We start from the raw sequence: 64,415 nt of genomic DNA on the forward strand, positions 1-64,415 counted from the left end.
TGCTAATCAGGCTAATTGGGGATGGGTGATTGAATGTTGAGAATGCCCACTGTTGTATAGTATGAAAGACTGGTGTAACAGTGAGGATGCAAAGAGCAGAGGTAGTGAAGGTAGATGTCATGGTGAATTGGGTTAAAGGACTCAGGTGCGAGACTCCTTGCAGAGTGACAGTGAATTTATTCACAGTGAAAAAATAAGTCAACAGTTAGAGTCTGTAATCCAAAAGGGCAGTGCAGTGATACAGTGGCTTCTCCCCGTGGTGAAAATGCAGTGACAATCCAAAACAACTCCTTGTGCCCGCTCCTCCTCCGATCCCTGGATCCTGGAGGCAGATGAGAAAAACACACACATAGTAACGAAAACGTTCTCTCTCCTTCACAAACTAGGTATGCTAATCGCGACTACGCTACCCGGTTTAGCTCAACGTTCCAGCGTTGGTTGCGACTCGACCGCACCGTTAAATAGGTCTGCTTCGGATTAGTAGCAACCGGTGAAGTGATTAAGCACAGGTGCGACGATTCCAGCTCAGGATACTCCCCCCGGGTCAGCTGCCGTTCCGTGCCACGGCTTCCGGAAGTACACGTTGCCGCATACAAAACACACATGCACAGGATGGAGAGGAGAACACCACAACGTACACACAAACACAACAAAAATTGGCAAGGCAACCGGCGAGAACCGTCTAGCCGTGACAGTGGATGAGTGTCAGAGCTGCACAGAGCAGGTCAGGTACGACAGTGAGTGTCTACAGCCAACTGTAATGGTAAATGGTAAATGGCCTGTATTTTTATAGCACTTTACTCGGTCCCTAAGGACCCCAAAGCGCTTTACACTACATTCAGTCATCCACCCATTCACTCTCACATTCACACACTGGCAATGGCAGCTACATTGTAGCCACAGCTGCCCCGGGGCGCACTGACAGAGGCGAGGCTGCCGGACACTGGCGCCACCGGGCCCTCTGACCAATGGTAATGGTTTAGGGCTGCATTACAACCAGTGGTGTCTGGGACTTTTTCACAATGTGTGGAATTATGAATGTGAGAAAGGACAGTCAGATTTGGATTCACCATAAAATACAGTCTGACTGGCAATGGCTTCATTTTTTAGCACGACGATTAATTTTCATAAGGCCTTCATAAATGTACATCAGTGCAATCTCAGGATCATGAGGTGACATCCAATCCAATGTCCAATCCGAGGTGACAGGATAAAGCATTAAAATTGTTTGTGATGAGTGAAGTTCACATAATCACAGTCAGCTCTTTATTATTGATTATTGATTAGCGATGGACAAAAGCGCGCCTCTCCTCTCAGAATAACTCTGACCGACAAATGTGACTTCAGGACCTCGGTCGGCCAATATCTCCTCATTCATCCTGTCTCTATAGAAAAATGCTCTGATTTATGGTTTCTATGACAACAGTTTGACAACTTCCTGTTCCCACAACAGCTGAGAAAGGAAGTGAAGAGTCATCGCGTCTCTGCAGGTTATCATCGCGTGACGACTCTTGTGGTTTTATCGAGTTTGCTTTTTTTTGTTTTACACAAAGAGTTTGCTGTGAGTGAAGGTCAGGTGGAACCCGTTTTTATCCAGCTGCTATAAATATGAACATGTGAAGCAGAAATGAGTTCATGGGGAACAGACCAAAAACAGCTGCTCAGAATACAGAGGAGTGGAGGGAAAAAACAGAGCCTAAAACCAAAAAACAACAGTTCTGGAGGCCGGCTACGTGGCCAGCGGCGCAGAAGGAGCAGTTCTGGAGGCCAGCCGATGGAGACGGTCGAGCTTTGGAGGCCTATGACGTGGCCAGATGAGTAGACAGACAACCGAGGGCGGCTTTGCAGGTGGCCGCCAACGAAGACAGGGGCCTGCTGGCTTGGGTGGAGCAGGATCAGACAATGGAGCGGTGAACTCTGTGTTGGGTGCTGCACATGGCAGACAGCTGGCTCAGCCAGCAGTGGTGTAAGGAAGCCAAGAGACACTGGAGGCTGGGCCTGCTCTGCATAACCAGCTTAGGAAGACAGGACCGAGTTACACCAACAGAATCATTAAAGAGTCTTTTTATCTGCTGGATCGGGGGGGGGGGGGGGGCATCTGCCAACATAGGCTGGGGAGAGAGAAGGAAGACAGAATAAAAGACATGCTGTGGAAAAGACCCAGAGATTAATAACTAGTATGATTCAATGCAGAGAGGTCTATTAACACATAGTGAGTGAAGAAGAAACACAAAGTGCATCATGGGAATCCACCAGCAGCCTGCACCTATTGCAGCATGACTAAGGGAGGATTCAGGGTCACCTGGTCCAGCCCTAACTATATGCTTTAGCAAAAAGGAAAGTTTGAAGCCTAATCTTGAAAGTAGAGATAGTGTCTGTCTCCTGAATCCAAACTGGAAGCTGGTTCCACAGAAGAGGGGCCTGAAAACTGAAGGCTCTCCCTCCCATTCTACTTTTAAATACTCTAGGAACAACAAGTAGGCCTGCAGAGCGAGAGCGAAGTGCTCTAATAGGGTGATATGGTACTACAAGGTCATTAAGATAAGATGGGGCCTGATCATTTAAGACCTTGTGTGTGAGGAGCAGGATTTTGAATTCTGGATTTAACAGGAAGCCACAGAGCATGATTGGTTGACATGACAACGACGAGAGGGAGAGTGAGGACATAAATACTATCAGGGACCAAGCAGCCAAAAACATACAAGCACAGGTGTCATCTTCTAAAAATGGGTTTTATTATACCCCCCGAAAAGAAAAAGTTACTACAAAACCTCAAAAGAATGGAAGCAAGCTATTTTAAGAACTAAGCGGGCAACCAGACATAATTCTACTCCAAAAACAACAATATTTTACAAGATACCATAACTCAACAAACTGACCTCCACAATAAGAGATCGCTCAGCTTATACAGTAACTGAATGAACTATTTAAAGGCGAAAACACAGAGACAGTAACTAAACATGACACAAGAAGAAACAACGTTCCCCCTGTGTGGTTAAGTCCATTTTGTTGGCCTCTGCACTTAAACCAGCTCCATCCTTAGCCTCCTTTTACTTAAGTCAGGAAGGACTGGAGCACCAACCAGGTACCAGAGTAATTCAGTTGTGTGATGCAACCATCACCATACACAGAGGATAACGAGGAAATAGGCTACAGGTGGGAACACAGCTGAAACTGACTAATGAGACAGGGGAAGCAAAACTGAACAGGATGGAAGACTATCAAAATAAAACAGGAAGTAACAAACGCAGAGACCCAGGCAGTGACACATGGGCTAGCCACTAGAACATGGACATGAAACTATGACAGACAATGAACAGAGCAGAAATCAAGAATTATTAATACAAGCTCAGAGGCACTGGAAAATGGCATAACATAAACAAAGAGCAGAAGCTCAAACCTAAAACTCATGATAACAGAGACAATAACATATTTGGGAACCTCACATTATTCTCTTAAACTTTCAAAAATAAGTCCAGAACAAAAACTCAAATTCCTGGGTTATAATTTGAGATAAAGTACAGAAGCCAACATGCACTGTTCAAACAATAAAGTTGTTTAAAATATTACAAGTGTTGCTGAAGGTTTGCCCTCATCAGACTTACGGAAACAACTAGATAAATTTAGATTAGCACACACAAGCTGCAGTTTCCAGTCAGTAAAACTGATTTCCAGATATTAAAAAAATGTGCTGGATGCTGAAACGTTTTCTTTAAATGCATCAGTGACAAACAGACAGACAGACGTTCACTCGACTAGGTGCATCCTGGCTGTGTTTACAGCAGCACTGCGTTCACTGTAATCAAACTTTAGAAATGAAGAGTTTCCTGTTTACTTTAACCTTCCTTTAACTCAAACATCTGCAGGGGTTTGTTTTTCCTTCTTCAACCGTTCAGGTCTGAGGCTGACTCACAGTTTCCCATCAGGCGTTTAAACTTCAGCACTTCTAGAATTCAGATTTTTTTGTTGCGTCCGTGAAGGTAACACAATTAGTAGCTTGAGAATACATGGTTGAAACACTAAAATATAATTAATAAATGGTAAATTGATAGTTAATTAACCTTTAGTTACTGGTTACTGTAATTAAATAATGAAGTGATCATTAATTGTGTAAACCAGATCCAACTTTAGAGTAATATCCACATAATGTGATGTTTATAATATCTGTTTTAAAGCACGTAGACGTTGGCAGATGGAGTTCAACACTGTGAACGTTGGTGTCCTCGTTTATTTTTACCACCTTTAGGCACTAAAATAATTTGGATTAAAATACAACAACTTATGAGCGAGTACTGCCTCCCGATTGGCTGGACCTCAGCATCACGGGACGAGCAGCAATGATGATGATGTTGTGTCTTCAGTGCACTTTTGTTCTGTCTTTTCCAACTTACACATTTACTCTGGAGAGGGTCTTTTATTTTGTATATTCTCCATGTGTTCATGTCTTACTTAGTGGTTTTATTAGAATTTTTAATTTTTTTGCATTTCAGTGTTTAATAACAACATAAAGAATCTGTTTGTTTCACTAACAATGAATTTACCGTTTGTTGCCAATTTTTATCATAAAGTGTTGCGACTGAAGAACGAAACGTGTCAAACACAACACGTTTTCAGGGTTTTCTTGCTGAACAGCAGCTTGCTGTTTTATTTCAGGTAATTTTCAGTTTTATTGAGAACATTTACAGCCTCACAGCTGCTGTTTAACACAAAAAAGGATCAGAGGAATTTTCTGCTGATCAAATGCGTCCACAGTTCGTTCAGTCATTCTTGTATCAGACTTTGGAGGCGATAGGAGAATATTTTGCACATAATTGTGCAAAAGCATTGGGAAATATTATTTCTGCATATGCAAATTCAGTTCCTGCCCTTTGTTAACGTCTTTGCTGTAAACCCTCAGCTTTGCCCGATTGTTCCAATGATGGTAAATTCTTTTTAAAAAAATGTATCTCCTTGAAAAAAAGCATTCCCATCAGACAGTCAAGGCCAAGGCACAAAGGCCATTTTGATTTGCCAAACTTCCTGCGTGCATTTTTCCTGAAACAGGAACTGAGGTTTGATGATAGCTGGAGGAAATATCAGGATTTAATTCCAGGCTTTGCGCTTGCTGCAGAAACTGATGATTTTCTTTTGAAGCGCTTCACTTGTTTCAGGTCTGTCAGCGTGCTTTCATTTGATGTACAAACTGGTCTTAACCCGTTTTAATGTCTGTGTAACAGCAGCCGTTCATCCTGCAGATGGTCTGACTGCAGCTTTCTTTAATGTGTTACTGGATTTACTGGTGTATAAACTTCTAACAGGAGCCAGTTTGAACACCAGTGAGTCACGGTGTTTGTTCTCTGCTGGAGGTTTGACTCATTAAATCAGATCCTGACACACATTCAGGATCACAAACAAGCCTGGAAATGATTTTGCACGCTGGTTTGCTCCACAAACTGCTGACGTCTCACAGACCTGGAGGACGGAGGGGGTCGTGTGCTCTACAGGCCGTGAAAAACTCTGGATGCAAATGATAGTGATACCTGGCTGCACTAAAAACAAAAGCTCAGGTTTTCAGATTCTCTCTGTGTTCTTTAGTTTTTCTGCCTATAATTTTCCACCTTCCTCTGTGTTTATAGCAGCAGGTAAAAATACATGTAATTACTGTAATAACACAGTAAAACTGTGTGCATTTGGCAGGAAGTCACAGCCTCACAGAATTCTGTGAATTAAATCACAATTCTGGTGAATCATCGTTTCGAAATGTTTGCCTCCTCTGTCCTCCTCACACTGGAGTTTAAACATTCAGCCTCCCAGCAGTGCTCCTGATTGGTCAGTAACATTGTTTGTTGTCAGCAGCTAAACATGTTGCAGGCTTAAATCTCCTCCTCCTCCCCATTATTTCCACAAAAGTTTCACATGTAAAAATTGTCTAATCATGTGCGTCCGTGTTATCCGCATGCAGATGGCAGAGCAGGTTGGCTGCTCGTGTCTGCGTCGTTCGAAATGACCGCAAAGTGTTGTTGTGAGGGTCGGCACAGTTGGCTCAGAGTCCGCTGGCAGAGTCCTGAATGGATTTATAATGTGGTAAAAACACTGTTGGCTGCGTGAGGGTGAGGGTGGTGGGAGGGAGCGTGAGGAAGGGAGGGTGGGTTGGGGGAGGTAATGACTTCCAGCTGCCTGAGGCTGAGCAGAGGAGGATGTTCGATTTCTACGCCATCAGAAACTGTGGCCTGCTGAGCCCAGCATGTTCAAGCTGGACTGAATTCATTTAGTCCGTGTTAATAATATTGTTAATAACTGTTTTCATAAAATATATTAGGGGGGGTCCCTGCAGCCCAATTTCTTCTGCAGGACTCAGATGTCTTAATTAGTTGGACTGAACGTGCTCAAAGGCAGATTTATCAGCTTGAGCTGGTTCCCGTACAAGCGGAGAAGTCATATTAGAACAATGCTGATAACAATATTAATGGATTCTGATCTTTTCCTCCATGCTTTGTTTGGCGTATGCAGGAAACACGATATTGTCTGGTATAATGTTGCAGTTTGATTGATGCTCACCATGAAAACACCTCTTCACTTCCAATTTGTGCTTCCTACAGGAAATGTATTTTTACTTCTTGCACGTAAGTGTAGCCGTGATGTCGCAGTTAATTCTTTAAAGGAACAGTCAGTCATTTTTTGAGATAGAAAAACATGTTGTGCTTATAAATATTTATTGATTAGCGTGTAATTACATTTTCCAACCAACGGATGCAATCTCATTAGCTTATAACTAATTAATTAAAAATAAATCGGACAGAGTCCCAGTTTCTGGAAGCTGCCATCTTCAGATGGTTGAGCTTGACGTTGCCATTCTGCGAGATCAGCTGCAATGGTCGTACACCAAAGCCAGAGGAGTAGAGAACTCGTAGGCATTCATGTGCCGTGTGTCTGCACCTTCAGACTATAGATAGAGGCAGCGCCACTGGTATCAGGATAAAATGTCATCTTCTTCCTCCACACCTCAGCCTTATCTCCTGAACCAAAGTCAAGGCTCTAACACATGAAAACGTGCATAAACATTCTTATTTATTCCTGATAGTATCCCAATTACTTGTCAGCAGATTACACATGTGACCCTCCCATCTCTAAACAATGACTGCTGGTTATAAGCTAATATTATTCCAGCTATGTTAGGCTTGAATGTCCTAAAAATCACACTTTCCCTCCGATGAAGTTTGAATACTTTCTTACATCAGATCATTTATTCGCTCAGTGTCAATCCAACAATGTTAGATCCACTTCAAAGACAGTTTCCCCAACACTGCGGCAATAACAGCAGCACTTACCAACAGAAAATCTGATATCCTCAACAACTCGCATGAGTATTGTCGTCATCTTTGACTCATCTTTGACTCCTTTCACAGCCTCCTCCACAGTAAATAGACGTGGTCACCAGTAGGGATGGGTACCGGTATCGGTTCTGACATAAACGGTAGTAACCAGACCGAAAAGCAGCGCACATTTCGGTGCTTTATTTCGGTGCTTTTTCCCCCCTGAGATGTCATACGCTTTGAATTCTAGCCAATCATTTTACCTTTCCAAGGATAGTAGGCGGGCCCAGGTTCTTTTAGAGCAGAGCTACAGATTAAAAATGCCCAAGGCGAAGCGGTCAAAGTCTGGCTGTACTTCACAGCAAAAGATGCAAACTCAGCAGCCTGCAACAAGTGCTTTAAGCTGATACTGTGATACTGTCAAAGGAGGTAACACCTCAAATCTGATGAAACACCTGGCGACGCATAGCGTTTTTTTTAAAAGCCGAGAAATGCACCGTATTTGATAGCTTGCTGCGAGACCTCACACCGAGCACATCTACTGCGGGTGTGGTGCCTGTTATCGGACCCGGAGTTAGCAACATCCCCCAAAAACCCGAAGAGGAGAGTCCTGGCCCCTAGCCCTGCCAGTGTAGCAGAAATGATGAGGATGATGATGCAGCAGCAGCCGTTCTTCTCTGCGTGAGGAGCTTAATGTTGTTCGTGTGTAATTTACGTTGAGTAGGCTAACCACGTTATTACATTAATGCATGTAAGGTGAACTAGCAAACACCATCATAGCTACATGCGGCTGTCTTCTTGTTTGATGGCAGATACTCCCTTCACCCTGGACAAAAAGGCTAAAATGACCAAAGAAAAAGTGGAAAACAGTTAAACATGAGAGGTTTTTGGACAAAGTTTGTGTTTTTTCCATTGTTTAAGCACTGCTTCCAGCCAAGAGTGATACCATATATGCCCCATAGCTGCAGAAAAGGCTAACATTGTTATCTTTTTACAAAAAAAAACGCTGAACATGAGAGGTTTTTGGACCAATTTTGTGTTCTTCATTCGTTAAGCACCGGTTCGAGCACCGTTTAAGCACCGGCACCGTTTCAAAAGTACCAGTTTGGTACTGGTATCAGATAAAACCTAAACAATACCCATCCCTAGTCACCAGCTGAGGTAAACAGAGGCAACAGATGAACGGCAGCCAAAGTCGTTTGTCCTACAGCGGCCACCGTAGCTAGGATTATGCACTTGAATATGGAAGGACAAGAAAACCAAATTCAGTTGCCTGCAATCTGCACTCTACTGACGTCTAGTAAAAAGGTTGCCGTATGCTCCACTGTCGCTTGTTTCTGTTAAATTACCTTCAGGCGCTGAAGCCACTTCTATTATAATATTCTCTGCTATACTGACTAGAAGTAACGTAAGGAACATAGATCTGTCCACGAACCACTGGGGCAGCATTAAGATGTTAAGATGCCAATGCTTCCAACTATCCGACCCTCTTCAGGATCTTCCCCAGTGCCTCTTCTTGATTGAATGTTATCAAGTGAACCCAGGCACCCGTCAAAGGAAGCTCAGTACTGTTTGCATCCATGTTACTTTGGTCCCGCTCTGAAACCAGGCCTGGGTGAGGGGCTGATAAGCTAGCACATGGCCTCCAATTACTGACATAACTGTAACGCTGCTATTTCTTTACATTCTTTTCCTAATTTTATTCAATATAAATAATCTTTTTAAAGTCACACAGTTTGTCACATCTGTGTGAATTATGAGAGAATATTTGATGCCCATGGCTTCATTCCTTCCCAGAGAGTTAATAAAAGTATTAAGTTAGTTAAAGCTGTTACAACACATCAGAAAACATGATGTTCAATCACACGTTGGAGTGAGGAGGTTGTGATCTTTCACAGCCAGCACAGAAAGTGTTTTTTTAGATTCTGGGCTGCTGGGTGAACCAAGTCTGTGACATTTCTGTATTTCAAAGTCTGCCACAGAAGAGAAAGCTTTCTGCTGGGACTCTATTGGTTTTAGGGCTTCTTCTTTCTAAATGACAAACACAATGTGTGATGAGGTCTGAAAAGTTTAGTTTGGTGATGTGGTGGTTTGGTTTTGTGGTTTGGTTTGTGGTTGAGGTCTGATCTGGATGCAATAACCAGAACATGACGCCTACATAGTTTCTTTTCCACAAACTGAAGGTGATTAATGTTCCCTGGATCTTTTCTGGACTGATGAATATGATGCTAATGACGAGGAGGAGGAGAATCATCTGCTTGGTTCAGAATCTCCGCCGCTCTGTTTCAGCCCATTTCTGCATTGATTCTTCCACCTTAACCTCTGCAGCTGCTGAAAAGAAAAGATCCTGAAGGAAGTAAAATAAACAAAGGGGAAGCAGAGGGTGGGGGTGGAGGTGCAGAGCTGAGTGGAAAAAGCAGGGTGAGGGTTAACTGGGGCCCCAGGTATGTTCTCCACCCCCAGCACTGTTAGCTCCGTTTAGATTAGCAGCCCTGCAGCAGACTCAGACTAAATATGCAGCTATTTCGGTTAAGAGGTTGATTCAGCTTGAACTGAATCAACCTCTTAGAAACATCCTGCACATTCACAGAAACCTGCAGCTCACAGCAAACTTCATAAACACCTCCAAACATTGGCACCGAATTTAAGGGAGATCAGACAGAGCGGAGACTCGTCGGTTTGCTGAACACTTCAGTTAAAAACAACAAAGAGCTTCTGATTGGCGTTTGCCTCATCGGGTAGTCAGATGTTCTCCTGGACGGACTGATGCCTGTTTCTGGTGTCAGATTAACACACTCGCTGATCCTGATGAAGACAAACACAGGTCTGATTCTTAATAAAACAGGAAACAAACGGATTGATTCACTTTTCACTGCATAGCTAATAAGTCAAATATCAGAAAGAAAAAAACAGAATTAAGGCAAAAAGCAGGATGATGACAGTCTTAGAAAATTCAGTTTAAACTGCGGAAACCAGCCTTAGAAACCAGAAGGAGACGTACAAAGAGACAGATAAACAAGAGCTCGAGTTTCATCTCAGCTTTCAAGGTCATTGTGCTTAAATTCAAAGCAGATCATCCGTTTTAGTGAACAGCACACCCTAAAATCAGATATGTGCTCTGGTCTGCAGAGCTGTTTATCTACTTCGATGAGTTCTGTGTCAGTTGCTTGGTGTGAGTTTCTGAAACGCAGAGATCTTACTGACTACATCCGCCAACAAAAAGAAGTGCGGCTGGCTAACGGTGTCCATCAAGCATTTCTTTTTAGGAATCGAGTAATAATTTCTGGGAAGAAATGTTACTGCTCAGTAAGTATTATTTATTTAATTTGTTAATCTTTTAGCACTTTGAGCACTGCAAGTCAAAGCCATGTATTTCTATTATATAGACGTGCCTCCATCTTCTTTTCTAACAGTTTGTCCGATTTGTGCTTGCAGGGGGACTGCAGTCAATTCAATTCAATTCAATTTTATTTATATAGCGCCAAATCACAACAAATGTCGCCTCAAGGCGCTTCATAGATACAGAGAAAAACCCAACAATCATATGACCCCCTATGAGCAGCACTTTGGCGACAGTGGGAAGGAAAAACTCCCTTTTAACAGGAAGAAACCTCCGGCAGAACCAGGCTCAGGGAGGGGCGGGGCCATCTGCTGCGACCGGTTGGGGTGAGAGAAGGAAGACAGGATAAAGACATGCTGTGGAAGAGAGACAGAGGTTAATAACAGATATGATTCAATGCAGAGAGGTCTGTTAATACATAGTGAGTGAGAAAGGTGACTGGAAAGGAAAAACTCAATGCATCATGGGAATCCCCCGGCAGCCTACATCTATTGCAGCATAACTAAGGGAGGATTCAGGGTCACCTGGTCCAGCCCTAACTATATGCTTTAGCAAAAAGGAAAGTTTGAAGCCTAATCTTAAAAGTAGAGATAGTGTCTGTCTCCCGAATCCAAACTGGAAGTCGATTCCAGCTGTCATGTAAAAGGGGAGTTAGACCCTGGACAGGTTACCAGTCCATCACACGTCCAGAGTTAGGATAAATATACATGCAGGACGACAGAAAATTATTTAGTTTAATTAGTACTAGGAAATTACTGCTCATAACCCAAGTAGAATACTTACAGTCATATGAAAACGTAAACCCCATGATTGAGTAGTTTGTAGAACCGCCTTTAGCAGCAATAATTTCAAGTAATGGTTTTCTGTATGACTTTGTCAGTCTTTTACATCATCGTGGAGGAATTTTGGCCCACTCTTCTTTAACATGTAGCTTCAGGTCATTGAGGTGTGCAGGCATTGACTTATACATAGTCCTGTTACGATCCTGCCAGAGCTTTTTATTCAAGTTAAACACTTTGGTATACAATAGGGGTGGGGAAAAAATCGATACTGTGTAGTATGGTGATATTTTGTTTGCTAACAATGTATGGATACAGGGACAGCAGAAATCGATATTTTGTTACAAAAAGGTTTTTGTGCTCTGACTTCAGAGCATGTTGATCCTTTTTCTGAGCAAGAATCCTGACATTCCTTCACTGTCCAAATGTGTTTAACTTGTTTTTGGCAGCAATAAACATGACAGTTTACTTATTTTAATTTAAGACATGTTTTATTTTAATTAAGTTTAAAACTTTTTTATTTAATGTAAAATTATATTTTGTTTTAATTTACTTTCAAATTCTTCAGTTGCTGAATGGGCTGCATAGTTTTCATAAACTGCATAGTTCAGAATAGCTATAATTGTACCAGATGGTTGATTCAGTTAAGTTGGACTAGACTGTAATACAAACCGTTCAGTTTGTCAACAATAAAACTGAAATGAGAGAAAGACTGAGTGTGAGACTTTGATATTAGAGAAAATGAATATTGATAAAGTTTACCTTTATGTACAGAATCTGAATATCGCAAAATATTTTAAAAAATTGCAATAATATCGTATCGTGCGTTAAGTATTGTGATAATATCGTATCGTAGGATGTATGGTGATTCCCACCTCTAGTATACAAAGGAGTCCATGGTTCACTCAGTGACTGCAGGGTGTTCAGGTCCTGTGGCTGTGAAACAACCCCAAATCTTCACCCTCTACCACCGTGCTGACAGTTGGTATGCGGCATTAGTGCAGATATCATCCAAACACGGTGCTGCGCATCTCTAAGTTAGCTTCGTCTATCCAAAGGATGTTGTTCCAGAAGAGTTTTCTTCAGACGCAACACTGCACTTCTTTTTAGACAGAAGAGGTTTTCTCGTGGCAACCACTCTGAACAAGTCTTTCTCCAAACGCTGACATTAACTTTAACATTTAAAATGCTAACTGACGCCTGTAGAGTCTGTTATGCAGCGTCGTCTGACCTTGGGGTGAATTTCTAGTACATCCACTTCTGCATTTATAGAGATGCTCACCTGCCGATCATCAGTTAAACAAGTGCGTCTGACCAGCAGCATCTGCCTTTTAATTCCACTTAATACCTCTGGAAGCAAAAAGGATGTTGTTAATTTTTCACACGACTGCATCGAGTGTGAAAATGTTTGGCTTTTTTTTATATGACAGTGAAATTCCTGCACACCAAATCCTAAAACACGACTTTAGAAAGAGCTCTTTGTCAGCTAAGGAATGTGTTTGGAGACGAGCACACATGAGAAAGAGTATGTACATTGTGTATGTACAGTATGTATGTGCCAACAGCTGTTTGGTGGTTTCTGTCCTCACTGCAGCTGAGTATGTTCACGTTCCTCTTCGTCAGTGCCCCCCCACTTCACTCCTCCTCCTGCTGAAATCTGTCAGTCACACACAAATGTTTCCACCTCCGCTGTTGAAATTTGGTTAATTTGTGGTGGTCGTGTTTCTGGCGAAGCAGCGAAGCTTGGAATTCCTGACCCACTTTCCACTGCCCGCACATTCCCCAACATTCCCAAGCATTCCAGAAAGCCATGATTGATATCAGTCAACGATCAATCTGAAGCAGAGGACGGAGAGCTGGATTCACGCTGCATACCAAAGGTGTTAAGACGAGACACGCTGAGCTCATGTAAAGCAATTCAGTTCTGATAATTCACTCTCACACGGCTAAAAGCACATCGGTCGCCTACACGGGTGGAGGATTGATCCGTATATGTCACTCTGGATCCACAGGAAGACCTGCTTCATGTGTTAAAGTTCATTTATAGTAGTCACAGTGTTGCTCTACACATCATAACCAACTCATTCTTAATGGGACTTTGAGCTGAATTGGTTTCTGATGCTTTTATTTTGATAAGCTGCAAACCTCTTTTCTCCTGATTTCTCAGTAACAACATCTGTCAGTGGCGCCGGTATAGCTCACCGAGTCGAGCAGTAAGGACATTGCAGAGGTTCAGATCCACCCCGAGGCCAGTTACTGGATCTCTTCCTCCCCCTCGCTCTCACGCTCAGCTTTCCTGCCTTCTCTCCACCGTCTATTCTCAATTTAAAAAATAAAAATAAAACGGATTTCATGACATGATAACGATTGTTGTTTGAGTTCCAATAAGCAGGCCGAAGGCAACAAAGAAGTGCAAAAAAAAAAATGCAGTTTGTTGCAGGCTGTTTCCAGTGAGTCAGTCCCCGTAGACTCCCATGTTAACATGTCTGAACTGGTAATTTACCAGTTCATAATAGCTGCACAGCATCATTTTAATATCATGCTCTCATGTAAATGTTATTAAAGCTTTGAGTTATACAGGATTGGGAGTGATGATTCTTTGACTGACAGCTGGACCAACAAATAGCCAGTCGTTTGTTACTCAGCATTAATTATCAGGACTTTGTACAGTTTGTTTAGCGAGTTTCTCACCCAAATATTGAAACAACATGCTAAAGCTGACATTTCACACAAAAAAAAGCCAAAAGCTAATGGTCCTGTTGTTTAGCCAGACTGTTAGTTATTATATACAGTCAACAATGTAAACACATGTGAAGAAGAAACGCTGTGAAAGGTCAGCTCAAACACACTGTAGATGTTTGCACTGTGAAGATAAGGGTGGAAATTAATGTAATGACATTTCCTTCATTTCTTCTTTTTTTAAGACAAACAGTGAGAAGAAAAAAAGATTTATCACCGGCAGACATCTCGCTAAAACATGTCTTACACTCTTTTTTTCTATGACCTTTGACCCGACTGATAGAGGTCAGTAGTAGAACACCTCGGGAGTTTTTCTGGTTTTACAGCTGCACTATTACAGGAAACTTTATTGTTCCAGGCAATGGAGTCGCCGCTGCCCAGGGTTTTGTCTGTAAGCATTTTTGTTTTTTCTTTATTGTAGCCACAGTGAAGATGATGATGGCTGATAACTGGCTGGTTTATGGCTTGACCCCAAGCACTGACTGCCAGGTGATTGCCTGCAGGACAGGTGATAGGTGATCATCATCCAGTCTGTCTGAAAGCCAGGAGGTCAACAAAACTAGTCACGCTGAGGCTGCAGACACAGAAAGAAAGTTCTCTTTATTTTAAAAGCAGCTTGAATGCTTTTCATTCCAGGACCCCCGGAAAACAAGATGGTACAGCTCAAGAATCTTTTCAAGTCCTAATGACTGTATTTCTTGGTCAAACTCTGCTTTCTTCACTCGGTCTAAAACAAGCTTCACCAAGCAGAGCAGCATGTTTTCTGACATTGAAAGTTCAGTTTCTTTCAGTGATTGCTGAGTTATTAATGAGGTTTGATAACGACGTGTCTCTGTGTCAGCACAGCAAGAGAAACATTGGGTTTATTTAAGTATAACCAACATTAGTTTCATTTTTTCATAGCCACAGAGATTTGAATTTCTCAAACCATTAACTAAATACCAAAGTGTCTGTCTCAGTGTAACATCATTTTAAGTAGACACTGATGCATCGCCTTGTAAACATGGTACTGAGATCTTCTTCTGCTCTTCTTCTGCTCTTCTCACCCCAACCAATCACAGCAGATGGCCCCGCCCCTCCCTGAGCCTGGTTCTGCTGGAGGTTTCTTCCTGTTAAAAGGGAGTTTTTCCTTCCCACTGTCGCCAAAGTGCTGCTCATAGGGGGTCATATGATTGTTGGGTTTTTCTCTGTATCTATGAAGCGCCTTGAGGCGACTTTTGTTGTGATTTGGCGCTATATAAATAAAATTGAATTGAATTGAATTGAATTATTTTGTTATACTGCTCAGATCCACTTTTCAATTGGCTCTGACTGAGAAGCGGAGCACACTGAACGCTTGTCCTGACCGTTACTGATGATTTTTATGCAAAATAAGGTCATAATTTAGCAAAAGGAATTTATGTGGCATTAAATAAGACATAAAACTAGTGACTGAGACCATAAACTCAGCAGGGCAGTGTTTCCTGAGGTCATAAATTAAACGAACGCAGGGTCATTTTCTCATAAACTTTTGATAACGGGAACCCGTTTTGCATTCAGAGTACTCGCCCCCTGCTGGCCACAACATAGAATGCAGGATTAAGGCACTTTTCATGTTGTATACAAAGTGAATTGACAGATGATTGTATGAGCAGCTTTCTGAAAGTATTAAAGTTTCTTCCCTCAACTTGGACTCACAAGTATCTGCCGGGTCCTCACAAACGCAGCAAACAGTCAAGAAACAGCAACTACACTTTTCCAGCTTTCCAGCTTCGAGACTCTCGAAGTGAGTTTTGAAAAAATGAAGCTGACACGGTGCTGCCTTCAGGGTCAGGTGTTTACAGAAACTTCAAGAATGTTAACAGTGCTCTCATCCATTTCCAATTTCATTCTCTTTGAAGACAAACACACTTAGTCCATCTTATGCAAACAGCTGTAAACTCTTGTGTTTACTGCCGCAGTGCCCTACAGCAACACATTCAGCCTGCTGACAGCTAAATGAGGAGCTGAAATGTAAAGTGCACATTTCAGATGCCGAGTTGTCCTTGTGGCGTTAAGGTGCTGGTTTGATTCCCGTGCAGGTTGAGGAGCAGCACGCTGGGCTGTTCAGTCTGCAGATGAACTTGAGCTCGAGTTTTATTTGTGCATCCAGTGAATAAACAAATATATCAGAGTTTAGATCTGTGCAAGAGAGAAAGGGGAAGAGGTCTGCAGTGGCCGTGGTGGTTGGCACTGCTCTGTTGCTCTTATGTTGTGGCTTTTTAAAATTTAATTTAATTTTTTGGTGTGGTTGCTTTGTTGTTGGTCTGCTAGTTATTGTGGTCTCTTTGCTTTTAAGTGTTTTGTTTCTTCAGTTGAGAAACCAACAGGCGCTGACACCTATCCTGCAAAACTCACTGTGTTTCTCACCTAAAACACACACTCCAAGTGTGTGTGTGTGTGTCCACGTGTTCTTGTTTAGTTTTCCATTCTGTGGTTTGTCAAGTTTTTTTCTATTTTCCATCTCTGCTCACATCTGCTGCACACCAACACAAACACACCTCTCTGTTCTCCGTTCAGTTACAAAGAAGCTGCGAAACCACAATCGCATTAAAGACTGTTAAAGCAGGTCCAGCGGGTCTGGATGTTGTCCGGCTGTGTTCTGACTGAAGGTGGAGATAAGTGGAAAACAAAGTGAAAGCTGAGAACAGATGCTAAGAGCAGGTCTGTTAACTGCAGCTCTAATCATACATCACACTAAATATATAAATAAATGCAGAGCTTCTGCCAGGAAGATGGGATGACAGATTTGGTACAATTTAATGTTGCTCTTAATTCATGCTGTGCTATTCTCACACTATAACTCTATTTGCTATTTGTGTGGTGCCACAGAGAGAACAGTGGAGCTGCTTATGTGCAAGTCTGAGGGCAGTTTTCTCTACTTTTATCACGAAAAACAAGTAATTACATATAGTAGCGTGAGAAAAATGAATTACTGGGGGTCCAGGTTATTTGTCCTGCTCCATTTAATTAATTTCAGGTACTGGGTACTGGAAGATACCCAAAGAAAGCTGTGGTATTGACCTGGAAAACAATTGGTCAGAGCATCCTGTGAATCCCATTTAAGCTTAAGGACATACAACAATAAGAATAATTAGCCCACCTTCATTAGTGGACAGACATAAGTTAAACAGGTAAAAAAGTAAAGTCACATTTAGATGTTTTATTTTTTACGTTTGTTAAAGTACATTTAACTACGCCAAACCTGCAGATGTTGATGTTGTTTCCACCTACAATGGAGCTGAAGCAAGAACTGCTGATCAGAACATTTCAATGAAAAACTGAAAAACAACAATAAACCTCATTTCATTGACAATTAGACTTACTTCCCATTAATTATCTGGAGCCTGTGTGTTGTACCTGTATAGTTTATGGAACCAGTTTGCAATGGAAACCAGTGTGGACCCAGCTTCTCACCTAAGGACAGCTGGCATAGGCTCCAATCCTACCAAAGCCCCGATAAGCAGAGGAAGATGGATGATTGAATGGATGGCACCATAAACTCTCTCTGAGCAGCACATCAGTTTCACCCTCTGTATTGGCACCAGAGATGGGCAGTAACGCGTAATCCCATTACTTTTTTCAAGTAATGAGTAAAGTAAGGGATTACTATTGCAAAACAGGTAATTAGATTACCGTTACTTAGTAAGCAGGCTGCGTTACTGCGTTACTAAAACCGTGATTTTTTTTTTGTGAGAATGTCTCATGACAGTGACGTAAGCGAGTGCGACGTTCGTGACAACAGCTGTGTGCAGATCAACAATGGATCATATATCGAGTGCAGAGAGAGTATGAGCGTGCAACGTTTAAAGCGTGGAAGTACTGACCTTACTTTGAGTTTGATTCCATAAAAAGTGACAAAAACATTAGTGTCCGCTGTGCGTGGGAAGAAAACTTATTTTTACAGCGACAAAAAAACCCTAAACGTCTGAGCAAACACCAAGTGCGCTATGACATAATGGGAAACTCACAGACAAACTCGCGGATTCTTCCACTGACCGCTGCGGCACGCCTGCACCAGGGTAACCCTCCGCCTGATTTATTTTCTGCTGTGTTTTACTTGCATCTATTTGAAAGAGTGAGTGAAAACACAAAAAATATTTCATTTTATGTGCTGGAATGTGCAGAAAATAGGTTTAAATGTTAAACAAATTTCTTCCAGTCAGAGAATGTTGCAGATAATGTAATTTTTGCTTGATGCATAAAGTTAAAAGATTAAAACTTTATTAGTTTTAATCTTTTAAGTTTTAAAAACAGACTTTTTTCATTTGATTACATTTTGTATGATGGATTATGCAGAAAGTAGAATTGGGCTGAAAGATCTATCACTTTATCACCTATTCAGGTTGTAAATCATGTTTTTAAAAAGTAACTAAGTAACTAATTAGTTTTGAAAATAAGTAATCAGTAAAATAATGTGATTACTTTTTGGGGAAGTAATCAGTAATTAGTTACTGATTACTTTTTTCAAGTAACTTGACCAACACTGATTGGCACTATGTTAAACTGCATCATTCTTATTAAATGAGAGCTTTAATAAAGCTAACGAGACTTAGCCAATAAACCGGGACACCACCTTCTTGTCCACATATGGTCACTTCTGTCTCCAAGAAACAAAAGTTGTTGACCAAAGTGTTAGCACGGAGGCTACAAACTGCAGACTTGGTGACATCATGGTGGCTCCGTCTGCTCAGGTATCTCACAGCTAGCTCAGTATGAACAGAGCTGATCATCCAAGCATAAGATCAGGAGTTTCTAGGTGTTCTGTTTTTCTTGCCATTTTTACTCTATAATATAAAATGATTCCTGAACATAAACTTTGCCTTGCTGGAAATCCCTAAAACAGGGGTGGCAAACTCCAGGCCTCAAGAGCCGGTTTTCTGCGGGATTTAGATGTGTCCTTGATTTATCACAGCTGATTTAAATGGCTAAATTACCTCCCCAACATTTCTTGTAGTTCTCCAGGAGCCCGGTAATGAACTAATCATTTGACTCAGGTGTGTTGACCCAGGGTGTTATCTAAAACCTGCAGGACAGTGGCTCTCGAGGCCTGGAGTTTGCCACCTCTGCCCTACAACATCCAGGTAATGTTGGCACAACTTTCACTTATATTTTATATTTCAAGACTAAAAGCTGAGGAAAGTTGCCAAGCACTTCTCTGATTAGTCACCATCTGGGTTTCCTGGATGGTTGTAGTGTTTATCTAATAATAAGAAGAAGAAGACGAGGAAGAATCTTAGTGCTTTTGTCCAGAGACAACTCCAAATGTTCAGGAGAGATGGAGGTCTTAATGGTTGAGCATTTTAAAGGTCAGCTGGGACTTTCCTGTTAAAACCACTTACAGTCTGATTGTACATGCTCAGATCAGTTAAACAGCTAAAGAGGTAAATTAACTTTTATTTGGTTTCCTTCGCATTGTGAACATTTAAAGGAAATAAAGAACAAACCAGGGACATTATTAACTTTCATGAGCTACTCGATTATTCGAAAGAAAAAGCTTTCAGATTCTGTTTCTGTGTCTCACCTGAGGCTTTCGCCCAGGAATGTGACTCTGTGTTTAATACAAAACTCCATTTAAAAAGAGACTCATAAAACTGAAAACAGTGGTTAGTGTGAGTGATGGAGTCTGGGTGGTCCGCCTCTCCACCCGGAGAGGGTAGAGCCTGAGGAAGAGGGGGGTCACCACATGATTTATGAGATCTGATAAAGTGTTTTCCATTGTAGAGTCCTGTTTTAGCTCTCTCTGTCTGTTGTTCCTATTAGGGAAAACAGTCTGTATCACAGTTTGGGCAGGTGGTGGCTCGTCGGCGTTCAGCTAAGCAGATATTTTTCCGTATTCTTACCGTCAGTATTCCTGTCTTGAGCCAGCGTTGGTCGGTGCCGCCGCTGGTTTCTCAGTCAGACGGAGACGTGTAAATTTGCTGTCTGATCTGAAAACTCAGTGTGAGGTTAGAAAGCAGTGAGCTTACAAACTCTGCTTCGGGCTACATTAGCTACTACCAGCACACACCCCAGTCTAACAGCCGACTATCGCTGGTGCATCATGGGTACTGTAGGCTCCTGCAGAAAGAACAGGTCTGCTGCATCTGTTGTCATGGTTTCTGTTTGACGATCATTGTTTTTGACACTTTACGTGAGTCTCTAAAGATGTCAGTGTGGTGATGTTATGTCTTTGTGTCTTTGATATTTACTGCATGACCTCAGACTGTGGACTAAAGATAAAAACTGCAAAGTGCTTCAAACGTGCATTCTTTTTAATGGCCAGCAGGGGGCAACTTCTCTCATTGCAAAAAACGACCTTGGGCTGTATATGTATGTCTATGAGAAAAACAGCCTACAGCTCCCGCCCCCCTGTGCCTGTAGTAAACATTTCCCTAATGAGTTAATCGATTCAAACAATAATTTTATGTCATTTTTAGTTCAGCGTGATGCTTACTTAGCCAATGAGGGCCTCATTTAGAATAATACAGACAGTAAAGCAGGTTATAATTTTGGGTGTGGCTGCTGTGTGAGGGAGCAGTCGTTACTTTGAGAATGTGGGTGCCCTCGGTTTCTCAGATGCACTCATCGCTGATGAAGAGTAGATCTGAGCAGGCTGAATGAGCAAAAAAGAAGCAGAAAAGGATCTCGGCAGAGCTCAGTATCTTACTTTGTTTTTACATTGTTCTGCCCAACTCTTAAATACCCAACAAAACCGAAATGTTGACAAGGCCATGCATCAGTGTTGACTTAACATGCTGTGAGATTCAAGCTTTTCGTGATTGTTTAAGAAATTCAAAACTCTGTGGCTATGGGAAAAAACTGAAACTAATGGTGGTTATACTTGAATAAACGCGGTCTTGTTCTTAGCCTGTGTGTCTTTACCAAACTTGATGTCAGCATGCAGTCACTCTATTTGGGGAGATTTATTTTAGATGAACTGAGGAAAATGATTTTCAGCTCACTTCATGTAAAATAAGCTCAGTGGTCACAGAAGTCAAGCTCCTGTTTGAAATAAAGCTGCTTTTGTAGAGACTTTTCTTTGTTGTCTCTGCTGCTTTACCCGTGCAAACTTTGTTCTCATGAGCTCGATCACTAGTTTCAGGTCGTCTGGAATGAAACAGGAAGTTTATTTTGTAAATTATGTTCATTGTTGGAGCCAGAAAGGATGCTAAGAGAAGATGTGTTCATCTAATAACTTGTTAATCATAAACCATTAGCAAGGAGAGTGCAGTGTAACACCTGGTATATATGCTGACCCTTGTCACCTTCATAACTGCTGTATGATCATCTTTGCTTTGCTGTTATTTATATAAACTTTTCTACAGGAAGCTCGGAGTTTGTCAGATTATACAGAGATGCTGCAAAAGTTTCAAAAGACTTTCTGGAAAAAAAGCTGTGAGATCGCTTTGCTTCCTGTTTTGACATCTTCTACACATGCACCAGCGCTGCAGCGAGGTTGGTCCGTCTCAAGGACCAGGACAAATGTTGACGAAGTGATGTCACAGCTGGCACGCGACGCATAAACAAGCGATGACTTGGTTTCACAGACGCAACACTCAAGTCTGGATTATACTTGGTTACGAACACGGACAACTGAAGCACGCTTGAAGGACGGGCCCATGTGTTGGTGCATTGTAATGGAAACTCATATAGTGTGCTTGCAAACCAACTAAACTCTAATAAAAGATGTTTAAAAAAAAGGAAATGGTTTTTGGTTTAGTCCATGTTCATTTGTCAACAGAACCAGCATGAGACAGCTGTGGTACACATGTTTACTCTGAATGTCGACATGACTGTGAGTCAGCTGCCTGCGCAAACTGCTGTGACTGTGTTGTAATACCACTTCTGAAACCCCTTTCCCTTAAAATACCCCCATATAATAAAAACCAAACAAACCTTATGATAAATGACAAAATTATAAGACATTAGATGACCACACTGGGGTCTACTGAAGGGCAGGATGTGTGTAAAAACAGTACAACAATGGTCCAAACAACACTGATATAAAGGGTTATCGCGTAGTGAAAGTTAGTGGCGTGTTTGTCTATTTTGAGGAGAGCAGATGTAAAACATCCTTTAACCTCAGGAAGTGTGCAGGATGTTTTCCGCTCCGAGTGTCATCAAACGCTCATTAACGTCTTCGGTGTCACGTTACAGGATGCAACTTTTTAACATTTTAAAACACGTTTCTGTTCCTCTGCCTCATCATAAATGAACGAGTCACAGACACATGCAGGTGTGTACGAGGACCATCGTAAGGCTCGGTATCCAATCCAGAAAATCAAACATTTACTCGGAACACTAATTTCCTCCTAAAATAAATAAACCTGAATGAGAACACATGAACTTAATCCTAAAATAAGAAGTATTAGGACACTTTGGATTGTTGAACTTTACAGATGTGAAGAACAGCTGTGATTACTCTGCAGGAATCGCTGACTCTATCCCCTGAAATGTGACCAAAATCCTGTCAGAATAAAGCATCAGCCAGTGAACCACACCTCAAAAACTGGCCCCACGTCCACAAGTCGCCTCATTACCAGCTAACTGCACTTTACATTTACCAAGTAAAAACAGACTTTTTACTGTAGTGACTGTGAAGACTTTAGAAAGTCTCACTAATCCGAAACCAGCTGAGACAAACTGCGGTGACTTGACTGTCAGCTGAGATTAAACTCTTAGATGTTCTTTAAGAGCTTCAAAGGATCCACTGCAGATCAAAATAACATTCAAACAAGCAAACAAGTGTTTGGAATAATAACTCATTAAACTGACAACAAAATCTGGAAAGAAAGAATCAGATTCAGCTGATTTACATTAACTTTATACATGTGTGTGTGTTTGTGTGTGTGTGTGTGTGTGAGAGAGAGAGAGAGAGTGCTTAAAACACACACACACACATACAAAGACAGAAAAAACGCGTAGAGAAGTTTAAAAAGCGCAGTCTGGTCCTTTAAAGCCTCTCGGAGGCTCCGTGCGGTTTCACGTTTTCATCACTGATCCCAGTCCTGGTTCAGGTGTGGGTGTGGGTCTGGTTTCTCCTCCGGCAGGGGCGGAGACAGTTCGGTGGGGCGGTGTGATGAAGAGGAGGAGCAGCTGGTCTCGGTTCAGTCTGTCGCAACGTTTTCTTCTCTTTGTTTCTCCAGTAAAGTTCTGATGGGCCAGCCGGGACCGCGCCGAGCCGGATTAAAGTGGCATTAAAGGCGGATTAAAGGCTGGGAGCAGCGGGACCCGCAGCGGGTCAGGGGGGGACTGGACTCGGCTTCAGGTCTTCAGGTCTGATCGGGTCCGGACCATGGGTCGGTGGGACTGACGGACTTCTGAGGAAACTTTTTTTGTGGCGTTTCCATGGAGATGGGAGTCTTCCCTTCCAGCTGAGGAAGCTCCGATAAAGTATCGATACTCTGTATTGATCGCGTATTGATCGGAGGGATGGCCGCGCTCCCGCTACTGTTGCTGCTCGTGCTTTGGACCTGCGGAAACGCCAAAGGCGCGTTCCCGCTGCGACAGTCCTACAACCTGTACACCAATGGACACGCGCACGGAGCACGCGCTGCCAGCAGGCACAGGTAAGATGACACGTGCGCGGAAAGGATGGTGGTGATGATGGTGATGAGGTTGGAAATGAAGGTGGTGACGTCAAGGTGTTATGACCTCACCACAGAGGAGTTTTATGTGTGTGTGTTTTACTCTGACAGGAAGTGCTTACAGGTTGCTAGTTTGATTCCTGGTTCAGTTCTGCAGGTCTGATATTTAAGAGTGAGCCCCTCTGCTGATGTCAGAGGATCCGATGACATCATGCACCTCTTTATACATTGTTTCTATAGTAACAGCTGGAATTAAAGGTGAATTTAAGCATGTTTTTGATATTTCAGGTCAATGAGCACCTGAAGTTTAGTGTAAGCTGATGTATAACTTAATTTTCTGTTCATGACACGTCTCTGTGAAATGTTTGGTTTAGACATGTGAGATGTTTGGACTTAAAACATTTCATTTGCACAGACGTTTAATAACAGCTTCATTCTGTCTCTTCCTGCCATCCTTTCATTACAGTCACTGCTTCAGATCACAAACAAGCTCAAAGCAGTTTCTGGATTTCTGTCCACCTTCATCCGTTCTCTGTTTTCACAGGAAAAAAGTGTTTAACTTGAATAGAAACTGACATGCATGAGGAAATCAAACTCTATAGCGTCATCAATATCTGTGTATCCACAAAGGCAGAGATGTGCAAACGAACTGACATCACCCACTGGTTTACGATCGCCGTGTTGGTGTTTTAGACACAGAAGTGACCACATTTAGGGTGGAGTGGAGTTATCAGCTAAAGCTAGCAAGCTGCATACGTAAAGACAGTATGGGTGTAACTACATCGCACAGATACAGGTAATTAAGTCTACGGAGCATAAAAATATTAAAGTTCACTCTCTTGAGGTGGAGCACAATCTTCTGTGATTGGCTGTCTTATTATTGGATTTTAAATGCTCCAAAAGTCTTCAAAAACAGTCACAAAGTTTTTTCCCTGGCTCTGAGTAGCTGAGGTGAAGCACTGGCCTGCTTTCTCTCCATCCAGCTGACACTCAAAGCTTCCAGGGTTATAATAATGTCAACTTTAAGCATTAACATGGTTCAAATGTGTCATCTTGTTAAAAAAAATAACCCCCAAACAGTCAAAGGAGCTTGCAAAGAAAAGCGTCTGGACTTCTTTAAGTTGCTTGAAGACGTTTCACCTCTCATTCGAGACGCTTCTTCAGTTCTAAGGTCAAATGGTGGGAAGTCCCAGATTGACAAAACTCCAAAACACAGACTTAACAATGTGGTGTTTGCTGTACAGCAGCGAGGAATGCCCAGACCTCTACATTAGAGAGACCAAACAGCCACTTCACAAGCGCATGGCACAACACAGAAGAGCCACCTCCACAGGACAACCTCAGCAGTCCATCTGCATCTTAAGGTCAAAGGTCACTCTTTCGAGGATGCCAATGTTCACATTTTGGACAGAGAGGACAGATGGTTTGAAAGAGGAGTGAAAGAAGCATCTATGTCCACTGTGAGCGACCATCTTTGAACAGAGGCGGTGGTTTACGACACCAACTGTCTGCCATCTATAATCCAGTTTTGAGTTCCCTCCCCAGACGCCTTAACGCCCACTCACATCCTGGGCCATCTGACCTCAGGAATTCACATGATAAGGTGGGGCCAGGTTTCACAATGAGCTCACCCGAAACTCTGGCTGATTGGGACCCACACCCAGTTTCACACCTTGGCTCAGGCGATTAGAGGATCATCAGGGGGTCCTTTTGTCCCTCTGTGGGGGGATACTCCCACTAGGTTTAAATCTGGGACTCTCCACCATTTGACCTTAGAACTGAAGAAGCTTCTCAGATGAGAGATGAAGCATCTTCAAGTAACTTAAAGAAGTCCAGACGCTTTTCTTTGCAAGCTCCTTTGACTTCACAGACAAACCCCCAAACAGTTATTACAAACAGGGAAAATGGCTTTACAGCCTAAAGATGTTTATTTCTGTTGTAAAATCTGTTTTTTAAATCCAAGGCAATGGGTCGACTCGCTTTAGGAGTCAGCCTCAAGTGGCCATTAGAGGAACTGCAGTGTTTGTCACTTTGCCTTCATTTTTCAGCCCCAAAGGCTGGAAACACTGGAAGCACTGTCATAGTGCTTCTGTGATGATCTCAGTCACTGTGCTTCATTTCCACTCTCATCTCCATTAATGGATGGATGTTTCAATTCAATTCAATTTTATTTATATAGCGCCAAATCACAACAACAGTCGCCTCAAGGCGCTTCATAGATACAGAGAAAAACCCAACAATCATATGACCCCCTATGAGCAAGCACTTTGGTGACAGCGGGAAGAAAAAACTCCCTTTTAACAGGAAGAAACCTCTGGCAGTCTTCAACTTATCCCAACCAATAAAGCACGGCTTTAGCTTGAAACGATGTCCTTAATGTCAAAAGTGTGACTCTCACAAAAAACTGTACATTTGAGAATTCGGTTGGTATACTTGGAAGTGCTCCCCAGGCCACAGTACCTCCTATAAATAAAAATATGAAGTCATCTATATGCAGTGGAAACTATAGATAGTAGCAAACTGGTTAGTTTAGTCAACAGCAGTTTTGCACAACTTTCCTAGCTACTGTTAAGCAGCATTACAAGGAAACACGAGCATGTGTTTCCATTTGAAAGAGCAAATGGTCCATAATGAACCAAGTAGTTATTGAAAGAACAAAGAAATAAAGTATTTTCTCCATCTTTAAGGATCAGAGGCTGACGTTTTTGTTTCCTGCAAACAGACTGTCTGATTCCGCTCAAGCTTTACTTTGTAGCGCATGTTATCAGACATGTCAATCAAAAACACAATAATTAGAAACTGTCACACTTGTCGAAAAAGTGACAAAAGGAAGTGTTTTATTTGGCAGCATCAGGTATGGAATACCGAAAGGAACAAAATAACTACTGAAGGAAGAAGTAACTGAGGACACCGTCTCTGTAAATTCTGAGGAAAGGACGCTAAGCAAGGCACAAAGGAGCACCAGAGCATCCATCCTTACACATGGCCATTAAACACAGCTGCACAGAACACATAAATAAAAGCTATTAATAAACTTTTTAGGCGAAATTCTGTCTCGCCTCATTTTCATTTCGATCTCACCATATCAGGCTGAACTTGCACTGCACATTCTTCCTTTATAAATAACACTTTATGTGTGGTTTATACAGCCGGGCCTTTCGTGACCTTCCCGGCAGAGAGGTTTAACTGGCACATCCTCTCAGAGCTGCTGACTGTCACTTCACGCACATGCATGCTGACAGCTGTGCTTTAAATAGTTCAGAGTATGTGCCCTGAGTGTGTGTGAGGCTCTTTGTGGTCAGTGTGTGTGAAGATGATGTTGGGTTTAAGTGTGGCAGGACTTTAGACTGAGCTGCGTTCACACTGAAAGCAACACAAAGGTGATGGCAGATGGACATTCCAGACTCGGACAGGTTTTATGTCAATCAGCAGCTGATGTCAGTCAACGGTGTCCTGCGCTCTCATTGGCAGAGGCTTCAATCACCTGGAAGTTGAGAACAGTTTGTGACATGTGACAGAGGTCGTGTCCAAATTCATGGGCTGCATCCTCCTGAGGACCCGGCCTTCGCGGTCTACGTGGGCCGGGTCCTCAGAAGGTCGGGTAGGCCGGAAGTAAACGGCTGTGAAATTGGACGGTCTAGCCTTCTGATTAGCGTCACCGCTGTCTCGGTGGAGTTTAATAAACTCGGCCGTCTGCTCCTTGCTATCTAAAATATAACAGGACACTGGCGTAAATTCTCGACCGTCTCACACTTCTGTTTAATCAGTTTTCTGTTTGACGTTTATTCAGCTGTGTGAAAACCACCTGGAGGATTAATAAAGTTTTATTTTATCTAATCTAATAACTTTAATCTCAGCCAAACCGATTTACTCACAAACAAACAAAACACTGAAAAAAGCCCAACAATAACATTTTTAGGTTGTCTAAGTGACTTATATATTACGTTTAACCCGAGTAGCGAAACTCCACGGTGATCTGAAAATGATGTGCCGGGAGTTGTGCCGGGAGTTGTGCCGTTCTCGGCCGCATCAGTGACCCTCGAGCTCCCGGCTAGCTGTCGAGCTGGTGGGTAGCAGACGTCTCCGAAAACATCGAAGCACTTTTGCAAATATGCGATATCTTGATAAACCGAGCAGATATTTGATGTTTACACAGCTACTTTCTCGCCTGAAAATATGTTAAAAGTTTATTTTGTGACCCAGAAAGATTAGTAAGAGTAATTTTAAAACTTAGTAGCGGCCGCCATTGTTGGAAACTGGAGTTTGGCTGGGCCGCGCTATGAATTCTGGGATATAGTAGGCCACGAAGGACACACCCGACCCATCCTTCAAATTCGGGGAAAAGGAGGACGCATTTGTCGGCTGCATTCGGAGGAGTCTACGAATTTGGACAGCCTTCGGCGCGTCGCTGTGACGTAATCAGTCTACAAATGCGGCCTCAGGAGGATGCAGCCCATGAATTTGGACACGACCAATTACTTTCAATAGTTTTTGGTCAATGTGAATCTCTTCTAGAGATTTTTATACCACTGCACCCCATTCACAGGAGCTCTTGGAACCTCAAACCACATCCACAACGGCATTTGCATGAATTTTAGTGGAAAATAACCTGCAGGTGTGACACTGGGGCCCTTGTCTGGTGTTCATGTGTATCATTTTGCATGATGGTAACTTCCCCACTCATTTTAGGGTCAGTGGAGGAAGGCGTACCCACTTGTTGTGGGTTCTTGGGTTGGATCTTGATGCTCATCAGTTAAAGTTGGAGAGTGTGAGCACAACAAATGTCATATGTAACACTTTCCACATCAGAGTGTTGTTTATATACATAAATATCAATCAGAAGAGTGAGTAGAAAGATTGATTTTTAACACTGGCGCTTGATGTGAAACAATAATTGCTGAAATATTTAGTCATTGGTGGGGATAGTGTTACTAACCAAGGAAAGTGGAAGAGAGATCGAGGCAAACATTTGTGGCTGAGTGGGCTTAAAAAAAAGAAATCAGATGTTTTATTGTTTTAAAGCTGTATTATATTTTTAAAAGGTGCCACCCTGCTCGCTTTTGTAACCAAAGCAGTCGCACAACAACAAAGAGAGACAGCTGAGATGTAGCCTGCTAACTGCGTTCTTATAAAGGCTGGTGTTTCAAAGCAGCTCTCGCTACGTCACTGGGCTCATTCTGCCAGATCTTTTGTCTTCGGTGGAGTGGAAATGCAGACAAACAATACTCTGAAGGAAACTTTCAGCTCCCTGAAAAAAAAAACTTCTTCAGGGAGAAAATTTTAGATGGAAAAACAACTAATGAAGCAGGAGAAGGGTGAAGAAGTCTTTCTGCTCAATGCTTTTCACTTTAGTTATGAACTGAGCAGCTGGGCATGTTTCCCGTGGATTCTTAAATAGTCATAAAGCTGAGTGAATTCATTCAGCTATAAAAAGACGCCTTCATTTTTTCCCAAAATGTCTTAAATCAACATTTGAAGATGTGGGAACAGTTGATTTTTTATCAGTGAAATTAAAATCTCTAAATGATTTGTAATAGCTATAATTATCAGAAAGTGCCTTGCATTAATGACACAGATCACAATGGGAGAAGCAACAACATTTATAGTTTGTTTTTTATTATTTAAGCCGTAGTCTGGGATCCCATCGGCTTATTGTGGATGCTAAGAGCTTCGACGAAATCGTAGAAAAACAAACATATCTGTGGGATGATGTCGCTTTCTCATTCCTAAATCTTACTTGCAGGAGAGCTGGTCTTAAATTTAATTCTGAGAGGTGTTAAAGAGGTCTTAAATCTAATCTGCCTCGAGCTGCAGGATTCCTGTTTTCAAATGTTTTTCGTCTTCCAGGTGAACTGTTTATTTAACTGTCAGCATGGTTTCATTGGCCGTGAGTGTTAGCAGCTCGCACAAGTGTCTCCAGGACTAATGGAAAAAGGATAAATAAGTTTCCATCTGGAGCGATCCTGACTCAGATGTCACGACTGCCTGAAAGCTCACGTGTTAGCGTCTTCCTCTTCTTCTTAAAGTCATTTTCTTCACGGGATCTGCTCAGCGAGGTGAAAGTAGTGTTGAGCATGAAGCTCCGATTTGGTGAACTTTTTACTGGGGTCAGTCCTGTAAGCTGAAACACTATAAAACTAAACACACAATACACCACATAAAAGTGCAATAAACACACAATAGAGCACAGTAAAAAGCATTCCGCCCAGCGAAACAGGCAGTTAAACCCTCAGTTTGATGTCGGCTGCTAAAAAAATACCAACGTGAAGCGCAAACTCTGAATCTCTCCTGTGGAGTTTGTAAAGCTGATAAATCAGCTTTTTTCTGTCCGGCCTGCAGAGCTGAGACGCACGGGGGCAGAAAATAAACCAACCCACTCTGAGGCAGGAATAAAAAGGTCAGAGGTGGCGTCTGTCCTGACACGAGCAGCATTCACTGACCTGCAGATGCAGAGATAACACGGCATCTGCCTGAGCTCCAGTTTCCCCTTGTTCTTTGTTCCAAGTTTTACTTTTGTTTTTACTTGTGCATCTTTGCAGAGTCGTGTAGATTCATACATCTCTGTTTGTTTCACTCAGCAGATTTATAGACGACGAAAAGCCAGAAAGCGAGCAGTGTCACGGAGCATTGGGAATCTAAAAAAATGTAAAAAAAAAGAGGGGAAACAGCTGAGACTGATCTGAGCAGCTCGGAGACAGACGTCCGGACATCCTGTCCGCAAGATTCGAGCTCAGAGATTCAAGCTAAACTCTGTACACTGAAGACTTTGTGTTTAGCGTTGTGCTTCATAAAAACCATCCTAGTGACATCAGCTCTGACTGCCAGATTACTGTAATCCTGACTGCTGTAATCTATTATCAGTGCTGATAACTCAATCTTCATTAATCAGCACCAGAGATGTGATCAGCGAGTCAGCATGTGGAGCTCATAAATCGAGTGTGTTTCAGTTGAGGATAAAATGAGCACATGAATGGAACATCAGTGCGTTTTTGTGGTAGTAAACTAAACTGATCAGTGACTATAAAGTGTTTCAGGTTTTCTATCAGTGCTGAGATCAGTGCTCTCACTAGAAGCTGCACAGTCGCTGTTTATTTATTAAATACTTAAATGACAGATACAGACGTTTATTCCGATTTTTACCACTGAAGGTGTGGGAGTGTAGTGATGTGGTCACGAATAAACATCCAATCCAATCCAATTTTATTTATAAAGCACTTTAAAATACCCAGCACAGGAACAAAGTGCTGTACAGAAAATAAGTTAAAACAATAGAATAACAGAAAACAGCAAAATAAATAAATAAAACACATAAAACATAAAATTAAAACAGCCCTATATTAAAACAAAAACAAGATAAAACAGCATTGAATCAACTAAAAACAACTGAAATAAAAATAAAAATAAAAACCAACATCTCACGTGGTGTCAAAGGTCAGGTGGGTTTTCAAGAGTGACTTAAAAACAGGTAAAGAACTGGCCTGTATAATCGCTAAAGGAAGCTCGGTCCACAGTTTTGGAGCTGCTACAGCAAAAGCACGATCTCCTCTAAGTTTGCGCCCAGTCCTGGGTATCTTCAGGAGCAGCTGATCAGCTGACCTGAGAGAGCGGGTGGGTGTATAAGGCTGTAGCAGCTCAGAGAGATAAGATGGGGCTAGGCCATGGAGAGCTTTAAAAGTAAAGAATTTTAAAATGAATCCTAAAAGAAATGGGCAGCCAGTGAAGTGAAGCTAAAACAGGGGAAATGTGCTCAAACTTTGCCAGTTAAAAGACGAGCTGCGGCATTTTGCACCCTCTGCAGGGTGAGCGGCATATGAAACCAGTGTTGGGGAGTAACGGAATACATGTACCGCCGTTACGTATTTAAAATACAAAATATGAGTAACTGTATTCCGTTACAGTTACCGTTTAAAAAGGTGGTATTTAGAATACAGTTACTTTGTTGAAATAAATGGATTACACGGCGGTACTTCCCTGTTTCATATTGTGGTGGGTCAGGCCTGTTTGGGTTTTGTTTGACAGCTACGTTCTGTTGTTCCAGGCGGCAGCGTTACGGTTGCCATGGTTACAGGGTGACGCTCTCTCTGCGTGTTTCCTGGGTGAGAGAGGCCTTTTTGTTGTTGTTGTGCTAAGCTAATAGGCAGAATGCTACAGGTATAGCTCTAAAGAATGTAGCATCATGGGCAGTGTAGTCCGTGCTGCAGGGAGAATGGACTGCCATACACGTTATGTGTCTGTGAGCGAGGGAGGGAGAAAAAGGAAAAGTACGAGCTGTCATCGAGCAGAAACGGGAGCTGGAAGCATGTAAATATAATAATAACCACTGCAGCCAAGAAGAGAGCCTGACGAGCCCAGTTGTAAGTAAGCTGTTAAGACTCGACTGAACAACAAAGTAAAGCTAGTTTTCGGCTACGAGCCAGACACAGAACCCACCGTATTAGCCAGAGGTCCCTTTACTACGTTCGGAGCCGCGGACCTTCAGTAACAGTAATAAATCACAGCAATAGTACATTCACTTCATTTCTGTCAGTTTCTCGTTGTCTTTGTTGTGTTTTCTTCTTGTGTGTTCCGTGTTTCCGGGTCTCCGTCATCACGCTCAGTTGCTCTTCAGCCTTTCTCACTGTTTGTATTGCTCTGAGAATCCGTTTTCCTCATGTGTCTTTTTTTGTTTTACTTCCTGCTTTCCTTTCCTCTTCTTTGTGATTGTTTGCTGTGTCACCTGTGTTTGACAGCCTTGTATCTCCCTTAGTCGGATCATCTCTTTATCTTCTCTAGTCCTCCATCAGCTTCCTGTGCTCCGTGTTCCCTGTGGCTGTCTGCTTGGTTGGATTTTTGTTACTTTCTGGGACTGTTGTTATCGGCTTTTTCCAAAAGCTTGAAGCTTTAGAAAAATCCCGTCTGCGCTTTAGTCCTAAGTTCAGTTAAATTCCAAGCAAACAGTCGAAAATCGCAAGAAATGAAAGTAATAAGAAGCTTTTTTACCCAATAGAAGTATGTGTTCGGTAACCATATGTCGCACAAAGACAGCATGTGTAGTGTTGTTGTGTTTTTGAATGATGCATGCTCATTTGTATATTTAATGCAACACTTTTCCAAAGAAGCTGTGACAGAAGCACGTTTAATGGCGTGTTGCATCATCTCTTCTCTAAAAAAAAAACACTGCATGCTTTTGGGAGCTGAGAGGCCAACTGCTGTTTTAGAAGCCAGATGTTTTCCCATTCTTGCTGGGATTTCAGTTGTTCAACAGGACCTCCTTTGTCGTGCTTTTCATTTTATAATGCTCCATCTGTTTTCAATGGGTGACGGGTCTGGACTGCAGGAGGGCCAATTTAGCACCCAGATTCTTTTATTACAAAACCATGCTGTTGGAAAACTTGTGGAATATAGTTTTCCATCCTCTTGCTGAAATAAGAAAGCTCTTCTCTGAACCATGTTGCTCTTCATGCTATATATTGTTCAGCATAAACGGGGCCTTCACACATGTGAATGTCACCAATACCGCGATCCCCCAAACATTCACAGCTGTTGCTCAGTTGCTGATCGTTGTTTCTGACAGATTCGGTCTCTCTGAGATGCTCTTTTGTATGCACAGTCATGTTACTAGTTGACCTTATTAACTTTGAGATGTTCTAGCACATATTTGTTTTTAGCGCCGCACAACTTTTGCAGCCCGTGAAAAGCTGTTGGAAACTGTGCTCAGCGTCCGAACTATTTCTGAAATGTGGTTGTAATATCCAGCCCTGACAGGAATGTTTCAGCTGCACTCTAATTTATATGTGCACTAAGCCATAATCTGTCCTTATCCTTGGTAGTTTAGCTCTTCGTGGTAATTAACAGCAACTAACCACACTTCCATAACCCCACTTTTGCACTGTATTAAATCCTTCTACTATTTTTAAAAAGAGTGCTATGATTTAAAGACATATGTACACCCTTTAACCACAATAGGTCATTAAAAAGTCATTTATAAACTAACAGAGCCAAACTGTTCAGATTCATTCTATGAATGCACTGATAATGTGTTAAGATACTAGAACTAAATCGATGGGTGGATCGATCCAAATATCGAAAGTATCGAACCGAACGCAGGTATTGATATCGATGCTAGCGTGATAGGATCAATGCTTTGTTTCTATGCATGTAGCTTGGCTTTTTAAAATTTTCTTTCTTTATTTAAAAGCCTACAGCACATTTAACAACAGAAGGTGACCCAGTGCTTTAAAGACGGGCACATTTACCTGCCAGCTTTAAAATAAAACCCTGTTTCAAAATACACAAAAAGCTGAAAAGTTTGTTTTATTGTATTAACTCATTGTGATCATTAAAGTCAGTTCAGAATTTACAAGTTGATTACAATTAATCTTAGATTGATGCCTTTAAAAGCTGAACGTATTGGTATTGGCAGTACTGGGCCTGTATTTACTTGGTATCAGATCAGATGAGATTAACCAGAAGTGCTAAAACCCACGACTACCACTTCTTCCTCATACTGCGGGGATTTACCTTCTGCTCGCCTAACAGTTGGAGCAAATATGTCTGGATCACCTTAGATTCACGATGAACCAATCAGAGCCACAGTTTGGCCGTTAATATTGTGAGCATGTGTTTATCACACCGAGCCTCATCTGAATTTCTAATTACTGTAACTGAAGTCTTAATGGAGATCTTACTGGGGATCGTTGAGATGAACCATGGTATTGATTGATGATTGGCTGTTGTATTTATTTCATCCAAGCAGTCTGATTTACAGCCCCTGATTTCTCACATGGTAAATGGACATATGCTATAATGATTTATGATTACCTTCAACATGGCAATGATGCAATTGGTTTGCTTGTCACATGATGTCAATGTCACATTAAAATAAGAAAAAACAGGGACATCGTCCTGATGTTCTTAAAATAATATTATCTGGATCCAAGAAATCAGCTCATGTGTGGCGTGGAGGGGATTTTCAGCCTTGGCAGAGGCAGCATACTGCTGTTGTTGATTAACACATGTGACTGCACATTTAAATTGATCACACACAATCGTTTGTGATCACACAGAGCCTGTCAGAAGCGTACATCCAGCTGCAACCACTCATCTTGACCATTGTCATAGGCAGTAACCAAATTCCCTTTTAGGGCATGTATTCTGGCAAGTTTTTCCATGGCAGGACAAATATGAGTTTCCAGAGGAACTCTGCACATTCACAATGAAAAACTAGGGACTCCTCTGTAAACTTTCCCCACACTTTCTCATTCTGTGTCATCCTCTGGGACAATGAAGGCTGAGGTCTTTCACAAGTTTAAAGAAAAACTCCCTGGGCTAAAGCTAAAATAAGGCAAAGGTCCAACTGTAAAGCCTTTAACATTTGCACAAATTGCAACACACAGACACGCGCACACATTCAGCCCCCTCCTTTTGGCAGCAACAGCTCTGATGTCATCAGCAAAAAACTGGAAAAACGGAGCGAAAAAACACCCGAATTACTCATTTCCGTAGAATGTGACATCATTCTGTGTGTGTGTGTGTGTGTGTGTGTGTGTGTGTGTGTGTGTGTGTGTGTGTGTGTGTGTGTGTCTGCTTTTCTCTGTGGACTCTGTGGTTCAAAGTTAGCTGTGGAGGCTGCAGTTGTTTTTCTGCAGTGTGGAGATAAAACGTGATGAAAAACATGAAAATTTATCTGTAGAAATGTTCGGACAAGATCCCGTTGGTGCTATTTAACACTGCCGATCTGTCCGGGGTGTACACCACCTTTTACCCAGTGGGATAGACTCCAACCCCCTGCAACGGTGAATTGGATAAAGTGATTAAGAAAATGTATGTATGTATGTATGGATGATGGATGGATGTATGTATGGATGGATGGAGGGAGGGAGGGAGGGATGGGTAGATGGATGGATGGATGGATGATGGATGGAGGGAAGGAAGGATGGATGGATGGAGGGAGGGAGGGAAGGATGTATGTATGTATGGATGGATGGATGGATGGATGATGGATGGATGGATGGATGGATGGATGATGGATGTATGTATGGATGATGGATGGATGGAGGGAAGGATGGATGTATGTATGTATGGATGGATGGAGGGAGGGAGGGAGGGAGGGAGGGAGGGATGGGTAGATGGATGGATGGAGGGAAGGATGGATGGATGATGGATGGAGGGAAGGAAGGAAGGATGGATGGATGGATGATGGATGGAGGGAAGGAAGGATGGATGGATGGAGGGAGGGAGGGAAGGATGGATGGATGGATGGATGGATGATGGATGGATGGATGGATGGATGATGGATGTATGTATGGATGATGGATGGATGGAGGGAAGGATGTATGGATGGATGTATCTATGGATGGATGGAGGGAGGGAGGGAGGGATGGATGGATGGATGGATGGATGTATGTATGGATGATGGATGGATGGAGGGAAGGATGTATGGATGTATGTATGGATGGATGGAGGGAGGGAGGGAGGGAGGGATGGATGGATGGATGGATGGATGGATGGATGGATGGAGGGAAGGATATATGTATGGATGGATGGATGATGGATGTATGGATGGATGGATGGATGGATGGAGGGAAGGATGGATGGATGGAGGAAGGGAGGGAGGGAAGGATGGATGGATGGATGGATGGATCATGCTACCATTTAGCCCTGCAATATCCCAACTTTTACCCAGTGGGATAGACTCCAGCCCTCCATTACTGAATTGGATAAAGTGATTAAGAAAATGGATGGATGAATGTATGTATGGATGGATGGATGTATGTATGGATGTATGTATATATGTATGTATGTATGTATGTATGTATGTATGTATGTATAGATGGATGGATGGAGCTATTAACTGATCAGAGGAATGGATGTGAGGCTCATGTTTCCTGCTTATCTTATATTTTTCTTATATTTATTCATTTTCAATGTAACCATAAATCAGCCAAGTCAGGCCCGTTGTGTTTTTAGAAGATGTTGTTTCTGCTGTAAGAGAAACTCTGTCAGGGGCAGCGTTTTCCCTTATCAGCCTCCACTAAACTCTGTCCTGCTTTCAGCCTGCTGTAGGTCAAAGGTCACACGCTGTTTTAATTCTGATCATTACTAATAGTATAAACTCACTGTCAGGAGTCATGCTCACACTGACTGAAAACATGTCAGCAGCCCCGCTTTAACTTTAGGTCACTGTTACTGTGACGCTCTCTGATTGGCTGTCAGTTGGTGAAAGGAGCCTTTGTCTCTTCTTCGGCTTTACGTCTTCTTGTAAAGATGGGAATATTCTGTGCAGTGAGAAATCTGAAGCTTTATTCATTGCAATATTTAAATACAGTCGGATCTCTGAGTCGACTGTAGACGTGCAGGAAATATTTAGTTTGGGTTGGGTTTGTGTGCTGGCGTCACTCATGCCTTTAACATTACATGTTTTTTATTGTGGGTGGGGGGTTAACAGTTTGTCTGGTGTTTTTGTCTGTATGTACAATGTTTTTTAATTTCAACTTGAAAATGTCCAAACAAGGGAAGCTGTGTTTTATCATTCCCCAAGTGACTCGAATTCCCTTTCGTCCGATTTAAGATTGATATATGAGTATGTTTGCAACTCAAACTTTCAGTAAAACGCATTCATACAGACTTCTGCTGTGTAACATTTATTTAAATGCCCTCTGTGAACTTATATCTGCTGATAGAATCTCACTGCAATAATAGTCACCATCAGGATCTTGTTATTGTAAACCACAATGTTAAACAGTGTCTCAGATTTGACATTTAAGAAGATGACTGTCTTTCTTACTGATGTGGTTTATTTATTTATTCTCGCCAGAATTCTTTAACAGTGAATCAGATAGACATGCACCATCTGTTGTGTTCCCATACACTAATTAATAATGTCGTACAAATACAGAAGTGTAAATAAGAAAATAAACACATATTTTTAGAATTACATAACAGCCCATTTTTTCTGGCCAGGGTTCGGAGAGCTTCCACGTTTTTTTGTTTTAGCAATATGTTCATCTACCGAGAACTTGTCTGTAAGTTTGGTGCTTTTGTGTGTTGAGAGCTTTTGGCTGGCTCAACCCAACTCAGATAACCACCATCTGTGATAGCGCTATCTGTTAACTGTCCAGCTCTGTGCACGCTCACATACAACATGAATCAACCGGATGCCGTCGACTTCAATCAGCGCTCCTCTTTCCAGCATAAGAAAGGCATTAGACTGCATACATTGAAACTTTCAAAGCTTCACATTGTTGTCACACAGGTCTGATACTGTCTCACATCCTGCTCAACAAGATGTGAAGATAACTTTTTGTCAGAATAACTGACATTAATTTAACTGATTAAATAGTCTTTCTCATAAACAACCTAATCAGTGCTTAAAATCTTATCTTCTAGTAGCTGCAATTCCAGGAGTGAAGACTTGAAGACTTAGCATCAGATTAAGGTCAAGCATGAATATGCATTTATACACAATCACCAACTGAAGACATGTAAATTCATTGGGCAGAGCGACACAGTTTGCACTGCTGTAACATAATAGCTGAGCTGATATGAGTTAGCTTCCCCTCAGCAGGTTTCTGCAAAAGTCCTTTATATTTAGTTTCTTTAGCAATTCCTTTCCTGCCTTTCCTGACGCCTTTCAACGTTTTTCTTTGGGCACTGGCTGCCTTTTCGCTCATTTACAGTCCCGTCCTTGTACGTTACCGTTTTCAGTGAACTTTTTGTTTTGTTTGTTTGTTAGTTAAGCCACTTAACTCATAAAAAAGGCTTCTAACTCAAGTGATGAACTGACAACAAACAGCTAGCAGCCTGTCACAGCCTGTTTCTTTAGTTGTCTATGAAAAATTCCAAAGGTAACAAAATTTCCCAGCACAAAACAGTTTTTTTCCTCACCAACACCTGGCATATTTCAATATGGTGTGCAGTTTGGCCTCAAAAGACAAAATAGGAAACTGCACAGGTGGCAGGCCTAAAGTGGAGGTGGTATTGGAGATCTGGTCAAAATGAATGAATCTCTTTGCACTCCCAAAGGTTGATTCTGTTCATCTGGACGCAGCGTTTTCAGTGTGAGAAGCATCTTATTGGAATAATTTGTTGGATGAAGTTGAAGTTGTTTGAAAATTTGGAGGTCTTTGCAATATTATTCCACGAAGGAGAGATAAGTTGAAGGAACTAGATAGGATTTATTGAAATGGATTGATATGTTTAACCTGTAATGTGAGATAGTGTCAGAGAAAAATGCCTGATTTTACCTACACTCAGCTCCAGGATAGCTTTTTAGCTCAGAAATGCGATGGAGATGGAAATACAGACTTCCACACCGGTGCTTAGTAAGAACAATACAGTGGAAAGTCTTGCTGCGATGACACTGTCACCATCTGTGTCCAAATCTCAAGGCAAGAATAACAAAGAAGCCCGGAACCACATTGTGGGGCTTTTCAACAACTGTCATCAAAAGAGAAATCAAAGCAAAACCAAAACTGTGCAAGTTTGGGTCCGTAGCAAAACCACAAAGCTGCAAGTATGTGCAAGTGAGCAATCCAAAAACAGCAGCACAAAGGAGGTGCTCAAAGAGGCGACCTCGAAGGATCTGTTTAGGTTTCTGCTCTCGCGGGTGGAGTCTTTCGGCTCTTTCATTGCACCTCGTATAGTGAAGGTGGAGGTCATTTCTTTCTCGTAGTTACACTGAATGAATGATAGAATATTTAAATTACACATTAAACTGATCAGAACGTATTCTGTTTTATATTTTTGGTGTATATTGACCCCCCCTCTTTATGTCCTCCAAATATTTCAACGAATGCAACCTCAGCAGTAAAACAGCATGATTATGGTTCATGAGATGATTGTTTCTGCTCATCGTTCTGGATTCCAGAGACAACAATTCAACCTAATTACACGCAAACGCACAACACAGAGAGTCTTTCTGCTGCTGATCCGACATGAACGAGACGGATGGAAACTCAGCGCCACCGCACGCTAATGACATCAGCACCACGCGCTTAACTTGTCATGAGATTTTACCCACAATGCCATGTGAACAATGAGCATGTCACTGGATTCGATGACTGAAGCTGTCAGATGCCGGCTAGGATGTTTGACTTATAACCCGCACGGGAACAGAAACAGACAGAAAGCGATCCGGCGTGTTTATATTCTTCAGAGGGTCTGCAGGTGTTTGAGCGGCAGCACTCACATTTTCATTTGATGGTTTTTCAGCTTCGCTTCACATGTTTTCAATCAGCCGAGATGGCCAAGAATGCAGACCGCAGAGTCAACCGTAGCCTTCAAAATAAATGGATCTATGGGAGAAAGCTGTATTTTCAAAATAAAAGTCCTTAAATGGTGGGAAGTCAGCCGTGCAGGAAAAAAACGAGACGCTTCACAGGTTACTCAGTGTGCAGGTTTAAAGATAGTTTGTTTTAGAATAGTCTGCTACCGTGCTGCACCACAACCATCAAGAAACATCTGCACATGCTCAGTGCTGACCTCGCTCGACCTTAAACAGATGTTTGTGGTTAAGCCTCTATGCTGCAGCTGACCAAGTGAAAAAAACTTTAAAAAAAAGGTTCCTTCAGAAACATAAAGAGTAATCCACCGTCAGCGGTGCAATGAGAACATTAACATCAAAGTATAGTCAAATAAGGCAACACAATACATCAAAAACTCCTCTGTAGCTCAAACAGTAAGAGGTCACAGGGTATATTTGAAGTATGAATGAAGTTACCGCAGGAAAGTAATTGGAAAGTTTTCCTTTTACGGTTCATTATGTTTGCACTTTTTAAATGTTGTCCATTTACATACGCCATCAGTGTGAAGTTAACAGTTTTTCAAGGTTTTTCTCTTTCACCCGTTTGCTCCCATAGTCATGGTGGCGGAGCTGCCATGCATGTGGTTGGGCTAGATTGAGTTTAAACTGCCAACCCTGTGATTAGTGGGCAACCCACTCTGCCCCCTGAAACATGTCTCAGTTTTAAAGACACACTTGTAAAGACGTGAGGTTACAGAGACCTGCTTGATATAAACCAGTGGCAAGTGTACACAGCTTCAAGAGAAACTATTCTTTTGTATGGATACAAAATATATGATTTTATATATATATATATATATATATATATATATATATGGATATAAAATATATGAACATACTTTTATGCTTTTGGGGGAATGCACACAATTTAAACATCAAATATCATCACTTAATTTATCTGATCATCACCAGCATCTTATCCAACACTATCTGTAAGAAATATTGCAGAAATATGTAGAAATAATATTAAGAGATATTTGAGTTTGTTAGCTGAAAGAACTTGGTCAAGAAAATATTCACCTATTACTCAAACTAACATTTTAAGTTTAACTTAAAGAAGCCAAAAACTGATTATCTGATCGTCACATTACTGTCGCGGTGGTTTTGGTTTCTGTTTGGATTCACAAACCCTCCAGCATGAAATTGTAGGTTTTAATTAGTCTTATAGAGTTTGCGATTCCTGTTTTGTTTCATTATCATTTTAATAATTCTGAGCTTCAGTTTTTGTTGTGTTATTTGAGTTTCTGTGGCGTTTTGGCTACCAGCTTCTGGTTTGTGTCTTCAGTCTTCCCTATCTGTTCCTCTCTCGTTGTCTTATCTTTCTGTGTCTTCGTCCTCCAGCGTTCTCTTGTCTCTGTTTCATGTTTTATGTGAATCTTCTCATTTCCATGTATAGTGTGTGACTTTTGGATCCCAGTTTAACTTTAAAGGTTAGTTATCGTCTGTTTCCTGAGTTGGTTTTACTTCCTTGCTCTGTCTGATTTTTCTGTGTTGAGCTGTGCCTCCGGTCTCCAGTCGCCGAATCAGCCCTCTGCTTTTACACAGTCCTTTCTTCTGCTCGTCAGCATATCTGCTGTTGTTGGTTTGGGGATTTTTGATGGTTTCAAATTTTGGACTTGCTTTGTGTTCAGTCTGAATTAAAGGCTCACCTTTTGTTCTATGTCTGATTTGAGTTCTCTAAACCATGACATTTAGGAACGTTTCCCTTTATTTTATTTTATGATAACGGTATTTCAAGGGAGTGCATGTTATTTTTATGCTTTTGATGTTGCATTGCTCATGTTTGCTGTAAGATTTTGCTTCATTAACGGTTGCCCAAATCATGGGTAAATATTACGTGTAGTACCTCCTTTACAAAGCTCTATTAAGATTCTGCTTGTGGGTTTACTGTTAAACATAGCATTTATGTATGAAAGTGTAACACTGTGTTATGTGCTGTGAGGTCTTAAGGATGTCGCAGCGCTTCACTCTCAGTGTGAGCTTAGTTTTGGTGTCTAGAGTTTCCAGAAGTAAAACAGAGATCAGGCTCCTCTCCTGTGGGACCAGCTCCCAGTTTGGGTTCAGGAGACAGACATCTCTGCTTTAAGATCTTTTTTGATAAAGCTTATAGTCGGGGCTGGATCGGGTGATACTGAACCCTCCCTTATCCTGCTGTAGGCTCAGGCTGCTGAGGGACTTACCACGATTCACTGAGCTTTTCTCCATCTCTACTCATGTTACATCCACTACTGCATGTCACTGACTTTTGTCTTCTCACTCCTGAGTTTTGTATTCTGTCCTGATTGTTGGGATTGTCTCATTTTGTGATCCTACTGTTATATTTGTGCGTCTAACAGGAACTGGTGTGCGTTTGTGGTCACAAAGACGGTGAGTTGTGTGGTTGAGGATGGAGTTGAAACCTACGTGAAGCCTGATTATCATCCCTGCAGCTGGGGGAGTGGACAGTGCAGCCGGGTGGTGGTGTGAGTACACACCCTCACACACACTCACACACACTCACACACACTCACACACACATAGTGTGTGAATCAGAGTCATCAGTTTGTGCTCATCCTGGTTCTCTGCAGTTATCGGACCTACATGAGGCCGCGCTACAAAGTCGCCTACAAAATGGTGACGGAGATGGACTGGAAGTGTTGCCATGGTTACAGTGGAGCAGACTGCAACATTGGTCCAGTTGGTGGAGGAGGGACTCAGATATCCACCACCAGACCTCAGCCCGGACAGGGAGGGGGGACGACCAGTGGACAAGGTGGAGGAGGGCATAGTTATGGGGGAGGCAGTTCTGGATCTGGACAGTCTGGAGGAAACGCGGGTAAGTGGATTTTCTTTTTGTTTTTTTATTCATGTGAGAACATAAAGTTCGGCAGTTCAAAGAAAAGCTGTGGCTGGAGTGCATGAAGACAAAGACGCACACCCTCAGTCCATCTGCTGCACCATGAGATGGGAATATGAGAATTCCCAATGAGATTCTCCCTGTTCTTAGGATCTAACACGGCTTAACATTCGACACCAGACCCAGATGGACTCAATAAAAACCAGAGCTGAAGCAGGAACTCAATCGTGCACTGAATCGTTCTTTATTTTCTCTCTTTGCTGTCATCTCAGTAATCATCAGCAAACTGCAGCAAACAGTAGCATCCGATATTAGTCGATCAAAACTAATCTGCAGCCTTTGCTCGCTTCTTCTGGTGAGAGCCAGTTCACTTTGTAAATCAATCACTATTCATTCCACTTATTTATTCATTTATTTGTTTTCCAAACAGGGGCACTAGCTTTGCCAGTGAAACACCATCATCTAATTAGTCAGTAAAAGACTTATGATATGATATCTTCATGCAGAAGCATCTTTTTCCAAGAGAAGTGTGAAAGCAAACCAAAGCTTGCATCTGTGTAAAAGAAGCAGCTGACAGTGGTGACTGCTGTCAGGAAGCTACTGCTGGAAATTCTTAGCAGCTGTTTGTTTAATGTGTGAAATAAAAACTATGACTGAAAGTGTCTCTTGGTGCTGTGACAGGAGTCTGTCTATTCTAAAGAATGATAAAAATGGAAATAAAAGAGAAACTCTTTCATTTTATTAAGAGTTTCTGTAACCGCTGCGTCATTTCTTTCCTTAACGAGCAGACAACGAGAAGATGAGACAGCTGGAGGAGAAGATCCGCAGTCTTACAAAAAATCTCCAGGACCTTCAGTCCACCATGAGCACCATGAATGAGCGCTTACAGGAGGAGGGCGGCAGGAATGGATTTGGTGAAAGAAGCTCAGGAGGGAGAAACCCTGCGGATGCCGCTCAGCCCGAGATTAAAGAGACGATTCACAGCATTCAGACCAAACTGGACCAGCTGGACAACCGCACACAGGTGAGCTGGTTTTCAGCTTTACTGGGAGGTTATGTGGACTGAGTAAAGAAGCTAAAACAGGAAAAGATGTTTTATGCTGTTTGTGCTGGTGTTTTAATCCGAAACTGTATCACCTTCAACAGGCTCACGATAAAACCCTGGTCAGCATCAACAACCACCTGGTGAACGGGAAAGGTAATGAGTTGGAGGGAGGTGCGTCTGGAGGATCGTTAAGTGAAGGACGGCTGAACTCACTGAAGGAGGAGATCCTGAGCAAGCTGGAGAGGAGAGTGTCGCTGTCCTGCTCCTCCTGCCAAGTATCAGACAACTTTAATAAGCCGATATTCCAAAAATCTTTCTAGCCGGTGTTTTTCAGTAAGATTAAATTCACTGCTGGATGTTTTCAGGCCGGCGTGGAGGATCTGCGCAAACAGCAGCAGCAGGACCGTGAGAGGATTCGAGCTCTGGAGAAGCAGATGAACGCCATGGATGTCCAGTATCGGCAGAGCCTGGACGGGCTGCGGCGGGACGTAGTGCGTTCGCAGGGATGTTGCGACATCATCAGTGACCTCCAAGATCGCGTAACTGATGCTGAACGCAAGATCAGCACGGCCTCTGAGAACTTTGATATTCTGCAGAACCGCCTGGACAGGGAGCTCAGCGGACAAGGTGGCACCAGCGAAAACACTGGGTCCAGAGGACAAGGGTTACCTGTTGGCGGTGAAACTGGCGGGCATGGTAGGGATGCCATGATAACAGAGGAACGCCTGAACAACCGACTGAAGGATCTGGAGCGACGGGTCAACAGCACTATGCAGAAAACCGAAGAGAGCTGCTCATACCTGGAGAACCACGTGAAAGACTACTTCCACAGAGAACTGGACGAGCTGAGGTCCGTGTTTCTGGAGCGGTTTGATGATCAGGCCGACAGGATCACAGACGTGGAGCTGGACGTGGAGCAGGTCAAGGACAGCATAAGTGATCATGACAAGCGGCTGTCGAAACTAGAAAACACCACCTCCCAAATGAGCTGGAGGCTGGAGAAGTGTGGCTGTGTAGCGTCTGAACAAGGAGGAGGAGGAGAAGGAAGAGGGAGAGGCGACGGGGGATATGGAGGTGGAAGTTGGGGAGCAGGAGGGGGTGGATCAACAGGAGAAGGAAAAGACAGGGGCAACAGAGGGGATGGAGGTGGGACGTGGGGAGCCGGAGGAGGAGGAGGAGGAAGTACAGGGGGAGGAGGACGCTGGGGAGGTACCGGGGGAGGATTACCGGGAACGGGAGGAGAAAAAGACAATTCAACCAAGAAGTCTCTGGAGTGGAGAGTGGTGGCTAACGAGGATCAGATTCGACATTTCAACACTCAACTCAAAGACCTGTCGATGTCCGGAGACTCTCTGTATGACAAGGTGAGTCACACATCTGGCTCAGCACAATAATTACAGGACAGATTAAGAATTCCTTGCATGTTCAAATAAATGTCCTCTGTATAAACACCTTAACATTATAGCGCATCGACTAGATTGGACTCCTGAGCCAAAGAAAATCATTTTTCACAATAACTCAAAGACTCTTGATGTGCAACAGAAAGTCTTATTATTCAAAATAATGTTATTTTGAAAGCTCCAAAAGGCACCAACAGCTCAAACAGGATTGAGAGGGTGGGTTTAGTGACCTCAATTAGCTGACATGAAATTTAGCAGACAGCTAGCTTTCACGGTCACCTCTGTTAGCATTTCTGTGCTAGTTGAAGTGGTCCCACCCAAAATGCTGTATAACTTTAAACTTTAAAGGGGTCATTCATTAAAAAAAAAGACCCCACAGAGATGTTACGAAGAAGTAAGCTAGCTGTATAGACTGACACTATCCGGTCGTTAAGTGATGACGTGACGAATCCTACTTCCGGGCCTAAAGTAGTCTGCGTTTAATATGGCTTTTGTGTTGTTAACATGTTTAATGTTTTGTATTTTCTTCTATTTAATCTCAAAAAGCTCCTAAAACAGTCAGTGGTCACTGTTGACCTCCCTCGGCTTTTATTACCGCTAATCATTTATTTAAGCTCAGTTTTTAAAACCTTAGGATGTAACTACAGCCCAGCCCATGCAGCAGTATAGGAATGACTAACCTCGTATTGTGGATGGATTATCTCAGTTGTTCTCCTGACTGAAGTTTGGTCCTTTTACAGCATCCTGCCATGTGATTACATTTGTTCCTGACCACCGAGACACTCACGTTAACTTTTATCGAGTGGAAAAAAAGTTAGCTTGTTTATATTATGCTAACATAGCTGTGTCGCTAGCGGTCACGTAGCACATCATTATATACCAGCTAGCCAAACTTCAGTAACCCTACAAATGTCACTGCTGTTTAGTTTTCAGTCTTCATTAATGTTGGAAGTGATAACAGAGCTGTACGTTTGAATTTGTTTCCAAAACCCCGCAGTCAGGACATGCTATATTGTATTTAGATAGAAGCTAGCGAGCTAACTTCCTGCTAACTTCTAACTCCGTTAAATGTCATAAATTCCGTTTTCATGGATGCCTGGATGTTAAATTCAATTGTTACACCTGGTAGAGCAGAACGCTGATCATTTTATTAAAGATGAAAGACTTTAGACAGTTTTTCAACTCTCAGTAATGCCATAGTGATCGTTTGATATATGGACCTGCAGCGGAGTTTAGGCCCAGACACGGCTAGTGACGTCAGACTGAACGACCGGATTTATCAAACCGGGCTGTAGACATGTTTTTCTGCTGTAGAATTGGGAATTTTAACATTGCCTCCAGTGGCCATTTCGAGGAACTGCAGTTTTTTGTCAGATTTTATTTTGTGTTGTTTTTTTATTCCTAAAAGTTGCTGCTTGGTTGGATGTTTTTTATCTTCACCTTTTCAATAATCTTATGTCACAAAATTTGCAATATTAATCAACGCACTTAAATTAAAACTGTGATGTGTGGATTATAAACTGACTTTTGTGTCAAAGAAGCTCAGATTTTGTGACTATGCAGTCATCTCATTTGTTAATATTTTAATCAATAACCAGGTTTTGGACCTGACCGATGACGTCGGTAAAATCAAAGCCCTGACCGGTGATCACGGAGAACACTTTAACCGAATCGTGACGGTGGTGGAGATGCTGGGCGAGGACTGCGAGCTGTGCGGGAAGGTGGAGGAAGAGCTGCAGAAGATGAGGAATTATTCCCAGAATGCGCTATCCAATATTCAGAACCACATCAACAGAATCCAGAACAGAATGGACTCAGAGGGAGACAGCTGCTTCCAGATGTGCTCAGTCCTGCAGAGTGAAGTCAGTGTTCTGAGGGATGATGTCAGGAGGTGCACCAACCAATGTAAGAGCAACCCGGACATGACCACAGGTCAGATCTTTTTTTTTTTGTTGTTTTTAACTTAACCTCATCTCCTGGTAGAACTGGTAGAGATGTAATACTGGGGCAGGAAAGGGTCAGAGTTCAGAGTCTGGACCGCTGTAGGGAAACAGTGCCTCTCTTTCTCCGTGTCCTAAATCCTGGACACAGATGGGAGCCACTCAAACACAGAATGTAAAATATGTGCGGGATCTTGGAGAATCCTGTGGGCAGTTTTAATTGTCTGTTTTTCACACATGGCAGACAGAGCTCTAACAGGATGTCCATGAATTTTAGAACGGATCTCAGTAATAAAGTAAATGTAGTAAAGTGGTAACAGCGTCTATTAGTCTATTATGTCTGCTCAAAGTTTCTTCTGATGTAATACTCAGGGATTTGCTGGGTGGAATGGGGGATTTTCCTCACTACATTTCTGTCCCTGTGTTAAATTATTTCTATCCCTGGTGGAGATATAAAAATATAAACATTTGATTTTTAGCACTACAGCACAGTCACATCCAAAACTGATTTCCACCCCGTATTCATAATCCTGTGACCGCAGAGATGAGTCTGCAGAAGGAATATTCTGGAGTCTTTTCATTATGTGGCCAAGCACTGCTGTTTCAGTGTGGAAACTACAGCTAAGTAAATAAAAGATGAATTAAGAGGATTCAGAACTGTAGAGAGGAGATGATCTGACATGTGTTTGAGCTATGTCGAATCATCTGCATTTGAATAATCTACAAAGATGAAATGCGTCTTCTTATTTCAACGTGTTGAACTGCAGTTATGCACCAGGGCGTCCTGCATTCGAAGCCTCTTTTATTTGCCTCTGAAGACATGTTATTTGCATGGTTCGCTCTGATGGTGGCGCTGCTGTGATGAGCTGATAGTGAGCTCCTGAGTGGAAACATTGATGCTACCTGACCCAAAATACAGTCGTTTCTGATACTGCTTTTTTCAAGCATCAACATATTTTAAGGGGGAAAAAAATCCTGTAAAGCAAAGTTTAATTAAATAGATATTTTTGTTTTTACCACTTGAACACTTAATTCATGGGCAAATTCAATCCCCAATAGGTGTTGATCATGCTAGACCTGGTGGCACAGATGACAACAGTGGACCGCTGGATCCTGCGAAGCCTTTAGATGGCCATAGCGTGATTGAAGGCATCAACAATAACCACCTGAAAACGCTGCAGGGCGAACTGTCCAATGTCATCCTCACCTTCAGCTCCATCAACGACACCCTGAAGGGTTTGGAGCACACGGTGCAGAAACACGACAGCGTCATCACGGACCTCGGTGAGCCGAGCTCGGGAACAAACATAGCTTTGCATTAAATGCCTCCAGCTAGTGTTCACTCTGTCACCCTCTAAATCCTGACAGGAAATACTAAGGATAAGATCATCTCTGAGATAGACAAAGTCCAGCAGGAGCTGACAGAGCACATCGAAGACAACCGGAATCGTCTGGATAAGATGGACAGGGACATTCGGCGATTTGAGAGTACGGTGCTTGAGATGGGAGACTGTAAGAGGTCTGGGGACGGGCTTGAGAAGAGGCTGTCGAAGCTGGAGGGAGTTTGCGGACGGCTGGATGGGGTCTCTGACTCCATCCTCAAAATCAAGGAAGGTATGGTTCATTTTGATGGTCATGTCTATAATAATAATAATAATGGATTGCATTTATATAGCGCTTTTCAAGACCCTCAAAGCGCTTTACACTTCCACTATTCATTCACTCTCACATTCACACACTGGTGGAGGCAGCTACAGTTGTAGCCACAGCTGCCCTGGGGCAGACTGACAGAAGCGAGGCTGCTATATCGCGCCATCGGCCCCTCTGGCCATCACCAGTAGGCGGTAGGTGAAGTGTCTTGCCCAAAGACACAACGACCAACCTTCCGATTACAAGACGAACTGCCAACTCTTGAGCCACGATCGCCCCAATGTTCGCTACTATGTTTAGTTGGACATGCAAATTTGTATTTGAGCTGGTAACAAACACAACATGTGTGCCGGTGTCTCCGTGCCTCACTGAGGTTCAGATGATTCAACATGGAGAACATATTGAAAAACTGAAAAAAAGAAATCAATCAAGGAAAAATAAAAACAGTTTCATCGTTCATGAGAAATAGTTTTCCCATGTAGACTTGCATTGTTAATAAGCAGGACAATAATTCAGGAAGAGGAGATTATGGTATCTGTTAGAAAGGATGTTTACTCCATCTTTTCCTGGTATAGAATGGTAAATGGTAAATGGCCTGTACTTGTATAGCGCTTTTCTAGTCCCTAAGGACCCCAAAGCGCTTTACACTATACACAATCATCCACCCATTCACACACACATTCACACACTGGTGATGACAAGCTACATTGTAGCCACAGCCACCCTGGGGCGCACTGACAGAGGCGGTATAGATACTACTCTGAGTTGCAGCTGGTCAGCTAGAATGTTTACCGGTCTGCTAGTTATCACTTCCGCTAATTAAAGTAACTACTTTTTGCTAACCATAATAAACCAGACGGATGTAACAGTAGTTCATCTTTGTGTACACTCTATGTACTTACATGTTGCAGGATATATTTACAACACCGTGCTGGCACCGTGTCCTTACTGGGACACTACAGTGCCCAATATGTGCAAATAAAAACTCCAATCGTGCTGCGGACCGACAGCTGATGCAGCTGTGCTCCAGCTGTGTTGCTGTGGTCACAAAGTGAGTTCTTCAGCTGGAATTCAGAGAAAGTGAGCTTCTCATTTCTCTGGAAACATCTTTCGCTGTTTTTTCTGTCCTGATGTCTTCAACTGGATGACGTGAGGAAATAGTTGAGGGTACTGCCGCGTACCGAGTGTGTCATGTTACAGGAGAAAGACGAACATATGTTCCTCGTGCTGATTTTGGTGTTTTGATGTTTTCCGTGTTTAGGACTGAACAAACACGTTTCGAGTTTGTGGACGTGTGTTTCTGGTCTGAATGACACCGTTATCCGTCATGGAGGTCTGCTGGACTTTATCCAGGACGGCCAGGACGACATCCACAGCAGAGTGAAGAACCTGAACTCGAGCTTGAACCAGGTTTCCAGAGACCTGCAGAGTTTTTCAGAGCATGACCTGACAGGTGAGCTCCTCCTTCCTCTGATTCTGTTTGTGGGGGGTTTTCAGCTACAGTGTGATTTCTCAGCACAGCTCCGCTCTGATCTGAATAACATGAAAAGAGGGTTGCAGGGTTTTTATTGGCTTGATGTACTGACTTTGTCTTGGGGACCACCAATCATTACAACAGTGCTCTCAGACAGACTTAGATCTCTTAGATTAGATATTTATTAACATCCTGACGTGCTTAAATCCTCACAAGGATATCTGATATAGATCGACTGATGAAAGGTGAAGCTTCTCCGTGTTTACTACAGTTTACCACATGTGAAAGTAAATGTACAGGATGAGCTGCTCAGTTATGTTATTAATATGAAAGTAAATGTACAGGATGAGCTGCTCAGTTATGTTATTAATATAAAGCGCAAAGAGACGTTTGATGAATTTCCTGAAGTACAGTAAACGTTTTCAGTAACTTTCTGCCCTCTGCAGGACGAATCAAGCAGTACTCAGAATAAACTGGAGGGTTTCACAATAATGATTCAGAAAAAAAACACAACGCACGTAAGAAAAAAACTGTGAGAAAGGGTGTTCATGGTGTTTTGTTTTCTAGGCCCGGCACTTCTCAGCAGAGGTTTGAATGCTCTTTTGATTTACTCACTAACTGCAAAACTAAAAGGGAGTTTGTGATGTCATCAGATCCAGAGGAAACTCCAGAGTTTGTCAGATGTACACGTTGTTTGTTGTTCTCTGTTTCCACTTGGAATATGTGCCTGGATTGTGAAAACTAATAATAATAGTAATAATAATAATAATAGTATCCACAGCCCCACGTATGAAAAAATAAAAACTTAAATGTGGCATCTTTTCCTTCAAAGGTCACCTCTTTCTGCACCTCTGGACCACTTCCTGCTCAGCTTCTATTTGTAAATTTTCCTCCTGAAGGCTCATTTCGACCTCATTCCTAGTGCAATTTCACATTAAACGTATTTAGAGAGCACACTTGTAATCTTTATATTAACAAGAAGATCCACCAGGACTGTGCTCTTGTTTTGTTGGCTTCTTTCTTCACATTCGTGGACTTGTGCAGCATGAATTTATCCCCCAGAGTGAAACCTCCAAAGCAGAGTTCATCTGTAATGTTGTGATTTGACTTTGTGTAGCGCCCAAGAAGGCAGAAGGTAAAGTGACTTTTGCCCACCACCTACCCTATTTGCCTATGACTTCATCCTCTTTTCCCCAAATAAAATTCAGGTTGAAGGGTTGCTGTGAAATCTAAAAATAGCAGTCATGTTGGAGGCGGTGCACGGCTGCTCAAGGAGAGGACCTTGAAGGAAAGATTGCTAGGTTGGAAGAAGCTGCGAGGTTTTTATTTTTACTTTTATAGACAGAGCAGTAGAACTTTATTATTGCACTTTGCAACTCGTAACATTTATTTTATTTCACTGTGGATCTGTTTGATGATGCATCAGCAGCCAACAAACAACAGCTTGAACTAAACCTGCAGATTTTGTCTTCAGTGTGTCGTCTGTTGTTCCGTGTCATTAAATATTAATGCCATAGATCCAAGTGAGCTGTAAAAAACCGTTTTGAAACTAAACCCTTCAGTAACGAATGATTGCGCTTGAATTACTGGGTGAATATAACGAAGCTTTCTAACATTTTAAAGTCTGTTGGCTTCATATCCAGTCAAGTCCAGTAGAAGTCTAAAATGTTACAACAAAGCTGAAGGTTTGTGTCATTGCACAGGCCCTCCAGGACCTCAAGGACCTCAAGGACACCCAGGAGAACGAGGCTTCAATGGGCCGCCTGGCCTCCCAGGGCCCCCTGGATTTCCAGGACCACGAGGAGAAATTGGCCCACATGGTGAGATGGATATTTTACATTTATAGAGTGTGTGATATACAGGAAGACTAAAAGTCATGAGTAAAGCTATTACTAAGCCAGCTTACATACCTAAAATCATAATTTTTTCACTACTTCCTGTTTGTTTTTTCACATTAAAAGTAGAGGTTAAAAGCTCACTACACTCAAAAACAATGATTTTCACCCTTAGTAAACAGTAAGCAGTAGGGATGCACCGATACCGATACTGGTATCGGGTATCGGTGCCGATACTATAAAATGTGTGTACTCATACTCGTAAAAGTTAACCGATACCATGAACCGATACTAACTTATTTCATTAATCAGAGGGTAGCTTGTCATTTCTGTTGTAGTTTTTTAGATTGGCCACTAGGGGGACATCCCGCGCTAAACAGGCACAGGGTTAGGCGAGTGAGACTGGCGGCTCCAGATAAAAAAGAGAAACTGGAGGCTGCTGTAGCTAGGCTAAACAAAATGTCAGCAGTGTGGAACAGCCAACTTTAACTCAGGTTTTGGAAAAGCGATGAAAAATGTCAAGAGAAAATCCACGGGCAGTTAAAATAACAGAGGCTCTGACTCATTTTATCGCTCTGGATGACCAGCCAATGCCAGTCGTGGAAAATCAGGGAGATAATGGTGCCAAAACTTTCTGAAGAGGTAAAGACAAGCAGTGTGTGCACGATGTCAGTTCTTGGTTTAACGGCACAGTGGACTGATGATCCACGGGCAGATGAGGAGTTTGTTCGTCAATGCCGAATACTTAAGTTATTTTGTTTGTTTGTTTACAATATGGACACTGCAATAATTTTTTCAAGTTTATTTTATTCTCAAACCTAATTTGTATTTATTTTATTCCAAACAGAAGTGTTTATTTATTATTCTGAAAGCTCGAGACAGTGCCAATAGTTCAGTGATATTTTGTTAAATTATGTGGACACTCTGCAATAATTTAACAGAAGTGCTTATTTTTCACTTGAAATTTTTTTGTGGTCATTTTTATTAAGATTTTATTTTTATCGGCAGAGAATAAAATAAAACCTGTCTTCCAATTCATTGCATTTGTGTGTGTGTGTGTGTGTGTGGTATCGGTATCATTTTTTGTTCTCTGTATCGGCAAGTACTCAGATCCAAGTATCGGTATCGTATCGGTTTGAAAAAATTGGTATCGTTGCATCCCTAGTAAGCAGTAATTCTGAGCAAAAAGCAACTGAAATATATAAAATAATAAAAAGTATATCAAATCAAATGTTTATTTATACAAACAAATTATCATGAGGAAAAATGGGTTTGGTATAAACTGAATGGGCACCAATCAAGTAAATTTAAATTTACCATCAATACTTATGTATCAAAATTGCACGGACAATTTGCTTGTGATAAAATTAGTTGATATCAGCATTTTGGACGTAACATTTGTTTTACTGTAACCTGAAAATTCTTGAGGAAATCAGAGGCATCATTGGAGGCTGATGAATGTTCATCTTCAGCAAAGCAAACAGCCGACATGTTTCTGTTGTTTCCTTTCTCACTTCTATTTGAAGTTAAACACACTGTTAACTGGTTGCTTTGGGTTTTATTGTTGCACCTTTTTATTATTTCACTAAACACGTGCTCTGGTTTCTTGCAGGTCCCAAAGGGGAAACAGGTACGTCTTTAATTAAGAGAAAAACCGGCTGAAGTAGAAGAACAGTTGTGTGCAGTATTTTCACTGTGATCTGGCTTTTGTTTGTTTCTCTCTGCAGAGCTGTGTGTGTGTGTCTCACTGTGTCTTTGTATCTTCTCAGGCCTTCCTGGCGCTGATGCTCAAATCCCCAAATTGTCGTTCTCTGCTGCTTTAACTGCCCCCATAGACAGAGCAGGAACCATCGTCTTTGACAAGGTCTTTGTCAACGAAGGAAATTTCTACAACCCGAGAACAGGTGAGCACGAGCAGAGGCTTGCATCAGCAGGTTGTCCACTAGTCACAGGGTTAAGAGTTCAGACTCTAATCTTCTCCTGGCATTGTGTTGATGTCGATAATTAACCTATAAATTACTTTGATGTTATTTTATGTCCATATTTACTTCCTGTTTGTAATAACTGAAGTAAAGTGATCTATTTAAAGTTATATTTAAGTTTAAGTTATAAGTTTAGAAACAGTTTCCTAGTTTTGATCAGAACTGAAGCCATCTGCAGCTTAACGAATGTAAAAAACAACCTGTTACATATTAAACTAATGCATACATTTCCTGGTTGATCTCTGCTTTAATATACTGTGAACCGGTTCCCTGCAGGTATCTTCACTGCACCTGTAGATGGAAATTACTACTTCAGCGCCGTCCTGACAGGTCACAGGAACGAGAAGATCGAGGCAGTCCTGTCAAAGTCGAACTACGGCATGGCCCGCGTGGACTCTGGAGGCTATCAGCCTGAGGGCCTGGAGAACAACCCCGTGGCCGAGGCTAAAGTTAACCCGGGCTCTCTGGCCGTCTTCAGCATCATTCTGCCTCTGCAGACTCAGGACACGGTGTGCATCGACCTGGTGATGGGCAAACTGGCTCACTCTGTGGAGCCGCTCACCGTCTTCAACGGCATGCTGCTGTATGAAAACAAGTGAGCATTTATATCGATTTATGGTGAACAAAAAGGCCTGAGGACCTGAACAGCGCTGTTTAAGATTCATGACAAACCCACAGGAGACGGGTCCATAAAGTATGATGTCACTTCCTAATTTGGGAGTGATTGAGAACTGATGACAGAGTGTTTTTCGATGAAGCTTCCTGGTTGATTTCAGCATCAGTATAACGTGTTTTTAACAGATCACAAAGACTGCACAGAAAACTTTTTCTTCAGAGGACGCTTTGCGTCACCTCTCATGTGGATGCCAGAGTGGATTTACTATAAACCCAGTCAGCTGATCTGATGTAGTCACATGGTCTGACCTCAGAGCAGCGCTGTGAGAACCGACGTCCCTGTAAACCAGGATAAGCTGATGCCTGCCAGACCTGCTTCCTCTTACTAGAAAGCCTCTGGAAACACACCGACGCATGTGGTGAAGAGTTCCAGATTTAACCGTGTAACGTGCTGTTAGTGCCCTCTATAGGCCGCAGAGCTCATTACAGCAATAATGTGAACAAGAAATCTGATGATTTATAGACGATTGGCTGCCACATAAAGTTTGTACTGAGGGCGGTGCTACAGAAAGTTTGTGAAGTCACAAAAATGCTATTAAAGATATCAGTTAATGATCATTAGAGCGGTAGATGTTGAGATAAAGTGGATGTTTATCAAATGTAAGCCCCCTTCTGGGCAAATGAGCATGACTTTAAATGTTAATGCACTGTTACTCGTACCCACCACTCAGTCCACTCCCCCTGTGAAGCGCTTCCTGCCACAACCGCTCCGTCTTGTCCAGATGTTGCTCTGCAGGCATTAGATGCTGACAGATGTAATCAGGTGGTGGGTCAGGTTTTCCACGAGGATGTTTAGCGCTGAATAGTGATTTATGAGCCTTCACTCCTGCCCCCCGATGGGGGTTTCCGTCGTATTTTCTGTTGAGCAGATGTGCTGTTGATTCTTTTTCTTGATCTTCATCATTTTTAAGTGGAAATTGAAAAATGTCATCCCCCAGAAAATGAAAGGATACGTGCTGTTACCTTAAGAGGGGCGAAAACGGAAATTTTTCTAGCACGCTCTTTGAAATATATTTTTCATTGCTGCAACCAGGTAGATTTAGTGCTTAAAAGGAACAAAACAAAGACTGAAAATAAGCTTCTTAACATGCAAAATTCTTAATTACAGAGAAACAAACTGCTCAGACTTTTCCGTACAGCTGTGCCTGTGACTGGTGAATCTTTGGATATCTGTTGTTACCGATGGTGGGATATATCCCATCGCCACCCCCATGCCCTACCCTCACAGGTCAGTGGTCGTCATGGCAACACGAGACGTTGTGACTTTACATACGATGAAAGAAAACCAAAGAAAGCTTTTTCGCTCTGACGCTTTCTAACAGCAGAATGTTTATCTATTTTCAATCTGTGTGGATTTTCTTTTTAAACTGAGATGAGTTCACATTGTGAATGTTTTTTATATTAAACAGCACTTTTTCTTGTTTTTATTGTAATTTTTATGTTCTAACAAATATTTATCACAGAATTTCACATTTATGGACAAACGTTAAAGGATGGAAATACTCCGTATTTTCTTACTGTCAAGAAATACCATAAAAGCACAGTGGTGGAAGAAATATTTTGATCCTTTACTAAGTAATAATACCACATTGTACTGTACTTAAGTAAAGAGAGTAACACCACTTGTAAAAATAAAGAATTACTATTAACGAGTCCTGCAGTCTAAATGTTATTTCAGTAAACAGATATTGTTTGATTTAAAACCCAGAAATCAAGCAAACGCTTACAGATGCACGATCTGTTTTTTCTTCGACACACAGAAGGAAATAAATTCATTCGCCATTTTATTATGAGTATTTTATTTATTTATTTATTTATTTAGGACAGTGCATGTTAATGAACATAAATGTAAAAAAAAATTACATGAATGTAAACATACCAGATTATAGCCAAGGGCTAATTTCCATCTGTTGTCCTTAAGCATAAAAAATAGACATAATAATTCATAAAAATTCATCATTTATTCATAATAAAAACTCCATCACCAAACTTACACATACACACCATTCTGTTCCCAAATAAAACATTAAAACTATACAACTCATACACAGTGTTGGGAAGGTTACTTTTAAAATGTATTCCATTACAGATTACAGAATACATGTCCCAAAATGTATTCTGTAACGTATTCCGTTACGTTACTCAACGAGAGTAACGTATTCTGAATACTTTGGATTACTTAATATATTATCATGGTTTTTACAACTACATGAATGTACTAATGCTGTGATTTATTACTGTTACTGAAGGTCTGCGGCTCTGAACCGTAGTAAAGGGACCTCTGGCTAATACGTGTTGGGCTAGCCGAAAACTAGCTTTACTTTGTTGTCTGGGTCAACTTTGCTAGCAGAGACAGAGAGAGGCGTTGAAAGGCTGCTCCAACGGAACTTATTGTTTCGGAGGAAAACACGAACACGGTGTACAGTCGAGTCTTAATAGCTTACTTACAACTGGGCTCGTCAGGCACTCTTCTTGGCTGCAGTGGTTATTATTATATTTACATGCTTCCAGCTCCCGTTTTTGCTCGATGACAGCTCGTACTTTTCCTTTTTCTCCCTCCCTCGCTCACAGACACATAACGTGTATGGCAGTCCATTCTCCCTGCAGCACGGACTACACTGCCTGTGATGCTACATTCTTTAGAGCTATACCTGTAGCATTCTGCCTATTAGCTTAGCACAGCAACAACAACAGGCGCTCTCTCACCCAGGAAACACGCAGAGAGAGCGTCACCCTGTAACCATGGCAACCGTAACGCTGCCACCTGGAACTGCTAAGCTAATAGGCATTCTGCCTATTAGCTTAGCACAACAACAACAAAAAGGCCTCTCTCACCCAGGAAACACGCAGAGAGAGCGTCACCCTGTAACCATGGCAACCGTAACGCTGCCGCCTGGAACAACAGAACGTAGCTGTCAAACAAAACCCAAACAGTCCTGACCCGCCACAATATGAAACAGGGAAGTACCGCCGTGTAATCCATTTATTTCAACAAAGTAACTGTATTCTAAATACCACCTTTTTAAACGGTACCTGTAACGGAATACAGTTACTCATATTTTGTATTTTAAATACGTAACGGCGGTACATGTATTCCGTTACTCCCCAACACTGCTCATACATGATCACACACTTGATTTGTCCATAACCAGTTTTTAACCTGTGCCTTAAACAAATTGAGTGTAGAGCATTCTCTAATGGGTTGAGGAAGACTGTTCCACAGATGGCCACCCTTGACAGAAAGGACGTTCTGCCCAAATGCTGTCCGTCTGTGGGGTATAAACAAGTCTCCTCGGATTGTAGCTCGAGTGGTCCTGTCTGAGCTTTCTTTATGCCTAATGAACTGCTTTAGTGGTGGTGGAGCAAGGGAGTGTAAGACTTTATATATCCACATATACAGTATAATCCACATTTGGTTCTGTACTTTGTATTTGTGGCAGTGAAAGAACCAGACATTTATTACAGGGATGAGATCATTGTTTACATTAGGATAACATATTTTCTGGTCTCTTGCTCTTATCGTTTGTTTATGCAGACATGGCTGATATATAGAAGAATGCTATGAGGAACGTGTATATAATAAGCTTGTTTATGTTACCTTCGGTTGAACAGTTGGTTAGTGAGCAATGCTTAATTTCTGATGAAGCTTTTAAGATGACTAAAACATAAATGGGCAGATGCACTGGTAAAACATGCCCATCCAGGAAGACTGTAGAGCAGGGGTCTCAAACTCGCAGCCCGGGGGCCACTTGTAGCCCGTTTCACCCCTACTTGCGGCCGTATTTTGACCTGAAGAAATATAATTTGGCTGTTGAAGTTACTTTTTTGTGAGGGAGGATTTGTTTGTTGTTGAGTGCAATGTTTAAATAAGTTCTTTAAAAAGCAAAAAATGATGTAATATGAAGGCAACATGATCAGAGAGTACAAACATGTTGAGGGATTGGCTGTGTTAGTTCAGTGAGAGTCAAAAACTAATGTGTACACTTATGTCTGCATTTTAATTTTGTCAGGTTAGACAATATTTGAAATTTAAACAAAACACTACATTTTCAGAAATATTTGTGGGTGTTTTCTCGTTTGTTTGATTGGGTTTTTTGTACTACTTGAAGACAAAAGTGGCCGTGGCCTGTTTGAGACCCCTCCTGTAGAGAAACTCCTCAAAACAGTAGCTGTTAGCGGAGGTAACCCCAGCTCTATGTGCATAGCCCTGAATCTGTTCACCCTTGGTTGTGTAGGGTGACGTACTGTAAGTCTCTCTCAGGCCCGGTTCCTGAGAAGGACATCTATGTGTCACTGGATCCAGTAAACCACTGGTGAGGAAGGAACATGCTGTCAGTTCAACAGTGGGGCTGAGTCATGGGTTGTAATCATATAAAGTATAAAAGATGAGTGTATTGTCCAGCTCCTAACTGTTAGGGCCACATGGAAGTGTCTTAAACCTGTTTGTTTTAAAGGCCATCAGAGGCTGATACCTGGGGTTGTACAAAGACTTCCAGTATCAGTCGATGAGAGAACAGCTCCTTGCTAAACACCTTCCTGATGGTTTCATTGTTTCAGATGATCCTGAATAAAACATGAAGTTCATTGTGTAAGTTTTGGTTATTCTCAGAGTTATAAACGCTGTGAAAGAAAGACAGAGATGTACAATTGTCATGATCCCCGCATCAAAACATCACTGTCAGGCGCTATGTTTTGTTTTTTCCCCTCTCTCGCTTCTGCTCTCTCTTTCTCTCTCGCTCTCCCCTGGCCCACGCACCTGGGGATGATCAGCACACCTGCCGCTGATTAGGACGATTGGCGTGCTACTTAAGATGGCAGACCGGCTCTACTCGTCGCTGGATCGTTGAGCCATCGGCGTCAGTCGCCCTGCAACTTGCAATTTGAACTTGTGAGTACTTCTGAACCTGGAAACTAACCGATTGTCTGTATGTGTGCAGATCTCCCCTGGACCTGTCCCCGTGTAACTGTGAATGAGCGTGAGCACGAGAAGTGGTGGAGAGAAGAGGAGCTGTTTGGGCTTAAGGAAGCTGTGTGGAAAGGATCATATTTTCCAAAAATTAATGTCATGTTGTGTTAAATAAGATGAAAAATTAGCAACTGAAATGTTTTTCCAACCAGAGGAGTTGCCCCCTGCTGCTCATTAGAAAGAATGCAGGTTTTGTAGCAGCTTCACTTTTCACCTGGAGAGACCTTGGAGGATGTGCCCGTTATTTATATACAGTCTGTGTGGACGGCACGCACTGTTACATGTTTCACCTGTCCTTGAATCTTTGACCTCTCAGCAGATCAATAACACTTTGTTGAACAGCTTCATCTGAGCGTCATTGGTCACTGAATATGATGTGATTCACAACAGTATACTGTTCATCTCCACAGCCCACAGAAGAACTGACAGCAGATATTTATATCACCATACACTGGTTCCCTTCTTCACAGCAGTCTTTTTTCCCTCAGTGGATTTAGAAATGTCACACTCGTCTACTGATGAATAATTTCTTCTGTCATTAAAAAAACGATTAAATCCACAGTCTATATTTCTGAAAACCCAGCAGGTTTGTCTTCTGCACAGTCAGTAGAAGAAATGCAGCATTGAATCCAAGTCTAACACATGAATACCAGATACACAGATCAGCATCTTTACAGTGTCTGTTTTTAATTCTCACAGTTTGGTCATTCATTGGCATGCTGCGCAGACCGTCAGGCTGAAATGTCTCACTCTGTGGTTGGAATAAAAATTAGTTCAGGTCCTCCAATAGTGTAAAGAAACATAATGAAGTGACCGGTGTAGTAAGATACTAAAAACAGCAGTAATATATATTAAAAAACATGATTAACTGTAAATTCCTCTGTTTTAAAATAGTGACAAACCTTACAAGTTAAACCTATCACAGGAATTTAAAGAATAACCTTCATATCCAAAATTGTTGTTAGATATGTTAGATTAGGTTAGATTAGATTAGATTAGATTAGATGTGGGGGTCATCACATGAGTTTAGGTGTGAAAAAAGACGTGGGTCATTACTATCACTTGGATTAAAGGTGAAACTTCTAAGCCTGGCCTCGCCCCATTATGTGACCTGTTGAGTTCACCTGAGCGGGGTTGAAGTTCCTGGGAACAGATTTCCGGACTGGCTGATAGCTGCTGTCTTAAGTCACCCACTCTGTTCACAATAGATATAGACGGCCTCCTTTACTCGTCTTTCAAACCATCTGTTTTCTCGGTCTAAAAAGGTAAACACTAGCATCCTTAAAAGAGTGACCTTTGACCTTCTGATGCAGATGTACAGCTGAGTCCTGTTGAGGTGATTCTTCTATTTTGTGCCTTTTGTTTTTCCTGCGTAGAGACCCGAGGACTCTTTGCTGCACTGTGGAGCTGTTTAGTTTCTGTCTGAGGGCGTCGCTGGGTCAGAGTCCTCTGGGATTCAACTTTCTCTGAAAAACTTTTTTTGACAGTGTTGTTCTGTTTGTCATTCGGTTTTTCCCATGTTGGTGTCTGACCTTGTTTCCTCACTGATTTGATGAAGGGCCAGTTGGGAATTTACTTAAAACACATTCAAAACCTGTTGCTTCCTCCGTAAACGGAGTGTCAGCTTCAGTGTTGACCAGAACCTAAAGAAGTCCAGCTGCCCTCTTACTTTACCCTCTCAAGGCTGCCATGACCTGGATTACTGAGATCCTACACAGACCGTGCATTGCAGAAGTAAAAACTTTAATTAGCATACAATTACCATTTTTTCTATAAGAAGGTTTCTAGTTTAAAACCCTATTTTTTGGTTAAGATATAAAAATTCCTAAAATTGTTACCAACTAAACATTATACCTCTTGGATTTTTGGATTACTTCCAGATTACTACTATTAGTAGTATTAGTATTAGTAGAATCAGAACAGGTTATAGCCCTGATTCTTGGTTATTACAGAGAAATTACCACAAACGTTTGCAGTTATTACATTAAAGAATCGAACATATCATAATCACATTGTTACCTTCAAAGAAAAGGGATATTATTAAACATTTGTAACTACCCATCTGTGTTTTGTGCTGAAGAAACTTCCAGTGAGGTTGAACCGGGGTCATGTCATTCAGTAATTTGTACCACAAGATGAATCCGCCTTTAAGGCAAGTCATTAAAATCACATTTTTTATTTACAACCTAACGGCAAGGCTTCCTGAGGAAATATGGGAAAGGGCTAAAAAAAAAATCAAAACAACAGCAGTGCACTTTGGAAACTATTTCGGCACTGGTAACACGCTGCCCCTGGGTAATGAAAGCTTCAGTTAAAATTGCAGATGATATTTACAAAAATAGCGGTAGTCATAGCAATGGAAGAAGTAACACAGCACATTGTGTTGTTGTCAAAAGTGCTTTGAGTGGTATTCCTCTGCAGCTTTGTTCCCAGCACAGAACAAAACTCAGCAGGGTCTTATGGGTAGACTTCTGCTGCAGACAGGTGTTTCCAGATGTGCTGTCAGAGTTCTCCTGAAGAATAACAAAGAAACGGTGAAGGTTGCAGCAGACAACGAGACTCCTCGAGATGAACCAGAGCTGTTATCAGCCCAGAAACCAGTGAGCTCTAGAGTCTGTGCAGCCACAGTCTGTATGCAACAGCACAGACAAATAACAGAATCAAAACTCTGTGTCTTCATAGGGCATTTTAACTTTAAAGGACTGAGAGTCACAACGATAATCATCTGCAAGCAGCAGGGAGGCAGAATGGAGCTTCCTGCACAGTTCAGGCTGCACTTCTGTGACTGTATTTTGGTGATTTGGGCAGAATTAGAGGTCTCCATTCTTAGAAAACTCTTATCCATCACACCACTGCAGTCAGGAAGACATCAGATCATTCTAAGTTTGTTCTGCAGCCGAACAAGGCATAAGAAACTGGAATTCTCTCAGTCATCATCTTAAGTGTTGTATAAATGTTTCTCAATTTAAAATCTGCTATAAGAATAAAATGATAAACCAATATGAAGAAGTTGAAAAGAATAGAATTTAATTGTAGAAAAATGATCCTTTTAGTTTGATATTTAGTGGTATTGCTCATTGTTGAGTATATTGTTCTGTTTGCTTTGTTTTGTTTTGTTATGTGCAGAAAATTGTCAGAGTGTAATTTTGGTTGCCTACTTGTATTATCACAGATAGGGGGCGGGTATCAATAAGAATTTATTCTTCTTCCTGCTCCTTTTCATGCATGGAAACGGTGTTACTTTAATTGAAAGGAAGGTTGTGTAGGGGAATGAATTACTGCTGTACCATGTGTGAAACAAAACAAAAATAAACAACAGCAGCAGCTTAAAGAATCCAAAATAAAAAGGACAGAAAATCACATTTTACTTTGTTGTTTCAGCTAAAAAACCACCAAACAAACAAACTGAAAGAATAAAGTAATATCACTTTTGAGCTACTGTAAGTAAAATATAAAAAGATACTAACAGTGGTGTCGTTAAATGCATAATATATGGAGCCGTGTTTTGCCGGCATTAATGTAAATAATTGTAAATCAGAGTTGTGCCAGAGGCAGGAATCAAACTAGTCCTTTAGTGTGCAGAATTTATAGCCTGTGGGTTTCTCACTCACCAAAAGCAATAAACACAGATATAAAAACACATTTAGGCAATAAAACATTTGTCAAAGCAAAATTATGAACGTAAACACACATTGCAAATCTGGCTATATTGAAATGAAGCGGCCTGATTTGTTTCCTGTATGCTGTGATTTGCATTTAATTTTACTGTGCTGAATCCTTCTACCGGGACTTTGGTGGAAAGCAAAGCACAAATAAACTGCACCATTATTGGAATGTCTTGGTGTTGTTGTAAAACGTAATCATAAGAAAAAGAAGGAGGAAAAGACAACTGTGAGTTGGACGAGGTGCATTTTGATAAGCACGATTTTAATACGTACATGTACGTGTACAATACAAGGTTATGGACAATATCTGCAATGATTAAACAGTCATCGTTCTGGTTCTCTCAGACTGTAAGTGGTAGAAGCATTACCCATGTATGACTGTGTATTATAACTACCTAACAATGAAAATGCACCAGGTTGTCTCTGTTGGTTTGGGTTAGAGAGTGGTTGTTATGCCCTCTCAACATTTCTTCCATCAACTAGTGGGTGAACGTTTTGAGTGAGAGGCACAAACTACCGGGTGCATGTTCATGTTTTCTGCATATTCTGCTCAGAGTTGATTTGCATAATTCAGAGTTCAGCTGCACTGGGTCTTGGTGCACCCCCTCACTTCATGCTCTGTCTGAAACAAGCAGCTCTGTGCCCTCTCCCTTTGAACTAACCTTCTTCTGATTGGCTGCCTCTGGCCTTCAGATGAAGGCTTGGATAACAGGAGTGTGGAGCCTCTGTGTTCATAGCGAGAGCTGCGTGCCTGAGATGACCAAAGTTTAACCCCTCTCCACACACAGCCTTGAGCAGAAACTCTTAAGCTGTCACAAACTTTGGAAATGTTTTATTTAAGCATCCTCCATGGTTACAGTGCGTATGACGCAAAGTAAGGAAAAGCATAAAAGAGCACACGTTTAGGATTTCAGATCTAACTTGAAGT

The 64,415-nt window shown here is 41.9% G+C and overlaps 1 protein-coding gene across 2 annotated transcripts; it reads left to right on the plus strand.

The window, feature by feature from the left end:
- Positions 1 to 23,114: 23,114 nt before the first annotated feature.
- On the plus strand, positions 23,115 to 56,632 carry LOC102778248 (EMILIN-1-A-like). Of its 2 annotated transcripts, XM_087841580.1 has the most exons (15): positions 23,115 to 23,719; positions 42,356 to 42,481; positions 42,587 to 42,834; positions 43,644 to 43,879; positions 44,002 to 44,175; positions 44,266 to 45,264; positions 46,899 to 47,232; positions 48,300 to 48,524; positions 48,609 to 48,854; positions 50,152 to 50,343; positions 50,932 to 50,952; positions 52,068 to 52,184; positions 53,812 to 53,829; positions 53,969 to 54,103; positions 54,458 to 56,632. In XM_087841580.1, exons 1-15 carry the CDS (start codon positions 23,583 to 23,585, stop codon positions 54,778 to 54,780), a joined length of 3,531 nt encoding a protein of 1,176 aa, XP_087697706.1. In that variant the 5' UTR covers positions 23,115 to 23,582; the 3' UTR covers positions 54,781 to 56,632. The 2 variants fall into 2 exon arrangements, with proteins under 2 accessions (XP_087697706.1, XP_087697753.1); XM_087841627.1 differs by lacking the exon at positions 50,932 to 50,952 and having other exon boundaries at positions 23,117 to 23,719.
- The last annotated feature ends 7,783 nt before the right edge of the window (positions 56,633 to 64,415 follow it).

The sequence above is a fragment of the Neolamprologus brichardi genome, chromosome 1 (assembly GCF_056152115.1).
Source record: "Neolamprologus brichardi isolate AB-2024 chromosome 1, ASM5615211v1, whole genome shotgun sequence".
Classification (NCBI taxonomy): Eukaryota; Metazoa; Chordata; class Actinopteri; order Cichliformes; family Cichlidae; genus Neolamprologus; species Neolamprologus brichardi.

Coding starts and splice junctions, on each gene's coding strand:
- LOC102778248 (XM_087841580.1), top strand. CDS start 23,583: ATGGCCGCGCTCCCGCTACTGTTGCTGCTCGTGCTTTGGACCTGCGGA. Junction 23,720..42,355: donor CGCGCTGCCAGCAGGCACAG/GTAAGATGACAC, acceptor TGCGTCTAACAG/GAACTGGTGTGCGTTTGTGG. Junction 54,104..54,457: donor TTTCTACAACCCGAGAACAG/GTGAGCACGAGC, acceptor GGTTCCCTGCAG/GTATCTTCACTGCACCTGTA.